General features: G+C 43.7%; 1 long non-coding RNA gene across 1 annotated transcript; it reads right to left on the reverse strand.

Moving 5' to 3' along the window:
* Positions 1-2244: 2244 nt before the first annotated feature.
* LOC140211385 (uncharacterized) lies at positions 2245-22870 on the reverse strand. Its single transcript, XR_011889442.1, has 3 exons — positions 22770-22870; positions 15880-15952; positions 2245-2421 (listed from the first exon to the last, which is right to left on the reverse strand). It is a non-coding gene; the product is annotated as an uncharacterized lncRNA (long non-coding RNA).
* Positions 22871-72089: the final 49219 nt, after the last annotated feature.

Raw genomic sequence — 72089 nt, forward strand, 5'->3', positions numbered from 1 at the left:
CCATTACATTTTTTAGTATTTTTCTGTTCAAGGGCATTGGTGTTTCCATACCAAGTTGCGTTGCAATCAGTCAGTATAGTCTCCACCATGCATCTAGAAGTTTCTCAAAGTTTTAGACGGCATGCTGAATATGCACAAACTTCTAAGAAAGTAGAGTTGTTGCCATGCCTCATTGTAATGCTGGATCCAGGACAGATCTTCTGAGATGATACTGCCCAGGAATTTAATGTTGCTGACTCTCTCCACCTCAGATACTCTGGTGAGGACTGGTTCATGGATCCCCATTTTCGTCCATCTCTAGCCAACAATCAGCTCTTTGGTTTCGCTGACATTGAGAGAGAGGTTGTTGTTGTGGCACCACTCAGCCAGAATTGCCATCTCCCTCTGAAATGCTAATTTGTCACCACGTTTGGTTTGGCCAACAACTGTGGTGTTGGCAGCAAACTTAAATATGGCATTAGAGCTGTGCTTAGCATCACAGTCGTAAGTGAGTAGAGCAGGGGAATAAACACACTGCCGTGTGGTGCAACTGTACTGATGGGGATAGTGGATGAGATGTTGTGCCAATCCGAACTGACTGGGGTCTGTAGGTGAGGAAAACGAGGATCCAGTTACACAAGGAGATATTGAGGCCTAGGTATTGGAGCTTATCAATTAGTTTTGAGGGGACATAAGTGTTGAATGCAGAGCTGTAGTCAAGGAAGAGCATCCTGATTTATGTATCTTCACTGTCCAGATATTCCAGAGCTGACTAGAGAGCCAATGAAATGGCATCTGATGTGGACAATAGCCAAATTGGAGCAGATCCAAGTTGCTCCTCAGGCACGAGTTGATATGTTTCATCACCAAACTCTTGAAGAACTTCATCACACTGGAAGTAAGTGCTACTGGATGAAAGTCATTGAGGCAAATTACCATGTTCTTTTTGGGCACCAGTATAACTGAAACATGTTTGAAGCACGTGGGTATCTCAGACTTCCTTTGATTTTACTGGTGATTATCTTATATGTGTGACTGCTTGTTATGGAGGTCTTCATACCTCTCACCAAAGAGCTGATTATCAGAAGGAAGAAACCAGAGGTTCATGAGGGGATCAGAAGTAGAGAGGATTAGTTACCTTAAATTCCTTGGTATTATCATATCAGAGGATCTGTCCTGGGATCAGTGTGTAAGTGCTATCACAAAGAAGGCATATCAATATCTCTATTTATTTTGAATTTTGCATTGATTCAGCATGTCATTGAAACTTTGACAAACTTCTATAGATGCACAATAGAGAGTATCCTGACTAGTTGCCTTGTGGCCTGGTATGGAAACAACAATGCCCAGGATTGGAAGGGTCAACAGAAAATGATGGGTACAGCCCAGTCCACCTTAGGCAAAGCTCTCTCCACCTTGGAGCACACTTACATGGAGCGCTGCCATCATGAAGGACTCCCTCCATCCAATCCACATTTTCTACTTCGGGTAGGAGCCACAAGAGTCTTAGGTCCCACAGCATCTTGTTTAGAAACAATTATTACCCTACAATGATCAGGATCCTGAACTAGTGTGGATAAGGAGGGAAGGAGAAGATGGTGGCACGACGCAGCACGCGCGGCTGCTCCAAAATGATATCGTATTTGTTAAATAGGTACTGTGCACAATCCTGATTTGATAGAGACAGACTTGAGAAGCACGGAGGAACATCTGGAGAAACTTCTGAAATGCCCGCTTTGCTGCCGTAGCTACTGTGCGATCGAGAATCTCCGGAGGGGAAGGCCCCAAATCCTCAGCTTTGCCTATTGCCTGTTGCCGGGGCTGGGGTCGAAGCGCTAGGCAGAGTTGGTGCTTGGTGCTCAGTGTCGGAGGGCTGGTCGGAGGCTCGAAGTTTTCGGACGGACTCAAGAGTCGGCTGTGGTGGGGTGCTTCCAGGATGCTGCATCGGCAAGTTTGTGGCGCTGGAAGCTCATGGCTCATCCTTCTACCGTCTGCATGAGATGATGGGACTTTCAAGAGACTTTGAGACTTTTTTTTACTGTGCCCATGGTCTGTTCTTCATCAAATTATGGTATTGCTTTGCACTGTTGTAACTATATGTTATAATTATGTGGTTTTTGTCAGTTTTTTTAGTCTTGGTTTGTCTTGTGTTTCTGTGCTATCATTCTGGAGGAACATTGTATCATTTCTTAATGCATGCATTACTAAGTGACAATAAAAGAGGATTGTGTGTCCTAATAATCTAAAAAAAACTTCATTCACCAAACTGATTCCACAACCTACAGACTCTCTTTCAAGGACTCCATAAGTCATGTTATCTGTATTATTAATTTATTAATTTGCATAATTTAACTTCATTTGCCTAAGTGTTACTTGTCAGTCTTGATTGTGTATGGATTTTTTTGTAAATTCTATTATATTTCTTTTTTCCACTGTGAATGCCTGCAAGAAAAAGAATCTCAATGTAGTATATGGTAACATTAACGGTACGTGCTTTGATAATAAATTTACTTTACTTTGCCTGTACAGGAACATTCCCTCTTGCCTGTGCTATCAATTCTTTTCCAAACTTTAAAGATCTCCATTAGGTCATGTCACAGCTATCTGTTTTCTGGAGAAAAATAACCCATCCTTTTACCATGATCTTCTTAACAAAAATATTTTGGCATTTAGAGAATAAAAGTTATTTATTTGTTCATGGTATTTTGTTGATCTATCTATCATATCAGTAACACTTTCTCTTGTAATATTGCAGATGTTTCTGGAAGGAAAAATAAACTTGCCTTAATAGAGCATCTTTCAGAACTTTAGTACATCTTAAACAATTTTATAGCCCATAAAGTTCTATTTGAAGTATAGGTACTGTTGGAAAACAGAAATTGTAGCAACACACATCAAAGTTGCTGGTGAACGCAGCAGGCCAGGCAGCATCTCTAGGAAGAGGTGCAGTCGACGTTTCAGGCCGAGACCCTTCGTCAGGACTAACTGAAGGAAGAGCTAGTAAGAGATTTGAAAGTGGGAGGGGGAGGGGGAGATCCAAAATGATAGGAGAAGACAGGAGGGGGAGGGATGGAGCCAAGAGCTGGACAGGTGATTGGCAAAAGGGGATACGAGAGGATCATGGGACAGGAGGTCCAGGAAGAAAGACAAGGGGGGGGGACCCAGAGGATGGGCAAGACGTATATTCAGAGGGACAGAGGGAGAAAAAGGAGAGTGAGAGAAAGAATGTGTGCATAAAAATAAGTAACAGATGGGGTACGAGGGGGAGGTGGGGCCTAGTGGAAGTTAGAGCAGTCGATGTTCATGCCATCAGGTTGGAGGCTACCCAGACGGAATATAAGGTGTTGTTCCTCCAACCTGAGTGTGGCTTCATCTTTACAGTAGAGGAGGCCGTGGATAGACATGTCAGAATGGGAATGGGATGTGGAATTAAAATGTGTGGCCACTGGGAGATCCTGCTTTCTCTGGCGGACAGAGCGTAGATGTTCAGCAAAGCGGTCTCCCAGTCTGCGTCGGGTCTCGCCAATATATAAAAGGCCACATCGGGAGCACCGGACGCAGTATATCACCCCAGCCGACTCACAGGTGAAGTGTCGCCTCACCTGGAAGGACTGTTTGGGGCCCTGAATGGTGGTAAGGGAGGAAGTGTAAGAGAAATTGTAGCATCTGATTTTCACAAACCAAACTCCTTCAATCAGCTGCATAGCAATAAATGGATAATTAGTTTTAGTGATGTTGGATACACTTTAAATATTGCCCCTGATACTAGGTTTATCTCACATGATTTTCAAGAGTCATGAGACCGTTGGCAGTAACAGAGAGACCAGGTGACATAATTTCCCTTCTGTAAGTTGGCACCTGCGCAAGTACAGCCCTCACTCAATTGTCCATTCAGATGTTAGCTGAATCTCCCAACAGGATTTGCCTTGTCTGAGTGCAGACTCCACGGTTCTGGAGTTTACCTGATTTTCACCCTCACACTGTTCCTCTAGAATGTATCTTGGACTCCATGGCAATTGACAGCCATTGCATCCAAGGAGACTTAAGATACCTAACTTTGTAGAACTGTTAAATGAGAAAATGTGCCAGACCATGTCTCTTTATGTTCACTTTGCATGGGTATGCACTTGAATGGTTTCTATTTCATGGTCCATCAGGTGTGATTGCTACTAGAGTCAAAAATGCTGTCCTATTCACCAGGAAAATCAGATTATGTTTTGCTTCAGCACCTCTTTCCTATGAAACACAATGAAACACATCTAGGATCAGATGGCAACTAGACCTTGGATTGTAAATATAAATATAGGAGAATGTGTTCAGAGCTAAATCACATTTGCATATTGACGACTGGAACATTTTAGAAATTTAAAAAAAAGCATTTCCCCTCATTGACCCTAAGTGTTGCAGTTTCACCTGTGAGTTTAACATTGTTTGTATCATAGCATAGGAGAAGCAAGAGCAAAAATCGACAGGCAGATAGAGAGCAGAAGACCCCTACAAGACCTTACCACCCTCAAAAATTTATAGACCATGAAATTGTTATGAAGATCTCAGTGAGAGGTTTGGCATAAAAAGATAGGGCACCTAAAATGTGACAGATCTGTGAAAGGATTTTGTATGAGGAAATATCATCTTGGTTAGCTGTGAACATTAGCAATGTACTCAATTTCTACATCACTAGTTCCTATCAAGCAGTTGCAAGTCTATATGTTATTGTTCCAGGTAAAGCCTGGAATGTTCTTGTTAGATCACTAATGTTCAGGGACTCTTAATTTTATACATTGAGAGGATTGAGGGTTAAGGCTTAGTGGATGAAAATGGTGTTGTGTGAACAAAATTGCTGGAGAAAATTACTGGTAGATACAAAGCAGCTTCTTTATTTGACAAGACAAGGTATAGCTAGCATCATATGGAGCCACTTTCGGTGGAAAGGTCTGCTGGCCCAACGTGGGGCTTGATATTTTATGTGCCAAACGTCAAAGGACAACGCCATATTTATGATGTATGGATAATGCTTTCTTTGAAACTACATACAACCTTCACACCTCCTGATTCACATGCACACCACAGACATCCAAATGAATTTTAATCAGCATTGTCTGGACTGGGATTCACAGCTTTTAGGAATTCATTGTTTAGAGCTGCACCCCAACTTAAAAGCACAATTCATTTCAGACGTAAAGACTGGTAACCAAATTCAATTGTTAAATGTATATGTCTTAAACCCAAAAATTACTCTAACAAATAGCTCTGAGGTTAAGCATTATTGAACTGAATGTAAAGTGAACATCAAAGGACTGAATGGCCTTCTTCTGTTTCTATTTATAATTTAAGGGATAGGTTCTGGTTGGCAAACCACATCTCCTGCTACCATGAACCCTGTGATAACAAAAACAGAGGTTGAGAGTTCATTAATGGACCAGATGCTTTTTCAAGAAGTTACATTTCAGAAGATTTAAAGGATCAATTATTGCTTTGAACTGTCTCAGTAGATCAAAACTCCACTGAGCACAATTCTTACATATTGGCACTTTAACGTAATGGCATAACTTCTCATTCTTAAGAACGAAACATGACATGCAGAGGTGTGAGGAAGTGCCCACAACAGCTTTTTTTGAGCCTCGGAAATATGAGGTGGAGCTTAACTTTGAGGATTTTCAAATTTCAGTAAAGTTTATTACTTTTGTTTAACATTCAGTTCTATGTCAGCAACACCTCAGAAAACCAGGCCATCCCTTTAGAAAAGAGATGAGGTAGAATTTCTTTAGCCATAGAGCGGTGAATTTACTGTCACAGATGGCTGTAGAAGCCAAGTCATTGGGTACATTTAAAGCGGAACTTGATAAGTTCTTGATTAGTAAGGGCATCAGAGTTTATGGGGAGAAGGCAGGAGAACGGGGTTAAGGAAGAAAATAAATCAGCCATGTAGGAATGGCAGAGCAGACTCAGTGGCCCAGATAGTATAATTCTATTCCTATGTCTTATGGTCTATGGCATCATGCAATGTTATTCAGATACAGTGCAGAACAGGCCCTTTTGGCCCAATGAACCACACCAGCCAGAACCTAACTATTTAACCCTAGTCTAATAGCAGGACAATTTACAATGACCAATTAACCTACTAACCGGTATGTCTTTGGAATGTGGGAGGAAATTGGGGCACCAGAGGAAACCTACACATTCATGGGGAGGATGTGCAAACTCTTTATGGATGGTGTCAGAATTGAACTCTGATCTCTGATGTCCTGAGCAGGAATAGCACCACACTAACCGCCACGCTACTGTGGCACCCCAACTCATGTTTTCCCACGTTCAGGGTAGTCATGAATTTCATGGTATTAAACAACTGATTTGCTCCTGAGTAATCACTCGGATCAAAATGCTTGTTGATCCATTGCATTTGTGTTTGTGGAAACTAAAGGTTGGAAATCCTAGAGCTATCTGTCCTTCAGTGACTATTCTTCCAAATGAAGTGGAGTCCATCAACAAGGTGAGGTCAGAGTTGAGGATGGAGAAAGTGTAAGAGAATGGAAATGTTCACAAAAGGCTGGAAATTGGTTCAGGTATTGAAATGCTTGTTAAACTGGTTATGTCTGATGTACCGCATATACCTTCTGTGATCATTGTGTATGAGACCCAAGGTATGCGGCGTGACAACTCAAGGGTGTGAGCAAAGAATGCCTTGTTGTATCCATTAATGTATCTAAGTTGAGAGGCAGGGTGCCATTATGGAGAGAGGCCTGGGAGCACAGGGAACAAAAGTTGCTTCACTCAGGTGTTAGGAACATTGGGATCTCAACAGTTGAATTGGGGTCAATATTTGAATAGGGCCAAAATCAAGTGCTGTGTCTAAGGTGGATGGTTAGTCATAGTCATAGTCATAATTTATTGATCCCGAGGGAAATTGGGTTTCATTACAGTTGCACCAACCAAGAATAGAGTATAAATATAGCAATATAAAACCATAAATAATTAAATAATAATATGTAAATTATGCCAGATGGAAATAAGTCCAGGACCAGCCTATTGGCTCAGGGTGTCTGACTCTCCAAGGGAGGAGTTGTAAAGCTTGACGGCCACAGGCAGGAATGACTTCCTATGACGCTCAGTGTTGAGCACACAGATGTAGAGCACACAGTTGGGTTGAAGTTCAGTTGTGGATTCCCATCAGAGATCCACAAAAAGTAGAAGATTAGGAATGGGAAAAATTGTTGAGTGCATGTAAATGAAAGAGCATCCAGGCGATGAACCAGGGAAATACTATGGAAACATGGTGACCTCATTTTATTGCCATACCCAAAATATTGGGCATGCTCAATATTATGCACAGTGCTCTTAAAATGCAAATGCAACCTCACAGCATAATATTAATACAACATAACTAAAAACACAAAGTGGTTTGAATGGGGGAATGTGTTGAGGGGTTGAGTTAGGATGTGGATAAATTGAACTTGATACTGGCAGTGAAGAGACTGGACCTGGAGATTGGCAGAGAGATGGTGACTGGTTGGAGGACAGGTGCCAGAGAGTGTCTGAGTGCCGGGAGATGCCTATGGTCAGCGGACTTGTCAGATCACCAACAGGGTGGCTGGAGGTGGAGGTGAGAGAGGATGGGGACTTGTCAGATCAAAATGGGTTAGAGGGGACGGTTGGAGGCGTGAAAGGTGTGTGGGTTTGTACTGGCCTATGTGCGAGTGTTCGAGGGTCAGGTGGAGATATGTGTAAGAGGATCTATCTGAGGTTGGTTCCCAGAGCGGGACTGCATAGAACTGGCTCGCCAGACAGGTACCTTTTCAGTAATGCTGCAGGAGGCTGTAAAATAATACTCCTACATGAAACAGTCAACAGACATGCACAGCACATCTCTGGAGGTGGCAACACGTGGCCTGGGTCATCCTTGCGATGAGAGATGCATTGTTGACTCAGAGGGAAACCCACAAGCAGTTCAATTCTCAGAATATTCTTAGCTAAATGATTTATTTCTCACTAAAACTGAATTGCATGGCACAGGGAAAAGCTTCATTTGCAGAGTGTACCTAACAATCACATTTCCCTTCATAAAAATAGACACAAGACAAAACAGCATGCCATCTTAATCCTGCCTACATTTCTAAAATAATGAGGAAAGTTGCACATTTCACTACTATGTGACCACATCTTCATAATGTTGGTCCTAGCATGTTGAAAAATGGAGAAACTAGTCAAGAGAGCCATCACTGTATGGATTAACTGGCAGCTGTTCAAGGACGCCGCCACAAAACACAGAAGACGCAGACCTCAAGGAATATGCCTCATCTTCCTCTGTCTAAATCGGTAAATGTGCAAGCAATGTCAGTAACTCAAAAATCATCATCTCACAGCCCACCCAGAAACCCTGGCTGAATACAGGGGTGTGCTCCCTACTAAAAACCGGGAGTACTTCCCTCAATTCCAGTGACAGAACAGCTCTCTAAGCAAACAGGGGAAACCCTATCTTAGGCCTCCTCTTTTGTGCATAACAAAGGCTGTTTATGCACAAAATATTCAGGAACACCTGTCTGATAACGACCCCTGGCATATTTGGCTGGGGATCAAAGGCATCTCTAACTATGCAAGCAAAAACAGCATCGATTGTACCAGTGATGCCTCCCTCCCTGATGCTCTAAACAACTTTTATGTATGCAGCTCAACACTGGCCACAAAAGCTACCCCCTCCACGTGAGCAGGTACTGTCCATAACAGCAGCAAACATGAGAAGGACTCTGCAGAGAGTCAACCCCTGTAAGGCAGCTGGGCCAGACGACATCTCAGGCTGAACACTCAGGGAATGTGCACACCAGCACACTGACTTACTCAGCATTTCACTTATCCGGGCTGCTGTCCCTACATGCATCAAATCTGCTGCCATTATTCCGATGCCAAAGAACTCTGCACCTTCAGAACTAAACGACTCCTACCCAGTGGCAGTAACACCAGTCATCATGAAGTGCTTTGAATGGCTGATAGGGGCACATATCAAAAACTCTATTCAGTGCCACATTGAACACTCACCAACATGCTTAACGGATTAACCATTCAATGACAGATGTCAAAGCATCTGTTAAGCACCTGGTCTTGACACACTAAGGAAACAAGGACACTTAATGTCAGAATATACCTTCTGGATTTCTGTTCAGCATTCAACTTTATTGTCCCACAGACCTTTGTGAACAAACTCCTATTCTTTGGTCTCAATGCAGGACCGTGCAACTGGATGTTGAACTTCCTAATAATAATAATGATAATGATAATAATAATAATAATAATAAACACTTTATTGATCCCGTGGGAAATTCTTTTGTTACAGCAGCAACATTTAAAAGCACGCCTACAAGCGTGCAGAACTAACTGATAATAAAGTGTAGAATAATACTGTGGGCAGTTTTGGTCTCCTTATTTAAGAAAGGATGTGCTGACGTTGGAGAGGGTACAGAGAAGATTCACGAGAATGATTCCGGGAATGAGAGGGTTAACATATGAGGAACGTTTGTCCGCTCTTGGACTGTATTCCTTGGAGTTTAGAAGAATGAGGGGAGACCTCATAGAAACATTTCGAATGTTAAAAGGCATGGAGAGAGTGGATGTGACAAAGTTGTTTCCCATGATGGTGGAGTCTAGTACGAGAGGGCATGACCTCAGGATTGAAGGGCGCCCTTTCAGAACAGAAATGCGAAGAAATTTTTTTAGTCAGAGGGTGGTGAATCTATGGAATTTGTTGCCACGGGTAGCAGTGGAGGCCAAGTCATTGGGCGTATTTAAGGCAGAGATTGATAGGTATCTGAGTAGCCAGGGCATCAAAGGTTATGGTGAGAAGGCGGGGCAGTGGGACTAAATAGGATAAAATGGATCAGCTCATTATAAAATGGCGGAGCAGACTCAATGGGCCGAATGGCCTACTTCTACTCCTTTGTCTTATGGTCTTATGGTCTAATAATAATATAAACAATAATAATTCACCAATGTACAATAGTGTGCAATAATAATGTACGGCAACACTAATCAATAGATAGGCAGGATGCACAACCACTTCACTCTCCCCCTCATTCTCAACGTGAGAGTCACTCCACCCCCAGCACTGTGGACTGAGCTCATTGTTGAACAATCTGCTGACGTATGATTGTATGGTCAAACACCAGTGTAATCACATTTTCAAGTTCGAAAATGACACAGCAGTGGTGGGGATCATCACTGACAATGCGACGGCCTACAGAGAGGAGATGGAGGAACTCGAGACTGAGTGCCTGGCAAGTACCCTCTTCCTTAATGTCAAAAAGACAAAGGAGATTGTTATCATCTTCAGGAGAACTCACGCCACTCATGTCTTTCTTTACATTGGTGACACTGCAGCGAAAACTGCAAGTAGTTCCAAACTCCCCAGAATGCACATCACATACAGCTTCTCATGATCCCAAAACATATCCTGCATGGTCAATAAAGCTCACCAACACCTCTACACTCTGACAAGGCTGAAAGGAGCAGGACTATGCACATCCATATTCACATCATTCTACCGATGCACAGTGGAGAGCATCCTAATAAACTGCATCACTGTTTGGCACAAAAACTGCACCATGGTGAATAGGAAAGCTCTACGATGGGCCATCAAAACTGTCCAATGCATCACTGGTGCCAGCCTAAATGTCATTAAGGGCATATGTACAGAAAGGTGCCAGAAAAAAGTTCTAAGTCAGATTATTATCAAAGTACATATATGTCACCATATAGAACCCTGAGATTCGTTTTATTGCAGGCACACTTTGTAGATCCAAGAACCATAATAGAATCAATGAAAGACCACACCCAACAGGGTAGACAAACAACCAATGTGCAAAAAAAACACAACACAAACTGTGCAAATACAATAGAGAAAAAGAAATAACAATAATAAATAACTAAGCAATAAATATTAAGAACATGAGATGAAGAGTCCTTGAACGTGAGTGCATAGGTTGTGGGAGTAGTTCAGTGATGGAGTGATTAATGATGAGCTAAGTTATCTCCACTGGCTCAAGTGCCAGATAGCTGACAGGTAATTATTGTTCCTGAACTGGTGGTGTGAGTCCTGAGGCTCCTGTACCTCCTTCTTGATAGCAGCAGCAAGGAGAGGACATGGCCTGGATGGTGGGGGGTCCTTGACGATGGATGGTCTTTTCCTGCGACAGCTTTCCATGTAGATGTGCTTACTGGTGGGAAGGGCTTTACCCGTGATTGACTGTGCCATATGCCTTCTGCTTTTTGAAGGATTTTCTATTCAAGGGCATTGGAGTTTCCATATCTATAGAAGTCTGTTAGTTTTAGATGTCACACTGAATCTTCACAAACTTCATAACTGCACTTACATGCTAGGCCCAGCACAGGTCTTCTGAAATAAAAACACCCGGGAAATTAATATTGCTGCTCCTTTCCACCTCTGATCCTCAGACGATGACCTTCGGTTTCCTCCTCCTGAAGTCAATAATCAGCTCATTGGCATTGCTGACATTGAGAGAGAGGCTGTTGATGTGGTACCACCCTGCCAGATTTTCAATGCCCCTCCTATATGCTGATCAGTCACCACTTTTGATTCGGCCAAAGGCAATAGTGTCATCAGCAAACTTAAATATGGCATTGGAGCTGTGCTTAGCATCACAGTCGTGAATGTAAAGTGTGCAGAACAGGGGGCTAAGCACACAGCCCCATGGTGAACCTGTACAGATGGTGATTGTGGAGGAGATGCTGTTGCCAATTTGAACTGACTGTTGTCTGCTAGTGAGGAAATCAAGGATCCAATTATACAAGGAGGTCTTGAGGCCAAGGTCTTTGAGCTTATTGATTAGTTCTGAGGGGATAATAGTTTTGTTTGCCAAGCTGCAATTGATAAAGAGCATCCTGATGTATGCATCTTTGCTGTCCACGTGTTCTAGGATTGAGTGAACGGCCAATGAAATATCATCTGCTGTGGACCAATTGTGCCAGTAGGCAAAATAGAGCAGATCCAAGTTGCTTCTCAGGCAGGAGTTGATTTGTTTCATCACCAACCTCTCAAACATTTCGTCACAGTGGATGTAAATGCTACCGGACGATAGTCATTGAGACAGGTTACCACAGGTTACCATTGGTTTAATTGAAGCCCGCTTGAGGTAGGTGGTACCTCAGACTGCCGAAGTGTGCGGTTAAAGAACTCAGTGAACACTCCATCCGGTTGATCAGGAAACGTCTTTCATTCACGGCCAGGTACCCCATCTGGGTTGGACGCTTTCTGTGAGTTAACTCTCCTGAATGATGCCCTCACTTCAGCCTCAGAAACTGAAGTCACGGGGTCATTGGGAGCTGTGGATATTTGTGAAGGGTCCTCAATGATTTGATGGTCAAAGCCAGCACAGAAGGCATTGAGCTCAGTAGGAAGCGAAGCCCTGTTGTCGCTTGATTTCAATTTGTAAGAGGAAATAGCTTTCAAGCCCTGCCATAGCCGTTGACCATCCTTCATTGATTCATGTACTGCCAAGAATTGCCACTTCACCCGCGAGATGCCTTTCCAGAGATTGTAACTGGACCTTTGTGTCTTATTTGATTGCCAGACCTGAGGACCTCTGATCTGGCCCTCAGCAGATTACGGGTCTCATGGTTCATCCAGGCTTCTGGTTGGGGAAGACTCTGAATGACTTTGTGGGGACGCACTCGTGTGTGACTGTTTTCATAAAGTCCATGACAGCTGTGGTGTTTTCATCCAGATCTTCTGATGAGTCCTTGAATGCGGCCCAGTCCACCAACTTGAAGCAATTCTGTAACTGCTTCTCTGCCTCCCACAACCACCTCTTTGTTGTCCTTACCTCTGGAGCTTTGCTATTTAGCCTTTGCCAGTAGACAGGTCAGAGAAGGTCAGTTAAGTGATCAGATTTCCTGAAATGTGGTTTGAACTTGGAAGTGTAGGCATTCCTTATCACAGGCTAGTAACATCAAGAAGAATCCCACTCAGTCTACTCATAGACTGTTTGTTCACTTCCATCAGGGAAAAGGCTACGAGGCATTCATGCCAGGATCACCAGACTTAAAAACAGGTTCTTCCCCCAAGCAGTAGGACTGATCAACAGTTCCACTGACTAATCCACCCCTCCACACTCCCAATTACTTCTAATTTATTCCTTTCTTTCAGTGATCTTCTGTACAGGTAATGCTGTGCACAGTGTCACTTTATGGACATACAATCATCACTGTATATAAGCCGTCTTATGTATTTATAGTTATTTTAAAATTATTATTATTGTATTCTTCATCTTTTGCATTTTGTTTTGTGCTGCATCAGATTCAGAGTAATAATTATTTCATTCTCCTTTACACTTGTGTGTAGGAAATGACATTAAACAACCTTCTATCTTGAATCTGTGTGCTTGACCCATGGTGTACTTTAATATTTACCAGGTGACAAATGTTAAATCAACATTCTGTTTCATGTTGTAAACTTTCCAGACTAGGTGATATATTGGTCTAATTTTTCCCACATTACACTAATGAAGAATCATTTTGCAGTTTAATGATATGATAGAATGGCTTATATTGCATAGTTATTTAACGTCAGAAAAGGATTTAAGTTAGGGGATTAATTATGGTATGCATCATTTTTGAACACTATATTCTGTATACTAGAGATCATCAACTGGCTCGTTCAATCTGTACCCATCTAAATGGCTAACATTTTTTGTTTTTAATTTTGGGCATTACAGAATATATTAAGTCTATAAATGACTAGAAAGTGGATTTTACCTTCCCAGGTGCACTAAACATCTGCTGTGTGTAGCATTTCTGTTCTAAAAAAATTAAATACATTAGGAACAACACAGTGGTGGCTTAAACTGAAAATCGTGCAGGAATTGGGACTCACGTAGTCCCCATTAATAAATCCCTGTGCATGAAATGCCACCTCCTCCTCGCCAATTTAATGTAGATTAAATGATTCTTTGTGATTAAAGCATTTTAGTAAGATCTCTGCTGCAGCACTGAGCAGTACTTGGAGACATGGCGTAGATCTGTTGTGGATGCTTGGGAAGAAGGTATGGTGAGGAAAATTGAGAGTCAAAGTGAGCTGAATTTCCAGCGAAAGTAGCCCAAGCATGAGATATTCTTACAACATTATTTCACATGCCCCGCTGATGATACCCATTGAAATCCTGAACCTACAAAGGCTTTGTTCATCCAATAAGTTAGCTAGGATAAAGAATCTCTGAAGGCGGTCTACTAAAGATTCTTTGCTGATGGGAATGTTACTGACCCGTCTCGTAATGCCTTCCACCATCTCTAAAGTCATTGTTATATGACATCCCTGTTAACAGTTATCTTCCAGTAGTGTCACCAGTACAATACCCACTAAATGAATATATCAACAGCTATATGCTGGAGACAATTCTTCCTTCAGCTAAAGCACACACTGTGGATTTTGGGAGGTGCCTAATAAATCTGAATTGGTCCTGAAGCTACCCAATGTCAGAAAAGTCATTCCATCTAAACAGACACAAACACAACCGAATGGCTCAATTTACCCTTACACATGCCAGGAATAATCAACAGCAGTTGAGGTTGCTTGAGGGACATTGTGTAATATGTGATGTCATCAGGCAACTGCCTGAAATCAAGAAGAGGTCAGATGCGCTGAGGTGAATTACACATGGAGTTGGCAGGCCTAGTTTCTAACAGGCAAGGTTCAAGCAAGAAACATATTTCTCGCTAATGGAAACACGAGAAAATCTGCAGATGCTGGAAATTCAAGCACACACACAAAATGTCGGTAGAACACAGCAGGTCAGACAGCATCAATTGGAAGAGGTACAGTCGACGTTTCGGGCCGAGACCCTTCATCAGGACTAACTGAAAGAAAAAATAGTAAGAGATTTGAAAGAGGGAGGGGGAGGGGAGATCCAAAATGATAGGCAGAGACAGGAGGGGGAGGGATGAAGCTAAGAGCTGGAAAGTTGATTGGCAAAAGGGAAACAAAGCTGGAGACATGGGAGAAAGAAAGGGGGAGGGGAGCACCAGAGGAAGATGGAGAGCAGGCAAGGAGTGATTGTGAGAGGGACAGAGAGAGAGATAAAAGGGGGGGGAATAATAAATGAATAAATAAATAAAATAGGGGATGGGGTAAGAAGGGGGAGGAGAGGCATTAGCAGAAGTTAGAGAAATCAATATTCCTGCCATCAGGTTGGAGGCTACTCAAACGGATATAAGGTGTTGTTCCTCCAACCTGAGTGCGGCTTCATCTTGACAGTAGAGGAGACCATGGATTGACCCCATCCCCTATTTTATTTATTTATTCATTTATTAATTCTCCCCCCTTTTCCTCTCTCTCTTTGCCTCTCACAATCACTCCTTGCCTGCTCTCCATCTTCCTCTGGTGCTCCTCTCCCGCTTTCTTTCTCCCGTGTCCCCAGTTTTGTTTCCCTTTTGCCAATCAACTTTCCAGCTCTTGGCTCCATCCCTCCCCCTCCTGTCTTCTCCTATCATTTCGGATCTCCCCCTCCCCCTCCCTCTTTCAAATCTCTTACTATCTCTTCTTTCAGTTCATCCTGACGAAGGGTCTCGGCCCAAAACGTCGACTGTACTTCTTCCTATAGATGCTGCCTGGCCTGCTGTGTTCTACCAGCATTTTGTGTGTGTTTCTTGCTGATGGATTCATTTTCCAGACCAAAACAACCTCATGACCTTCACATACATGCTTACTAATCAAAAAACACTTACTTAGCAATCACCCCAATGAACATGATACTTTCTTGTTGGGCTAGATGACAGAGATCTCTGCCATACCTTGCTTTTATCCTCATTCTTACGCTAGCACCTAGCAACCATCCCTTGCTTGGCCCATGTACACAATAAACTTGTGCTGCACAGCTTTCAAATGGCAAATTGTTCTCTTACCTCCACAGCTGTTCCTCACCAGGGAGTGTCTGGTAGCTGCCATCGGGTCTCACCTGTCCATGCTGTCAGAAGGCTTTTTCATTGTTCATCAGATCATCAGAGACAATTAGAAACATTTGAAAAAAATAAATAATTCAAAGTGAATTAACACATTACAATTAATTAGAGTTAAGTAAAATGAAGCACTTAACTTTATAATGACAGTTGTCAATTCACACAGTTGTGCCATTTTTGGCTGATGTAATGTGAAAGGAGCAGACGTGCTGTATGTCCTGTACGTCTGCTTCAGTCTTTGGGGAATATTCGCTCACTCAAGATTAGGTGCACTGCAGCTCTTCTATGATTGTCAGAGGATCCGCAGGCTAGCGGTTAGCTCGATGGAAAAGTTTATATTTCAATTCCCTCTGAGGTATTTCTGTCATGGACCCGTCTGGCTGACCCCACCCCGCTCTTATCTCCTTAATTATGCCTTAATTCCAGTCGGTAGATTCCCAATTGCTGCTAGTTCACTTAATTACAGCACACCTGGTTTCCATCAAAGACTGCAGGATATGAACTCTGGCGTCACAAGCACGGGTCGCCAGTTCTTTAGTCAATTCTTGTGTGTTAACCTTGTTTCCCGATCTCTTTGGACCGTTAGTTCTAAGTTCAGCTCCAGTTTCTAGATGTTCTATGAAAACCTTGTCTCTGGGTCAGGTTGTCTGTTCCATGTTCGTTACTGTGCAAGCACCTCTCAACCCTATCTCCGTGTCTGTGTCCTGCACTTGGGTTCACCCCTAGTCACCCCTTGTAACAGAACGAACTGGCCAAGAATGAACCCAGCAGATACAAATCCCCTGCAGCAGGCCCTCGCCAGCCAGGGTACCCGACTGGGTCTACACGATCAACTGCTCAGAGATGTCATGCAGAACCTCCATGCCCTGTCCGAGAATGTAAAGAAGGTCAGTGAGCAGGTCGACCGAGTATCTGCTCCTCTTACTCCGTCCCTTCCGAGAACTCGGTCTGACCAACCCGCACAGCCTGGGATGGCAACACCCAATGGGTCGGCAACACAATCAGCAAGGGAGCCGCACGTACCCGAACCGGAACCCTACGCTGGGGACCTAGGGAAGTGCCGGGCTTTCTTACTGCAATGCTCCTTGGTTTTTGAGCAGCAGCCATGTACATATGCCACGGACAGATCAAAGATAGCGTACATCATGGGGTTGTTGCGAGGGAATGCCTTAGCATGGGCGGCTAGGATTTGGGATAACCTGCTCTTCTCTTCCCACCTTCATCTCTGAAATGAGGAAGATTATGAACATCCCATTCGCCGTATGGACGCCGCTCAGCACCTACTGACTCTCTGTGAAGGGATTGTGAACTTCTATCGCCGGTTTATCAGGGATTACAGTCGGGTGGCGATGCCCCTTACAAGATTTACCTCACCTTTAACACCTTTTCTTTAGGAATCCAAGGCTGACCCAGCATTTGCTGAACTGAAGAGGCATTTCACGTCCGCTCCCATCCTGGTCCAACCGGAACTCTCCTGTCAATTCATTGTGAAGGTTGACGCCTCCGACTCCGGGGTGGGAGCGGTCCTGTCCCAACATTCAGGTCCTGATCAGAAACTTCATCCCTGTGCCTTCTTTACTCGCCGGCTGTCCCCCACTGAACGAAATTACGACGTGGGGAACCGGGAGCTACTGGCAGTCAAACTGGCGTTGGAAGAAGGGAGGCACTGGCCGAAGGGGGCGGAACACCCGTTTATCGTCTGGACCGATCACAAGAACCTCAGATATATCCAGACCACCAAAAGCCTGAACTCCCGCCAAGCCCATTGGGCATTATTTTTTCTGGTTCAGGTTTACTCTCTCCTATCATCTGGGGTCCAGGAACAGGAAACCTGATGCACTCTCCCATCAACACAATTCCAAGGAAGACCTTTCCATCCTGGAGACCATCCTCCCACCATCCTGTGTGGTGGCGGCCCTCACCTGAGAAATCAAGGCCATAGCAAAAGAGGCCCAACGGGCTGAACCTGACCCCGGCCACAGACCCGCCAATCGCCTTTTTGTGCCCGATTCAGATGAAGATCTCAGGTTCTTCAGTGGGGGCACACGCATCGTTTCGCCTGCCATCCTGGGAGTTATCGGACACTGTCTCTTCTGAAAAGACACTTTTGGTGGTCTTCCATGGATGCTGATACCCATTCCTTTGTCTCTGCATGTTCTGTCTGCGTCTGTGGAAAATCCTCCCACTGGCCACCTGCTGGATTACTTTGTCCCCTACCTGTCCTTGGTCTCACATAGCACTGGATTTCGTTATGGGACTACCCCCTTCACATGGGAACACGGCCGTACTCACCATGGTGGACTGTTTCTCCAAGACTGTGCTCTTTGTAGCCCTCCCTAAACTCCCTTCTGCTCAGGAGATCGCAGACCTTCTCATCCACCACTTTTTCCGCCTTCACGGAATTCCTTCGGACATTATCACTGATCGGGGTCCCCAATTCGTTTTGCAAGTCTGGGGATCCTTTTGTTGAGCCCTGGGTGCCTCAGTTAGCCTGTCGTCCGGCTTCCATCCGCAGACGAATGGGCAAACTGAATAGGTCAACCAGGATTTGGAGGTGGCATATGGTGCATAACAGTCAACGACCTGTCTACCTGGAGCAACCACCTCGCGTGGGTAGAGTACGCCCACAACTCTCTGGTCGGCACCACCACCAGAAGATCTCCTTTTGAATGCTCTCTTGGTTACCAGCCCCCGCTGTTTCCTGCTCAGGAAGAGGAAATTGCGGTGCCATCAGTCCAGGTCCATATCCGCCAGTGCTGCAAGGTCTGGAAGGATGCACGTGCGGCACTGCCGTGCTCAGCCGATCGCCATCGTACCCCAGCACCTGAGCATCGACCCAGGCAGAAGGTGTGGCTCTTGACTAAAGACATTCCTCTCAAGAACGAGCCCAAGAAGCTCGCCCCTCGCTTCCCGGGACCTTTCGAGATTGAGAGTATCATCAACCCCATGGTGGTTCGACTCAAACTGCCGAAATCTATGCATATACTTTATACTTTAATGTCTCCAAACAATTGATATTAGAACGTACAATCATCACAGCAATATTTGATTCTGCGCTTTCCGCTCCCTGAATTACAAATATTAAATATTAAAAATAGTAAAAATTAGTAAATATTAAACATTTAAATTATAAATCATAAATAGAAAATAGAAAAAGGGAAAGTAAGGTAGTGCAAAAAAACCGAGAGGCAGGTCCGGATACTTGGAGGGTACGGCCCAGATCCGGGTCAGGATCCGTTCAGCAGTCTTATCACAGTTGGAAAGAAGCTGTTCCCAAATTCGGCTGTACAAGTCTTCAAGCTCCTGAGCCTTCTCCCAGAGGGAAGAGGGACGAAAAAATGTGTTGGCTGGGTGGGTCGTGTCCTTAGTTATTCTGGTAGCACTGCTCTGATAGCGTGCGGTGTAAAGTGAGTCCAAGGACAGAAGATTGGTTTGTGTGATGTGCTGCGCCGTGTTCACGATCTTCTGCAGCTTCTTCCGGTCTTGGACAGGACAACTTCCATACCAGGTTGTGATGCGCCCTAGAAGAATGCTTTCTACGGTGCACCTATAAAAATTAGTGAGGGTTTTAGGGGACAGGCCAAATTTCTTTAGTTTTCTCTGGCAGTAAAGGTGCTGGTGGGCTTCTTGGCAGTGGATTATGCTTGGTTGGACCAAGTCAGGTCATTTGTGATATTGACCCCAAGGAACTTAAAGCTTTTGACCTGTTCCACTTGCGCACCACTGTTGCAAATTGGGTCGTCCTACATCCATCCTCCACTTCACGTTTCCCAATTAAAACTGGTTTCTGTCAGCCCTTGGTGCCCTCCAACCGAACCCCTTCCACCCGCTCGGATCATCGACGACCACCCGGCGTACACTGTCCGGCGGTTATTGGATGTGCGCCGTCGGGGCAGGGACCTCCAGTACCTGGTCGATTAGGAGGGATACGGCCCGGAGGAGCGTTCCTGGATTTCCCACTCCTTCATCCTGGACCTTTCCTTCATCCATGACTTCCACTGGGACCATCCAGACAAGCCTGGGGAATTGCCTGGAGGCTCCCATTGAGGAGGGGTACTATCATGGTCCCCTCTGGCTGTCCCCCATCCCGCTTCTGTCTCCTTGATTATGCCTTAATTCCAGTCGTTAGATTCCCAGTTGCTGCTAGTTCACTTAATTACAACACACCTGGTTTCCATCAAAGACTGCAGGATAAGAACTCTGGTGTCACAACCACAGGTCGCCAGTTCGTTGATTGATTCCCGTGTGTTAACCACGTTTCCCAATCTCTTAAGACTGTTAGTTCTAAGTTCAGCTCCAGTCTCTAGATATTCTACGAAAACCTTGTCTCCAGGTCAAGATTACCCTGGTTATCTGTTCCACGTTCACGACTGTGCAAGCACCCCTCAACCTTATCTCTGTGTCGGTGTCCTGCACTTGGGTTCGCACCCCTCCCCCGTCACTCCTTGAAACAATTTCAGCTTGGTCAGTTCCCTCAAGGTTAAGAGAAAATTGTTTCCATTTCAGTTCATATCGATGCAGCTCTAAAGAAGGCAAGACAGTGGCTATATTTCATTAAGAGTTTGAGGAGATTTGGTTTGTCATCTAAGACACTCGAAAACTTCAACAGATATACCGTGGAGAGTATTCTGACAGGCTGCATCATTCTCTGGTATGCGGTTGGGGACTACGGCACAGGATCAAAATAAGCTACAGAAAGTTTGAAAATTAGTCAGCTCCATCTTGGGTACTAGTCTCCTTGACATCTTCAAGGAGCAGTGCCTCAGAAAGGCAGTATCCATTATTGAGGACCCCCATCACCCAGGACATGCCCTCTTCTCATTGTTACTGTCAGGAAGGAGGTACAGAAGCCTGAAGGCACACACTCAGCGATTCAGGAACTGCTTCTTTCCCTCTGCCATCCAATTCCTAAATGGACATTGAACCCATGAACTGTACCTCACTTTTATTATTTCTGTTTTTGCACTATTTTTAATTTAAATATTGAAAACGCATACTTACTGTAACAGTCGGCAGCTAAAGGCTGTGCTGACATAATAAAGGCAATGATACATTTCATCTTTGACATTTGCATTCTTCGTGAGGTGGCTTTGAAGACATGGTAAGTAGGTGATATTTTCATTGGGCCTTGATTGTCGAGGGGTTATTGTAAAGTGGGGGCATGTTCTTAGAGAAGTTTTGTTTTTTTGTCTATGACATATTGACTCTTATGATTCAGAGAAGAAGTTTATAATGACTCAGAATCAGAATCAGACTTAGAATGGGGTGACATGGTAGCACAGTGGTTAGCGTAACTCTATCCCCCACGCTCAATTACTACCACTGCCTGCATGGAGTTTGCATGCTCTCTCCATAACCACATGGGTTTCCTCTGGGTGCTCCGGTTTCCTCCCACATTCCAGGTTAGTGGAACAATTGGTCGCATGGGTGTAATTGGGCGGCATGGACTTGTTGGGCTGGAAGAGCCTGTCGCTGTGCTGTGTATCTAAGTAAACTAAAATAGAACAGAATAATCAGAATCAGGTATTTGAAATATGCTGTTTTGCAGTGGCAGGAGAGTGAAAGGCATACAAATAAATAACCGATGGTACAAATGAGGCATAATGAGGTAGTAACGCACATAAAAGTTGCTGGTGAACACAGCAGGCCAGGTAGCATCTATAGGAAGAGATACAGTCGGCGTTTCGGGCCGAGACCCTTCGTCAGGTAGCGTTCATGGGTTCAAGGGCCATTCAGAAATCAGGTGTTAAAGTCATAGAGTCATAGAGCACAACAGCACCGAAACAAGCTCTTCAACACATGTAGCCCGTGCTGAACTGTCAGTGTGCCTACTCCCATTGACCTGTACCTGGATCATTGCACTTCATATCCCTCCCACCTAGGTATGTATCTACATTTTTACTTAAATGTTGAAATGCTGAGACATTGAAATCGAACCCACCCTGCTGTTGGCAGTTCGTTCCACACTTGCACCGCACTCTTAGTGAAGACGTTCCCCCTCCTTAAGTATTTCATCTTTGACCTTTAGCCCATGACACATAGTTCTTGACTCATCCATCCTCAGTAGAAAAAGCCTGTTTGCATTTACCCTATCTATATCCCTCATAATTTGTATACCTCTATCATATCTCCCCTTATTTTCCTATGCTCCAGGGAATAAAGTCAGAATCTGTTCAACTTTTCTCTGTTACTTAAGTCCTGGCAACATGCTTGTAAATTTTTTATATACCTTTCGAACTTATTGATATCTTCCCTGCAGATAGGTGACCAGAAATACACACAATACTTTAGATTTGACTTCACCAACATCTGACACTTCAAAATAACATCCCGACTCCCGCACTCAATATTCTGAGCTATAAAGACCAATAATCCAAAAGCTCTCTTTATGGCCTTATCTACCTGTGATGCCACTTTCAAGGAATTATCTATCTGTATTCTCCGATCCCTCTGTTTTACCGCTCCATAGTGCTCTAGCATTCACTGTGCAAGTTCCACCGTTGTTTTTCTTCCTCATTGATTCCATCTCCTTTCTTTCAGCTTATTTTCCATCTGGCCCAGATCACGTTGCAAACTTTTGTAGCCTTCCTCTCTGTTCACTACGCCCTAAATCTTCATGTCATCTGCAAATTTACTGAACTGGATTACCACATTAACATCCACATCTTTAATATCGATGACAAACAACAGCCGACTCAGCAGTGATCCCTGCAGAACACTAACAGTCACAGGCCTCCAGTCAGAGAGGCAGCCGTCCACGACCACTCTCTGGTGTCTCCCATTAAACCAATGGTGAATTCCATTTACTACTTCATCCTGAGTGCCAAGCAACTCACCCTTCTGGACCAGCCTCCTGTGCTGGACTTAGTCAAAGCCTTTGCCCATGTCCATGTAGAAAACATCCACTGCCTTTCCTTCATCAGCTTTCCGGGTAACCTCGTTGGGGTACCTTTTGTTTCTGGCCATGAGGATTGAAATAAAATAGTTATTTGATATTTTTGTCATTTTCTTGTTTCATTTTATTATTAATTCCCCAGTAGCATCCTCCAAGGGACCAAAGTTTACTTTAGCCACTCTCATGCTTTTTCTATACAGTACTCGTAGAAACTGCTGTTGTCTGTATTTTTATTTCTTGCTCGGTCACTCTCAGCCTAGCTTCTCCCTCCTGATGATTTTTAAAATATCCTAAAATATGTTTCCTATTCATTTCTGAATCTGCCTTCACACAATTTGCATCATTTTTCCGTCCTTTCTTTCGATTTGATTTCACTCTTCTTCTGATAGCCACCGATGGAGCATTCATCTTATGGAGAAATTTCTCAGAAGAATATAACTTGATTGACAATATGAAACATTTTATTATATGTCTGCTGCTGTTTATCCACCATTTATACTTTTTTTAAGTCCTGTTTAGTCAACCCAGCCTCTAAGACTTATGTTTCTCACTCTCAAGCTAGATGCAAACCTCACCACGTAGTAATTACTTTTACCCCCAGGACCCTTCAGAATGAGATCATTAATAAAAGCTGCCATTCTGTGGTTATTGTTAATCATCTTGCTACCCTGCAGTATCCACATCCTTTGTCATTACCTTTCTAAATTTGATCCTACCTGAAACATTTCCTTAACCATTTTGTTATGAAGCCAATTTTCTCCCAGTTAGTTTCAAATGAAACCCATAAACACAGAACAACTTCATTCTTCCCCAGTACCACTGCTTACATCTCATAAATTGGAACTCATTTCTGTCAGATGAGTCTTTGAGCCATGTATTAACTCCAATCATACTGAAGCAATGCTAACTTTCACATTGACCAGATATTTCCCTGGAAATTGATATCATTGTGATTTTCCTTTCCAGTTTAATTGTTCACAGTACCTCAATGAGCCTCTGCTCCCACACCAGCAGACACAGGAAGAGCTTCTTCCCTGAGGCTGTGACACTGCTGAACCTCACATCACAGCACTAAGCAGTATTGCACCCATATTGCACTGTCTCAGTACTTTTATATTTGTGTGCTGTAGCACTTACTTTTTATTCGCAGTTATTTTGTAAATAACACTATTCTTTGCATTTCTGGTCAGATGCTAACTGCATTTCATTGGTTCTGTATCTGTACTTGGCATAATGACAATGAAGTTGAATCTAATCTAATCTAATCTAATGAGATCTCTTCCTTAGTCTCACATATGTCAAGGGTTCCTGGCAACTGATTTTTCTACCCCACTCCAAATTTATCGCCATTTTCAAGGAGACAGCATTAGCCTTGTTACTGGACCCACAACACTCGTCTTCGATAATTGCATTGCGGAGAACAGATCTTTCTAGCTAAATGTGTCATTCTCCAGCCCTAGTACGTTCCTTTTTATACCCTGTGTCTGTCACACCTATGGACTCTGCCACAGAATCTCCATGCCCTCACCGGCGTGCTTCTGAACAGGGTTGGCAATCACGCTTAATTGTGGCTCTACTTGACTTCCTTCCTCTCATTTCAGTCTTGACCAATGCATAATGATGGCAATGCTCCCTGCTTCCTTAGTCCACATTCCAGGAAAGAAGATTGCAGCTTAGATTGACACAGTTTAGGAGTGACATTAGTTTAGTATTAAGTTACTGCTTCTGAGCCATAGTGACGGCATTAGACTTTGGTTTGAGGGTTTTAGCTAGTGGCCCTGTTGGCTTAGCGCTTATTATTTCCTTTCTTTCTGTACAGTTCTCATTAAACCTCAGTGAATTGCTTATCCTGTTATTGTGTCTCTTCCCCTGTACTTGACACTCAACATGGTGTCAGCACCATGGTGTAGCATTCATATCACCAATTCATCCATGCTGTCTGCAAGAACCTCACACTTGTGGAATGGGTGTAAGAATAAGGTTCTTCTGATTTTACATTCTGTGTCCCCATTTCCATCTCATTGTCGTTGTAGTGTAATGTATTTAATGTAAAGGGTCTGACTGCTTTCTGGAGCAAAGTGTGCAGGTGGAAAGCTGCATTTAGTAGATCTGCTTTGAAGAATCCAGCTTCCTGGACCTAAAAGAAAATGGATCCCTGAGAAATACAAGCTCTTCAGGGAATGAGTGACTGAAACGAAGGCTAATGCTCCTGCGGGCTACCCGACTACATCTTTGGGTTTGTTGGCTGTTAATAAAAACATTGCATTGCATTGTCTTTTCAATGTACCTGTGATTTAAAAAAAAATGAATCTGAAATGGTTCACCAAAAGCCATTCCTTTGTAAAGCAATAAACATGGCTGCGAAGACACAAGAGACCGCAGATACTAGGATCTGGAACAAAAAAACAAACTGGTGGAGGAACTCAGCAGGTTGAGTAGCATTTGTGCAGGTAAAGAATAGCCAATGGTCCAGGTCCAGACCCTGCACCACAACAGTTAATAATTACTACTTCCTTATTTTTGGCAAAGGACTCTTTACACTTAACTGGATAATCCTCAGTATGAGGAACATCTGGCAGCTCTTGGGCTGTATTCCCTGGAGTTCAGGAGAATAAGGGGGGATCTCATAGAAACATTCTGAATGTTAAAAGGCCTGAACAGATTAGATATGGCAAAGTTATTTCCCATGGTAGGGGAGTCTAGGACAAGAGGGCACAACTTCAGGATTAAAGGACATCCATTTAGATCAGAGAAATTACTTTAGTCAGAGGATGGTAAACCTGTGGAGGCCAAGTCATCGGGTGAATTTAAGGCAGAGATAGATATGTTCTTGATTAGCCAGGGCATCAAAGGATATGTGGAGAAGGCAGGGCAGTGGGGATGACTGGAAGAATTGGATCAGCCATGATTGAATGGCAGAACAGACTCAATGGGGCAAATGGCCTACTTCTGCTCCTATATCTGATGGTCCTATAGTTAACAGTTGCAGTTTTGCTTGTTTTGCCAATATTATAATGATTAACTGCAGTACAAAATATATCCATTCTGTTACACTTACATTTCTTTTGGCTTTCTTATTTAATTAGTCCTGATGTTCCATTGTCACATGTGCTTTGTTCATCTCTAAACTGCATGTTCAACTACAACCAAGCACTCCATTTGATATAGAAATGGAAAACGGCTTCCTGACCAAGTGGCTAGTATTAGGAAGAAGTCCATCTGGATTAAAAACTAATTAGCTTCTCCTCTTTAATTTTATTCATGCCTCTTCAGGAAGTCTTGTGTTTGGATGACTATCTATCTATGTATCAATCTATCTATTTATTGATTAATTGACATATTGTGTGGAATAGGCCCTTCCAGCCGTCTGGAGTCATGTCACTCAGCAAAATGCTGGCTTAATCTTAGCCTAGTCACGGGACAATTTACAATGACCAATTAACTTACCAACTGGTATGTCTTTGGACTGTGGGAGGAAATCGGAGTGCCCGGAGGAAATCCATACAAACTCCTTACAAGCAGTGGTGGGAATTGAACCCTGGTCGCCTGCACTGTAAAGTGCTGTGCTAACCACTACGCTACTGTGCCGCCCCATTATGAACTCATTGAGAAGCAAAAACTTGATCCACTAGTGTTTTCATACATAATATAAACTTTTCAAAAAAGGTTCTTATCATATTAATCTTGCTGTTGGAAGAGTGCTGACTTTATCAATTATAGTATTGTCTTGCCATCTTTTCTATATAATGTGCCACATCTGAATTGGCAACAGTAACTGTATCTTATACTGATATTACATCTGTTGTGCTACCTCATTAGGCAGAAAATCTAACTTTGTTCTATTAATGTTTTGCTGTTGATGCCATTATTTTACAAGGCATTATCTTGGCACAGTTAAGAGAGTAGTTATTATTGGAATCAAATCTTCAGATCAGAGCATAAAAATTTGAACATTATCCAAGAATTCTTTCCAGTTTTCTTCTCAACTTCTTATTCACAGTTATGTCAGTGAATATCTTTAATCTCTACATCAGTTATAACAATAATGTTTGTCAATAATGTGACAAAATTATTTGATTATACCAATGAGTATTAAAATAATTTTTGGCCAATCTGAACTTTGTCTTTCCTAGTAATGCTTATTGGAGATGGTCATATCTCAGCAATCACAACTAGAGCTTTTTACTGCTTACAGCTGGCCTGTAATTATATATGAATTAAAGCATCTGATCTGGAACATATCGCTGTCTCTAAAGATCCATCCAATCAGAATAACGATCTTTCAAGCAAACATGCTTGAAGAATCAAGGAGCTTAAAACAACAACATCAAGATGGTTGTTCACATAGTAGAGCAATCACTTGAATCAAGGATGATGTTCTCCTAAGGGGTTATTCCCTTAATAGAGAATGCCCAAGCGTACTTTGTTTAACATGGGGAGGCTGATTTACGAGCAGCCACCGCATGGTCCTTGACAGATCAGGGTCAGCGTCCAGTGGCGTGAATGCAAGATGACTGGGGACACTTCACTTCACCTTCACTGCCATTGTGGCGTGTCATCGTCTCCCGCTGGTTCCACCGTTGAGTTCTTGGTTGAAATGCTCTTCGTCTGGAACCTCCCACCTGACCTTAGCGCCTTGGGTTACCCTACCAGCAGTTCACCTCAAAGCAGCATCGTTGTTGGGATCTCAGGAACTCACAAGCCTCTTCACCATGACAAGGTGACGATCCTTGGAGAAGATCCCACACCTTGTTCACATATGGTGGTAATACTCTCATCACACTGTAATAAGGTGCGGTAAGGCAAAAATATTTAGTTTGAACAGAATTAACAGAGAACGATGGAACTCACTGTGAGAAAACTGACACTGGTCAGGCTGGACTTGCTTTCTGGCTCATATATATCCTAGTTAGGTGGATAGAAGCATCATCAATGAAGTTATCTTTCTTTTTAATTATATTTGGGACAAAGCTGATGAATTTCACCCTGATGTTAGAACTCCTAGTTAATGAAACATTTCCTTAATTTGAATGTGCAGCATTTGCCTCATGACAACCGTTACTATAATTCAAAAATACTTCATTGGCTACATGATGAATTAGGATAGGTATGTTTATAAAAGACAAATTTTAATGCCAATCTTTCTTTCTAACAAGCCAGCTTCCTACCTACTTTAACACTGGGATACAATTTCAAACAGAAGTTTAATCATAACAATCTGTAGTGAGAGGGAAGAAAAAAGTGAAATATAAGAAACAAACATGTTTTTAATTTTATCCCTGAAAAATATAAACCATATCATAAACAAAAGAAAATACAGACATGAAAATCTGGAATAAACTTTGAAAGTATTAAAATACTTGGGCAGGGAGCATCTACAGAGAAACAGTTAAAATTTCAGATCATTGACATTTTATCAGAAATAGAAAAGTGAGGAAACTTGTGGGTTTTAAGGAGAGAAGGAGGGGAATAGAAAACAGGGGGAATATCTATAGTAGGGTGGAGACCTCTGTTGTTCAGGTGACTCAGTGTTATGGGTTGTCTGCTCAAGTGATAAATAAGGGCAATAAAGGCAGTTAGAGAGGTGGTGGGCTGGTGGGGGGGGGGTGCAAGTAACCATGTTGTAATTTTGAAATGCTGAATACTGGAAATATCATGCATATCAGACAACATTTGCAGTGGGAGAAGATCTGAGATAATGTTACAGTTGGATGATCTTACATCAGAATCAGTCAGTTCTGACAGACAGGAAACGTAAGAAATATGAGCAAGAGTAGATCAATTGGCCCCTTGAGCCTGCTTGCTGTTTTATAAAATCATGAAGATCCAATCCTGGCCTCAGTCCTACTTTTTTACTCTCGCTCCATTATCCCTGGCTTACTTGTGATTTTAATATCAAGTATAGGAGTCTCAGGACTCACAAAACCAGATTCAGAAACAGTTATTACCCTCAATGTAATTTCAGAATGTTGTTCTTTGGCAAATCAATTGTAAAGGGACAGTACACTGTTAATGGCAACCCTTAACACTGTTGATGTGCAGAGGGACCTTGGAGTTCAAGCTGCCTGAAAATGGCTACACAGGTTGATAGAGGACATGGCATACTGCATACCACCAAGTTCAGGTATAGTTATTACCCTTCAAACATCAGGCTCTTGAAACAAAGGGTATATCTTCATTGAACTTCTCTTGCCCCATCACTAAAATGTCCCCACAACCTATGGACTCACTTTCAAGGAATCCTCATCTCATGTTCTCGATACTTATTGCTTGTTGATTTACTATTATTATTTCTTTCATAGGCGGGAGGAGAGATAGCAGCGCTCTGCGCGTGCACAGCCCTCCGGTGAAAATGATATCGTATTCATTAAATAGGGGCTGTGGACAATTCTGATTTGATGGAGACAGATGTGAAAGCACAGAGGAGCATCTGGAGAAATTTCTGAAACGCCAATTCGCTGCTGTTGTTACTGCACGATCGAGAATCTTCCGGAGGGAAGGCCTCAAAATTCCCAGCTTTGCCTGTTGTTGGCAACCGAGATTGAGGTCGAATCGTTTGGATAGAGATGGTGCTCGGTACTCGGTGTCGAAGAGCTGACCGAAGGCTCGAAGTTTTCGGATGACTCAGAGTCGGACTGTGGTCGGGCATGGCAGGGAGAGTTTTTCTTCCTTCTCCCGTCTGCGTGAGATGTGGGACATTTGAGAGACTTTGAACTTTTTACTGTGCTCATGGACTGTTCTTCGTCAAGTTATGGTATTGTTGCACTGTTGTAACTATATGTTATAATTATGTGGTTTTGTTAGTTTTTTCAGTCTTTGTCTGTCCTGTGTTTTGTGATATCACACTGGAGAAAATATTGTATCATTTCTTAATGCATGCATTACTAAATGACAATAAAAGAGGACTGTGTGTCTTCATAATCTATATATATTTGCGTAGTTTGTTGTCTTTGCATGCTAGTTGAACATCCAATTTGGTGAGGTCTTTGATTGATTCTATTATAGTTAATACTCTATTATGGATTTTATTATGGTTCTTATTCTATTATGGATTTATTGAGTATGTCTGCAAGAAAATGAATTTCAGGCTTGTACATGGTGGCACAGATGTACTTTAATAATCCATTGTGGCTATCCCTCGAGGTCGAGGATGACGGTCTTCATTCTGAAGAAGCGGCCCACGGAGTGAAGAGGCCTGTGCGTGTATTTGTTTAACGTGTACTTGATGTTGCATTCCAAGAAGCACACGATACTTCACAAATCAACCAACTAATTCCAATGGCATGGAAATCATGACTATTGGAGCTGATGGATTTGTTGCAGCCTTCATCCGCATTCACAGCCATTGAGCTTGAAGTAACTTCATCCGTCTGTTCCACCGTTGAGATCTTGGTTGGATTGTTCTTTGTCAGGGACCTCACCCTCGACTTTATCGCCATGGGTGACCCTACCAGGAGCATAGCTCCAGGCGGCATTGCTCTCAGGATCACAGGACCACACAAGCTTCTCCACCACAACAAGGTGACAATCCACGGAGAAGTTTAATAATAGATTTACTTTGAACTTTGAACTTTAATATCTGTCAATGTTAGCTTTGAATATGTTCAGTGACTCCTCCTCCATGGTTCCCTGGGACTGAGAATGCCAAAGAATCGGAATCAGAATTAGGATTAACAGCACTGGCACGTCATGAAATTTGTTAACCTAGTGGCAGCAGTTAAATGCAATACCTGGTAATATAGGAAAAAAACAAATAAATCAATTACTGTAAGTATATACGTATATGCATATTAAATATTTAAATTAAAAATAGTGCAAAAGCAGAAATAATATAAAAAAGTGAGGTAGTGTTCGTGGGTTCAATGTTCATTTCGGAATCAAATAGCAGAGGGGAAAAAACTGTTCCTGAATCACTGAGTGTGTGCCTTCATGCTCCTGTACCTCCTTCCTGACAGTACCAATGAGAAGAGGAGATATCCTGGATTGGACACAGCTTTTCTGAGACACTGCTGCTTGAAGATGCCTACAGAGGCTAGTATCCAAGATGGTACATCTGTAGAAGTTTTGAGTGTTTTAGGTGACAAGCCAAATCTCCTCAAACCCTTAATGAAATATAGCCACTGTCTTGCTGTCTTTATAGCTGCATCAATATGTTAGGATCAGGTTAGATCCTCAGAGATCTTGACACCCAGGAACTTGAACTTGCTCACTCTCTCCACTTCTGATGCCTCTATGAAGATTAATCCATGGTACCTCGACTTGTCCTCTATCCATAGGTACATTCAATGTCAGAGAAATGTATACAATATACATCCTTAAATTCTTTTTCTTTGCAAACATCCACGAAAACAGAGGAGTGCCCCAAAGAATGAATGACAGTTAAGCATTAGAAACCCAAAGCTCCCCCAGCTCCCCCAAAACACAAGCAGCAGCAAGTCAATGACCCACCCCCCCCACCAGCAAAGAAACATCAGCACCCTCCACTGAGCACTCAAGCGTACAGCAAGCATCAATAAAGACACAGACTTGCAGTACCTCAAAAACTACTCGTTTACCCGGTAATTTGACATACCACAGGTTCTCTCTCTCCCTAATAAGGGGAGACATAACAAACAACTTGCTGATTATGATGTTAAAAAGTCTATCATCATAATCCTTTTGCACAAATGTTCAGAGTTTCAAAGGTTCATTTTGTTATCAAAGCATGTATGCAGAATACAACTCTGAGATCTCTTTTCTTCAGATAGCCATAAAATACAGAAAAACACAGAGGAAGTTGAGAGAAAACATCAATTCCCCCCCACCAAAAGTAAAAGAAACAAAAACTCGCAAACCCCAAACACCCCAAACCCCCTCGCACAAAAACTAACAGATCACCCAGACCCACAGCCCGCCAATTGGCAGCAAGAAAGAATGGGTGAGAACATGAATAAACCATAGATCTGAAAAAGGCCACTATGAGCTACAATCCAATGCATAAATCTCAGAATTTCAATAACACCTCCGAGAGCTTTGGGACCTACCGGCCTCTCCGAGAGAAGTGACTAGAACCAGCAGCCTCTCCAAGTGCAGTGACATGAACCAATGGCTTTTACGTGCCAAATGTCTTCTTCCTCTGTGGTAACAATTCTATGCTTATCATGGAGAGATAATGATAATTTGCTGCTAGAGAAGGTACTGGAAACAATAAAATCAAAACATTGAATGAAGCATCTAGATTGGCACTTGAATAGCTATAATATAGAGTGTCATGGAGTGAATGTGGACAAGTGGGATTAGTATGGATAGATACAATGGCCAGCATTGACATGATCTGGTTCTCTCTGTATGACTCTATGCTTGTCTCATTCTCATTCCCGACTCCATAGGTAGATTTTTAGATTGTAGTTACAGAAGCAATAGGTGCATTTCAGGTCACATCCTGTCATCATCATCACAGTGAAAGAAGCTTAAATTGATAATAGGTCCACCAATTTTCAATTTAGGTCTTCACATGTGTTATATGTTGTCACCAGGAACGCTTCAAAACAGCATTGCTGGGATCTGAATGTTTGGTACTGTGGGGCTACCTGAACCATTTTTATACTCTTACGTATATCAGAATAAAAAATGCCAGTGGAATAAGAGAGAAAGGAAAAGAATATCTAAGCCAGCTAATCTGAGAATGACCATACAGTATGTTTTTACAGAAAGCGAATAGGAAAAAAGATAAAAAGAGAAGTAAATTTATTTTTTTTCTGTTTGTACTTTACAGCACTACATTACCACCACCTCTGCCCTCTGCCTCCCACCACCACCTCTCCCTCCCTAAGCAGGAGGGCATACTGGGAATGTGGCACAGGAATCATTATTTGTAATGGACTGAAAATCCTAAGGGACCCAATGACCCATGTAACCAAATTCCTGATATGCAGTTTCAGCAAACAAAGCTTTTCACTTGGAGCATGATTTGTAAAAAGCATTCTCTGGTGTGCAGTTAGTGTCTGTAAAGAATGCTTCCCTTGAATACATTCTAACTATGGAATCCAGCACCATTCATAATATATCGTGTATAAATAAAACTAAGACCGATATGCTTCCTCTGACATAGTGTTCTTTGATAAGACGCTTCCTACATTGCAAAATAGTTAATAATAGATCAGTGCAGATAGGAAGATCAGACACTGTTGTAATAAGTATAATTTTAACCTACATAAGTATGTAAAAATCCATTGATGGAAAAGGGGCATTTGTTCACTTTGTTTAGTCTTCAATCTTGATGGTCAATCTCCTATTACAAAAACTGAAAGCATTTAAGGTGTAACTTACTGTTGCCTGCAAGCAAACAGACAGTATGACAGAGGAGGTACTCTCCTCTGGCAGTTCTTCACTGCACTAATTCTAACCTTTACCTACACTGTCAGTGGATTAATGTTTTACTGTTTGGTATGTCTGCTGCTTAATCTGTAAAACAACATTGCCGCAGATTTCAGTTTTTCTTTGGCACCAATGTTGATCCTCCCCTCCCCCAGGCCAGGAAGACATGAATGCTAAAATACCCAGTCCCCAGTACCTCAAAGTTCTCAGTGACAAATGCTTTTTGAGGCCTTTCAACTGTTGGCAATTGTATTTTTTGTAACAGATCTCCATGGCAACAAGGCCTCTCAATTCCAGTTGGCCTTGTCCTGTGCACAAATGATCGTACTGATGTAGCTTCACTGATAAAGCCATGTGCCTAGCCTAAAATGCTGATACTTTTTCTATGTATGAAACAATTGGATGAAATCTTAGAATTATGTGCCTCTCTAAAATAAAATTGCCAGCATTCTTGATCACATTTTTAATTAAATCTTTCACCCAATTTTCACCTTGAAAGGTTCGTTCTCTTCATATGTTGAAATCATTAGCATTAATCACTTGGGTTAAAATGACACCAGAATGGCCATTTTGTTCCACGAATGATTAATAAATGCATTACACATTCAAACCAGTTTCAGAAGCTGCGAGCACTAAACCAACACCAGCTAATAACCTCCCTATGCAGTGATTTAACAATATAAAACCACTGAATGAGAGAAAGGCTAAAAACAATGGTCGCTACAGGAAAGCAGGAAAAGGAACACTTCTCCATAGCTACACAGTGCCATTCAGTCTGTCTCATGTTCTAAAGGTCTAGATATATTCCATTGTTATTGGATTACGCAATAACATGAGCATTTTAATTTTGTCAGTTTTCATTTCCAGAACTGTACAGCATCTCCCCCTAATTTCTACATAACTCAAAACAAATATTTTTGAATTTATAACTTCATATTTCAGAATCCCTACTAAATATGTTTACCATTTACTAAAGCCATTTTTCAATAAAATATTACCTTGTAAAAATTACCTTGAAGGATATGCAGCTTTCAACAGAAACATCAAAATGATATTTCCTGTGGGACTGACATGGGACACAAAAGTTCACTCTGAATAATTCACAGTTTTAATTAATTGAAAACACACATTCACAGGCGAGTGACTGTAGTATTTCCATGCCAACATATTTGAGTTTTAGAGCTTTAAATGGTAACACAGTTAATCTACAATCGCAGAGTATTTATTTGAAGTCAATTATTCACATTGCCTTCCCCGATGACCGATGTGGGTAAGGCTGAACCACATAGATAAGCAAAATTTTGGATCATTTGTTGACTGTTCCTGGACCAGTTGATCTCAGTGGTGGCATACATTAGCAAATCATTTCAGTGCCTTGAGGATCAAGCAGCAGTAAAAAAACTACGAAATGTCTAATTAATTTAGTTCAATTTTGGGGGATGGTTATCAGAACAGGGAGCTGTCTCTAACTGCCACATTCCTGATGGGCTGCAGTCACATTCAAATGATGGTTTTCCCACAGTGGTCCTGGATACAAAGGTCCAGCGCTTAGACCTGGTGGCAATGAATTGATGATAATTTGAATGAATTGGTGACAATATTGAGAGGGATGGAGGGGTGCACTGTGAGGATTGTACTGGGCAGCCCACAAGTGGTGTCAATGTAACACAGGCACAACACACTCATCCTAACCGTACGTCCCTGGAGGAAACTAGATCACCTGGAAGAAACCCAAGTAGACTTTGTGAGAGCATACATACTCCTTACAGGAAATGAACCCTGATTGGTTGTTGCCGGCACTGTAAAGCAACAATGTGCTACTGTGCCACCTGTTTAACTGCTGGGAATCGCAATTAGTTGTTAATAAGATATCCAGCAGCGGAGAACACCCAACAAAACACCAGGCAATCTCTATCAGGGCATTCTAGACTGCTTTCTGCATAGACAGTGTCTGGATATGACACCTCTGCATGGCTTCTGCAAAGCAGTTTTGGTTCTGGATTTAATATTTCTGCATACCAATGATCTAGCGTACCACATTTTGTTGGCAGCATGGCATTTATGGTACGCAAGTCACCCCCTGTGTCTGTAAATTAACCACCAGAGGCATGAGATACAGAATGCTGTCAATCATTCAGTGGCTTAGCCCAAATGCAGACAAAATGTAATGATGTCGAATTAAGGCATCATGATCATTGCCAACACATAAAGGGCATCCAGCACTCAACAGAGTGGAAGATCATATATCAGTTGTGCATCAGTGGGATATAATACGTTCCAGTTGTGATAGATCTCTGAATGGGCACATGATTACAGAGCGCCAGCAGCCTACGATCCTCAAAGAGCCATGTGCTTGTTGTGACTCTTGATCTTCGGCCACAGCGGAAGAAATGTGTGTGTACCCTTGTTTTTCCTAATACAAGATGTTGAAAATATCTCCCTCCATCTTCCATTTGCAAAAGTGTTCATTTCTGCAGCAATCATGGTTGCCATTGTTAAAATGGTAGTCTCCTAATTCTACACGTGCGGCTTAAGCAAATTTCAGTAATAATGCTTTTACTAATGTGTAAATATTAAGGCTAGTCTTTCACTTAGTAGGATTATGTAAAATTATTGTGTGGATATAGTCTTATGTTAAGAACCCTCTTTCCTTTCCTTTCCTTTTCCCACTTCTAGTAACTTGCTCTGCTGTGTGTCAGACACTCAATTACACTGCATTCATAGGGAATGCCTGCTTATGCTCCCAAGCCTTATTTATTCACCATGATGGTGCTGAGCTTCAGTCTTTGTTGTTGTTTTTAGGTTCGTAGGATGATTTTTGGAACAGAGAGGGGAATTAGGGATCAAGTTAGTGTTTAGAGGCAGATATATGTGGGAATGAAAGGAAAAGCCAGAGTCTAATCCTCCACTCTGCTTTTGAAGATCAGTGACATGGATGTGATTGGATGTCAGGTCTGCAGGCCGAGGGCTGGAGTTGCTGGTGTGTTCTGTATCAGAGTTCCATGTGGGCAGGAGAAACAAAGGCTGGTGATCCCTTAAGTACACGCGTTGCGAGACCAGAATTCAAGGCCTAGTGTTCAGGTCTCATCATTAGTGAGACTGGAGCTCAAGGCCTGGATATCCAGGGACCTAATTTGTTGCCATTGGCAAGTCCTGGGTCAATACCAAAGACCGAAGCCTGAAGGATGATTGGAAGTCAAGTCCTGATGGTCAGAGCCTCGAGAATATGAACCTCTGTGAACCTGCTAGGGAAGATGAAGGCCTAAAGTCTGCAAATCACTGTGAGTCTGCTGGGGAAGGTGAAGGCCTAAAGTCTGCAAATCACTGTGAGTCTGCTGGGAAAGGTGAAGGCCTAAAGTCTGCAAATCACTGTTAGTCTGCTGGGGAAGGTGAAGGTCCAGTGTCTGCGAATCCATGAGTGTGCTAGAGGCTGGAGGCCAAAGACAATCTGTTGGGATTAGAGGACTGTGTATCTGCATGGGTGGGTGGCTGGGGGTGGAGGAAGGAACAGGCCTTGCTTTACTGTTGCTTTATTGCTTAGTCTGTTCTGTTTTATTGTGTTCTGTGTTGTTAAGGCCATAAGATCCTGTTTGTTCTACCAAACATAGTGGGCATGCTAGGTTGGTGCCGGAATATGTGGCAACATTGCGGGCTGCCCCCTGCACATCCCTGGGTGTGTTGGTTGTTAATGCAAATGATACATTTCACTATATATTTCAGTGTGCTCGTGATAAGTAAATCCAAATCTGAATCTGAATTCGAAGCCTGGGAGCAACTGATTCCACAGTGGCTTCGCGCTTCTGGCATGTCACTTCCTGTAGACATGCCATCGGGGACACTTACCTGGAGCGCTGCGTATGCAGGGCACTTGGTATTATTAAGGATCCCACCATCCTCTTTGACTTCCAACTATCAGGTAGGAGACTCCAATGCATAAAAACAAGAACGGTCAGGATGGGAAACAATTTTTTCCGTCGGGCCATTAGGTTTCTGAACTCCCTGCTGTGTTGCCTTCGAAGTGTCACTGGTCAATCTGTTACGTACATTACAATATTTAATTTATGCACTTTAGTTTGTTGTTTATGTGTGATTCATCTGTAGATTTTATCCTTACCTTCATAAGTTATTGTGTGTAGTGTGTGTTTTGTGTACTACTGTGCTTTACACCCTGGTTCGGAGAAACATTGTCTCATTCCTATATACATTATATAGGAATGTATAGGTTATATACATTATATACATATATATATATAGTTAAATGACAACAAACTAACTTGACTTGACTTGAGTTCTATAGGAAGCACCAAACACTTGTAAGTCATTGGAACATCTAGGAGCAATTAATCATGAGCTACATTGTAAATGTTGAAATCCCTCTGTCGGGTGCTATTGAATGGGTGATCAGACGTACAGTGTTAAGAGACCCTGTTAACCGGAGAAGAGAGCTCCAGTTTGGCAAGAACAGCATTAAATCAGCATTCATGTCATGATCTGCGTACTTTACAAAGTCTGCATTTGCTAACACCCTTGCTAATATACTGGCTGACCTAATCTCATGCTGGAGATGGCGTATGTACACACACATTGATCACCATAATGGATCAAATTCAACACCTGCAATGAACAATCAATAGGGGCCAACAGAGGTGAAATTTGTGGACAACATTCCTTTCTCATCAACAAATGAGCACTTAATTTGACAATTTTACAGATCTGCCAGTACTTTAACCATCTAATCTCAGTATGATTATCAGAATCTCACTATCCACATGGTATACGTACTTATGGCAATCACTAGAGTTGAATAATCCATTCATTCACTCAAGTAGAAGTCAAGTGCTGATTTTTGAAGCAGTGACAATTGTTTCAAATGGTGCTTCCTGGTGGCAATAAAATTATATGGGATCTCGCCCACATTTCGGGTATTACCAACTCTCTTGGGAAAATGATCAGAATCACAATCAAAATCAAGTTTTTGCATCAGCACTACAGTGTGAGACATGGAAAACATGATAGGATACAAAAATAAGTAGGTATTACCAAAAGACAAATAGTGAGGTAGTGTTCATGAATTTATGGGCTGATCAGAAATCTACTGACGGAGGGGAAGAGGCTCCTCCTAAAACATTGAGTGTTTGTCTGATGGCGATGAGCCGTCACACTGGAGCGAGACAGCTCAGCTGGTTGAATGGTGTCACGAAAACAAATGCATTACTATATCTTATATATTTATTAAGGTGCAACGTAGAACAGGCCCTTCTGTCTCTTTGAGCCGTGCTACCCAGCATCTTCCAATTGAACCCTAGCCTCCCCACCATTGAGGATATTTTCAAAAGCTGGTGCCTCAATAATGCAGCATCCATCATTTAGGACCCTGACTATCCAGGACGTGCCTCTTTGTGTTACTACCACTGGGGAGGGGATACGGGAGCCTGAAGATACACATTCAACTTCTTAGGATCAACTTCTTCCCCTCCACTGCCAGATTGGTGAATGGTCCGTGAACTCAAGAACTCTGCAACATGATTCCTCATTTGCAGTATTTATTTATTTTATTTTTTATCATAACCAACAGTTATTTTTATGTATTGCAAAGCACGGCTGCCACTAAACAGCACATTTCATGTTTTGTATCAGTGATAATAAACCTGTTCTGATTCTGATTCAGGCTCCTGTACCACCCCTTCCCTGATGGGAGAAGCATGCAAACATAATATCCCAGATTTTGGGGGTCTTTAGTGATGGATGTTGCCTTCTTGAGGCATGCCTCTTGAAGTTGTCTTTGATGGCAGGGAGAGTTTTGTCCATGATGGAACTGTCTGAGTCTACAACCCTTTGCAGCTTCTTTTGATTCTGTGCATCGGAACCTCCAAAACAGGCTGTGATGCAACTCATCAGAACGATCTCTACTTTACATCCATAGAGATTTGCTAGAGTCTTTGGTAACATCCCAAATCTCTTCAAACTGATAATGAAGGAGAGCTGATAATGAAATCCCATTGATTATTTAAATTTTTTTTCATTTATGCGTAGTTTGTAAATATGTGCTGAAATTCATATGGCAATATGGTTTACTTTATCATGAACAAAGTTAATTCAAGTTTTCGTGATTCAGAAGTGCAGTAAATTCAAAGCTGTCAAAAATAGTTAAGTTCATTCACTAAACTAGAAGAACAGAGAACCTATACTTTAACCTTTGGTCTCTCCTTTCACTTCTTGTCACATTGCATACACAGAGATAAACTGAAACTCTGTTAGCAACTTGCTTGCTGAGGCAAGAGATGAACATATATGGCAAAATTCCAGCAAGATTTTTTAGATGGATATGCTTGCTAGATGAATGAAGGTAGACACGAATGATCTTCCTTTCAAAGAATGATTTTCTCTCTGCCTTGGTGGATGGAGATCTCACATGCATTTCCTCCCTGTCTGCTATGAAACCCAACCACCCCCTTTCCCATCATCAGCACCCCACCAGGCAGAACAACGAAAGATAGATAGATAGATAGATATACTTTACTAATCCTGAGGGAAATTTGGTTTCGTTACAGCCGCACCATCCAAGAGTAGAGCGTAAATATAGCAATACAAAAAACCCCAACAATCAAACACCAAAATGCAAACTACGCCAGATGGAAAATAAGTCCAGGTCCAGTCTATTGGCTCAGGGCCTCTGACCCTCCACGGGAGGAGCTGCACGTTCGATGGCCACAGGCAGGAACGACCTCCCGTGCCGCCAAGTGTTGTATCACGGTGGAATGTGGCCGAAGTCCAACAGTAAAAAGTTCAATATCCAGTCTGCAAACACGTTCCTCGATCGTAATATACCCCGGATTGCACCATCCGTTGTTAACCAGATCAGTAAGCACCCAACTCCTTTACGCTTACCGCTCTCGGTGCACTTCCGGTCAGCTGGAACGTTATTACCCACCAAACTCCTCTTCTCCGAAAGTCTCTGTTGTCTCGACCCAGTCCTCTTTCCTCGGATTTGTGATCCCTCTCTGCATCCTCTGTGTGTTTTCCTCTGGATTTCAGCAGGAGTGTCCGCTGCGCTGTTCGCTAAGCCGGCCGGAATTTGCTGGTCCGTGGAATACACAATGCGACCTTGCTTCTGTCCCGCGTGTCGGGATGTAACCATTTTGGGCGCTAAAGGAAACCCAGATAAAACTCTCTCTAGCAGCATGTTAGAGAGGGTGCAGCTTCGACGTGTTACCGTGAGAAAAAAAATACAAAAAATAACGTAAATTAAAAAGTAAGAGTTAAAAAGAGTTCCCATTGTTCCCACCTACCCCACTAGATTTCACCTCCATCACCTTATCCTCCACCGGATACACCAGTGTGCATGCACCGGTCGTGCATGCAGCCTGTTACAGCCGTTCCGACTAGTATTTTTACTTTTCTCTTCTTACTTTTTTAACTTACGTTATTTATTGTATTTTTTTTCACGGTAACACATTGAAGCTGCACCCTCTCTAACATGCTGGTGGAGAGAGTTTTATTTGGGTTTTTAGCGCTGGAAATAGTTACATTCCGACACGTCTCATTAGCGGGGCAGCAGTATGGTCACATTATTTATTCCAGGGACCAGCTGATTGCGCTTATGCCGGCCGGTTTAGTGAGCAGAGCGGCGGACACCCCTGCTGAAATCTGGAGGAAAACACACAGAGGATGCAGAGGGGGATCACAAAGGCGAGGAAGGAGGACAGAGGACCAGGTCGAGACAACGGAGACTTATGGAGAAGAGGAGTTCGGTGGGTAATAAAATGGACGAGCTGATAGCGCTAGCCAGGCATCGGAGAACATTTCGGGAGTGCAGTGTTATGTGTTTTACTGGGGCTGCCCGAGGACATACCCGATCAAAACTTTTCTATGGATGGCTTCCAGACCGTTCGGGCTGACCGGAAGTGCACAGAGAGCGGTAAGCGTAAAGGAGTTGGGGGCTTACTATTCTGGTTAACAATGGATGGTGCAATCTTGGTCATATTACGATCGAGGAAAGTGTTTGTAGACCGAATATTGAATTTTTTGCTGTTGGACTCCAGCCACATTCCACCGAGATACTGGGCGTCACAGGAGGTTGTTCCTGCCTGTGGCCATCGAACTTTGCAGCTCCTCCCGTGGAGGATCAGACACCCTGAGCCAACAGGCTGGTCCTGGACTTATTTCCATCTGGCATAGTTTGTATATTGTTGTTTGATTGTTTGTGGTTTTTGTATTGCTATATTTATGCTCTATTCTTGGTTGGTGCGGCTGTAACGAAACCCAATTTCCCTCGGGATCAATAAAGTATATCTATCTATCTATCTATCTATCAATGCGACCCCACCATCAATCACAACTTCACTTCACTCCCGCTCCCCACCAAATCCACTCCCCACCACCCTGAATTACCTCAGGTTGCAGTTTGTTTTAACTTCCTTTTCAGTCCCACACTGACCTGTCTTCAGCCTTCTCCATTTCCACGGAGAGGCCAAATACAAATTCGAAGAACAATGTCTCATATTCTGATACCATCAGGTAGGACATAAGAAGTCTGAAGTCCTAAACCACCAGGTTCAAGTACAACTACTTCCCTTCAGCCATTCAGTTCTTAAACCAACTTGCACTACCCTAATCACTGCCTCAGTGAAACAACATGATGGCCACTATGACTACACATACTACAACAGACTTTGAATTTTTATTATTTTAATCGTACTTTTTTTGTATATTTTTTTATATAAGTAATGCTTTTCTTTTCTTGTGAATGCTGTGAAGCTGCAGCAGTTAAGTTTCTTATTGCACCTGTGTATACTAGTACTAGTATATGTAAGGGGTTTCTTCTTTTATGTTACTGCTAACGCTAATAAAAATGGCTTCTTTGTTATGCTAGAATAAAATGGCTTCTTTTTTATGTTAACTACTGAGAAAGTTCTCTCTCTAGCAGCTTGTTTGGGTTATATTACTGATAATGAGGATTGTATACATTTGCTAACCAATTGGGATAGATGTTATTCTTTCTTGACTGTCTGTAAGCTATTGTTTTCGTGGGCTTTGGGGCAGAAGGCGCGATGGGGACAGAGAGAGGAGACGCGATGCTGTAAGCTGGCCAATAGAACGGACCCCAAGCTGGAGTCCGAGGCCCAGGGTCTTCGGTGAGGAGAGGAGATGAAGACAGACTCGTGTGGAGCGTCTGGTCACCACCATGGTTGGTCCCAAGCGGCGGGTCGAGGAGATCCGAAGGGATCGAATGGTGGAAAGAAGACTCCGTTAATTGAGCTCCAACTGTTGTGCACGAAATGGTTGAACTTTGATAAGCTTGGCGCCTTTTACTTTCCTTTTATATTTGATCTCTATTAATTACATAGTTCCAGTAAGATCTATAAAGTGTAATCATTTAATCGCATATGGTGTATTGTCTGTTATTTGGGCGGGGTGGGGTACATCACACAGCATCCACACAAACTTGATTACCCAGTTTGGTGGGGCCGAAGGCTGCTCCCCCTAGACGAAAGCGGGCTGAGCGAGCCTGAGGCTTGCCAGGGGGCTACATATATATGACAATAAAAGTTTTTTTGACTTTGCATGTATAGCTTAGAGCCCGATGGTATGAATATTGAGTTTTTCCAATTGAAGATGAAACCATTTTTACTGGTCATCTGCGATTTACTGCCCCCCTGGAATCGCCCATCAGCAAGGAATAACAGATTGGACACTGCATGCAATTATAAAGAAATTACATTGATGAACATTAACTTAGCCAAAGAGTTATTAAAGAAAAGAAAGAAAAAAAAACAAAAGCAGCCCATTGTAATTAAACAGTCAAGTGTGCACATAAGTTAGGACTCATCTCAAAGCTATCTGTAACTCACATGCTGGACCCTCGATCTGCGTGAAAGCACACACCACCTTCTGAATGTCGCTCGATATCCATATCAAGCAAATGGGAGTATTGGTCCTTCCTCTTTGAAGCCATTCATCTGCATAAAGCACCTTGTGCAACAGGGACAGCATCCTAAGCCATCTTCCCTCCTGGCTTCCCCCAGCTTCTGCGAAAAAAAAAAACCCTTGACCCACACCAAGGTCCCTCACAAAACCTCTGCCCTGTGTTCTCTGGAACCTTCTTCCAATTCCACCATCCTGATTGGCTGACACCACATTCCTAAGTTGAACAACAATGCTTCTCAGCTCTGCTCAAACCCAAACAAGCTGAAAGCAGAACAGACTGCTCTTACAGAACTACTAAAATGAGAAACCTACAGCACAACAATAAAAATCTTAACCTGGGCGTTAAACAGATAATCCATACCACCAACACCTCCCTCCACCACCACCCCCCCGCTCTCATCGTAACATGTTTGTCTGTCCAACTCATCCTCTTCTTGCTTTATTTATTCTTCCCATCACCGCTCTCCACCTGATTTCATCTATCATCCCTCCCTTGTTTCATTCCACCTATCTCCTATCATCCTCTATCCCACCCTCCTACAGTCTATACAATAATCTTTCCTGTTTCAGTTCTTCTTTGTCAGTCTTTGTGTGTATTTTTTCATCGATTCTATTGCATTTCTTTCTTCTACTACAAATGCCCACAAGCAATCAAGTCTCAGGGTAGTATATTGTGACATATAGGTACTTTGATAATAAATTTACTTTGAACACTGGGCTTAGCTAAAATGTCAAAAGACGCATCTTTTGCCTCCACAGATGCTGCCTGACTCACTGTTTTTCCAGCTTTCTGTTTTGTTTTGATATTTAAACCCTATTGTTAAATCTGTAACGTTGCATCATGTTCTGTATCTTCAAGCTTTGACAGATCAAAGTGTTTCAGTAAGCTACACATCTCTCCTGTAAGTGATAGTTCTCTCCTCTAAAGTAGATTTAACGTCTTTTGTTTTATTTGACATTGTTGATCCATTCATCCTAAAGCAATTGCTCCACATGTGAACACTAGCATAAGTTTCTTGATAAAATTGCTGTTCTGTTTTTCATGAATGAAGTACCATTTTCCTTTCTTTTTTTGTTTCAGAGTCAAACTGGTTTATATAGAATGAGTTGTGGAATAATATCTCCTTTACTAAAACTTGCCTGCATTCTGTATATACACAAAAAAAAATCTATTGATATGACTGGCATCACATTACAGCCAGAAAGAGCTGGTTCAGCCATTGAAAAACAACTTATCACTCCGAACAGCTGAATAGAAAAGGAAATTAGAGGAAGAATTACAGGCTGGAGAAAGTCAAATTAATGGATTGTCACAAAGCCTTGATGAATGGACAAATATAGACTCCAATAAAAGGCTAACTGATGAAAAACAACCCAAGAAAGTTTTATAAAAGAGCCACAAAAATGCAGAAATAAAAGCATGGTTAAATTCTCTCAGAAATTACCTGACTTGACATTTAGTACCAGTATGATAGATGTAGTCATAGACAGCTTTTTTCTTTTGGATGTTTGGTTTTTGACAATGTCATTGGTTTTTTTTCTATTCCAAGAGATCTTCAATTAGCAGTTGCCACCAAGACTAACTGCATCAAATGAGCCCAATTAGGAAATCCGGTCTGTGAATTGACTGCATGGCATTTTGCCACCTTTCATGGACCACTTCACTGCTGCATCATTTATCTTACTTCACTGAACTCTTATTTCAAACTTCTGTTGAATTTCACAAGTCTGAGTTAATGGAAGTTTCTGACAGCATGGATTTTTCTCAAGGCACATACTTGGAAAATGATACCTTGATTCTCATGACAGAAACAGGAGGGGAGGAATAAGAAATACTCACCTCAAAATTGAAAATCAGATATCATAGCATCAATTTTTAAATGTTACAGTATGTGATGAAGTTTCAATTTTACCCTCTCTGGAGATTATTTCCAGTTGAAATTGGACTGGACACTTCAGCACCTGATAGTTCCCAGGATTTGCTGCACCTAATGATATCGCTCTTCATGCAATACATCTTTCAACCTGTAACTACATCCATTGGAGGATGTCCAGTCAAAACAGCTGAAGTAGAAGGAATTCAACTTTTGCCATTTGGAGCCGGAAGATCGAACTGGGCTAGAATTACAGGGGAAGTTTTTTCCCTCCCTAAGATTTAGTAGCTTGGAGACCCATTTAATGATTGGCAATGTGAACAGAACTCCATTGCGTTGTTTAGCCTATGGGCAGCTCCATAGGTTAGGGACCTTGGGGCAGGAGAGAAAGATGTGTCCATCAGCGAACACTTTTCGCAGAAGTCTTCAGACAAAACCTATGCAACCCAAATCTCTCTGCCAGCATTCGCAAGTTAGGTTTTGTCAAGGTCAAGATTCTGTAGACCTTTGGTTGGATCTTCAGATAGGAAACATTGCATGACCTTGTCATTGTTGGATACATTCTTATGCAGTCTGAGATTAAACTGTGCCAACATGTCCTGCACTGCTTTCAGCACGCTGGCTGACTCTTCTGCACAGGAACATGATTTAAGACCATCATTGACATAGAAATGCCTTTTGATATACTTCTATGATTCAGCCCCAAATTCCTTCCCTCTCTCGATAGCTGCTCTCTTAAGGACATAGATTACCACAGCTGGTGAGGAACAGTTATCAAATACATAAAATCTCATGTGGTATCCCTGAGTTTCGTTGTCCAGCTGGTGGCCATGAAATTATAAGAATCTGAGGTGGTCTGGATGAACTTCTCTCACTAGGAAGCGGTGGAACATTTTTTCAATGTCTGCCGTCATTCAGTTCTGAAGTGCATGGTGACACCAAGCAAGTTGTTATTGAGGTCTGCACTCTGCAAGAGCACATTGTTCAGTGATAGTCTTTGAACTGTGACTTGAATTAATGACAAAATGACAATTCGTATTTGTGCAAGTTTCTGGGGGGCAGGGTGGTTGTAAGGTTTAGGGTTAGGGTTAACCTGAAGATGGGCAAATTCCAGTTTTCTCTGTTGGGATCTGGATAAGGTTCTAACTCAGCTCGACTGTTGCTGAAGAATCACTCAATGAGCTCCGCCTACTGATCTTTCATTTCTGCTTTCCTTCTCAATGTGGGACTGATGGTCTGCTCTCTGTTAGTTGGTAAAAGTTGTCATGGAGAGCAGAAAGGAAGGGGAGCTACCCAGTGGTTTGACTCGACTTTGCTAAACGCTTTGTTCATGATTTGGAGGAACTCCTGATCTTTGGTGGAAAGTGTCAGTCTATAATTATCTTTTGAGTGACCAGGGACCAGTTTGCCTCAATCTGGTTGAGCAGAGGTAAGCGTGTCAGTGTGCTTGGTTTGCTTGCCTACAATCTTCTCTTTCATATAGGCTCTACTCTCACAGGGTCTGAAAAAGGCTCGGATGCCCGTTCTCCAGGGCATTAGAGTTAAATGTGCTGACAATGGGCTATGAGCACCACTGAGGCAGACTTCACCCACTGTGACCCAACTCAGGTCCAGGTGCTCAGCTTAAGGTGCACTGATCTGACCATTGCGTTGTTCACGTAGCTCATATGCATGGATGGTGACTCTGCTAAGCAACGGGAGAATCTTTTCGGCTATGTTCCTAAGATGGGAATGACTACATGCAGCATCAGGAATTTGGATTTCATCGCTGTTTTCAGAAATATGATGGCACTCAATGAGAGGTGGCAGGGCAGACCTCCACTCCCCATTGACTCCACTGGCTCTTCTGATGTCCCAGAAAACGTCTTTAGAGCGTATGGGGGAAACAGAACTTTAAATATGGAATGTGCCAAAGAATGTTGATTTCATTAAAAGCACATTGCTCTGGCTATCCAATATCACATACGCCTTTATTTTTTGCTCAGGTAAATGTCGGCTGGACAGGATTTGCCTTGGAAGCCCTTCTGCCTACCTCTGTGCATAAGGAAGTTCCTACATCTGATAGATGCTCCGCTGGCTCCTCACTGTGCTCGGCTGCTGGTGTGCTGAAACTAGAAGTGGTCCAAGGTGCTGACCCAGAATTAAGTGCTATTATGTGCTGGTCACCGCTGCACTCAGTGCAGTGTATGATAGCTCCACAGTCTTTTGCTTAGTTCTATGACAAAGCACAATACTTGAAACGTATTTGGTGCTCCTTTAGAAAGCATCTGCAGTCTACAAGTGGTTTTTCTATGATTCCTCTACATTTCCTTAAGGGGAGAGGTTCCTTAAGAACAGAACATTGTCTATGGGGCTTTATCATAGAGTTTTCTCCTTCACTTTTGTTGACCGCGATAGGGGTTCTGTTCTTCAATTCTTTTGCTGACCTGTCTTTGATTAACATTACCAGAAGTTGAGAGGATGAAACGAGGGTCATTTTGCATTTCTGTGTGTATGTAGGTGAATTCCACGAAGAATGAAAATGGCAGGTAAAGGACATGATGTTTCATTTTATACTTGAACCCTTTAGTTACACACTGTTCTTGGATATGATTCGAAAGTTTCTCCATTGTAGGGTTTATTCCTCTCACTGTATACAAGAAATTCAGTCCTAGTAGTTAACCCTCATTTTTGCAGTTTGCAGTTCTGAAATGAGAACTACATGCTCCAGTAGCTTTCATGGTTCTTGATGTGAGAGCTTTGGAAAGTTATCAAACTGTTGAAGAGAAATTTTTCACTTGCCTCTGGAGACCTATAGCACTTGTCCAGCCTCGGCCACAGCACTTGTAATCCTGCAGCTGGATTAGTATGTCAACTGTCCTAACCCTACTTGCATGTTGCAGTGACTCCCCATCAAGCCATTTACTGAGAAAGTCTAGCTCTTCGCTCGGCTTGAGATTCAGTCCTTCCATGACATTACGAAAGCTTGACTTCCAGGACAGATATCTGGCAGACAGGTTGTCAAACACTTTAAATTCTGCTTTGACTAGGTCTCAATGAGCCAGATACCAAGCACCTGTGGATTGGTTTGCCTATTCTGTGTCCTGGGCTATAGAAGCTCAGTTTCTCCAAGTCTGTGTATATAGGATCGGCATCAGTAGCAGCTCTTGAATGAAATACTTGCTATGATGAAACTGCAGAAGGAGCTGTTGTGGGATTTTGCTACTGTAGACTTTGAATTTCAATACCTGGACAATGTAAAAGGCATGTTGGCTGTGTGGTGTGGACAGCTTCTCCTTGTAGAGCTGGAGCAATGTCATTTTCATAGCCAAAATGTGTTTGGAGTTATTCTTTAGTAAGTTGCATTTGCTGTTGTGACAGCAAAGCATGACTGATTCTAGTTATAGACTCACCAACTGCTGCTTCATACAGCTTTACCTCTGCTGAAGCAGCTTTCACTTCACACTCCTCCTTGAGTGCACTTACTGTAGCCCCTAGCTACTTTCTCCATGTCTGTAGGTGCTTTCTTCATGCTTATGCAAGATTTCTTCAGGTCTATGTGCTTTCTTCATTTACATCTGAACCTCGCATTCAGCATAATCCATCTCCAGTCTGCGGGAAATGCCTTTGAAGATGAATTACCTTTTTACTCTACTGCCCATGTATATAAAGCTCTGCAGTGAGTTAAACACCTTCTGGAAATTCACCCGAGACTGAAGCATCTTTCGGGTTTTATATGAGATTGTATTGGATTGGATAATTATGTCTGCGGGCAGGAGCAAGCATGAACAAATTAGGATATAAACACCTACAATGGTTGATACATAGGCTTATATACAACATTTTGGACCAGTGGAAATGGTCCGGAAGGGTTATATGGAAACTATTATTACCATTTTTCTTAACAACTAATTCCATTACTTAGCCTAATAGGTTAGATTTACCACAGTACATAATTATCTATTTAAATGTTTATTTTCCTTTTATATCATCTCAATGTGTACTTAAGAATGTATAAATAATTGTAGTTTTATACATATAAAAAAATGTAAAAGGTTATATGTGTGAAAAAAGTACATGATATTTGTGAATTCCTTATCCAAATAAAAATAAAATTAAAAAAAAGAGATTGTATTTGTGAAACTAATGAAAATCAAGTTAAATATGTATTAAATTCAATACAGAATCATCATGCACCTGAATACTGTTGATTAATCTTGAGGTCTGTAATGCCCAGGTTAAGATTTCTACTGCTATGCTCTGAGGTATTTTATTTTAGCAGTTTTCTGTAAGAGCTGTGTGTCCTGATGGTAAGAGTGTTTTGGCTTTGGTAAAGTGGTAAAGTTGTCCATGTTGTCCAACTTAGGAATGTTGTGTCAGCTAATTAGGAGTGGGATGGCATGGAAGATTCTTAAGAGCTGGGCAGGAGGAGTTTTCTGAAGGACAGTAGTCTGGTTTGGGGTATTTGGGTGGGAGGTGAGGAGAGAAGAGCACCAGGGAAGATGCCTGGAAGGGGAGACCCTATTGCAAGGAGTGCTTCACGAGGTAAAGGATTCCAAGAAAGGAAGTTCTACCTGTGGCTGGTGGGGAGAATTCAGCACCGTGAGTAAAGTGATACACCCAGCTACCACAGAAATGATCTTCAGCATTAATGTGCACATTTGACTGGTTTAACTGTAATAGACCTCTTTATCTTTATTTTTTTTTTGCTTTCTTTGTTGACTGTTTGGTAAGGTTGAAAATTCGTAAATATACTTCCTTTATAATTTTATGCTGGTGTATGTCTTGTCATTTCTGGGCTACCGATAACTGTGTACAGGCAGTACTTGCATGGCATTTGTTCTAATCGAGGTTCCTTTAGCTGGAACATCCGAATGTTCCTGTTTGGTTGAACCCCAAACCATACTGACCCTAGATGTGTATTGCTCATGAAAGTGACCTTCTTACAGCTGAGTCATGTGGCTGTTTACAGGGTCAGCTCGTGAGTAAAGTTTGGTGAGAGGGTTGCACATGCAACATTTCATAACTATGCCGCCTAAACAAGAGTAAACTTATGGTGCAATGATATCTTAATAACAATAAGCAATAAACATAATACCTTCTTCAAAATATATTGACAAAACGTTTACCGCTATTAACAAAATTTAAGATTCACCGTTATTAGTGTTTCAAGGACACATAAAGAGGAGATAGAGATGTAGGTCTTTCCACCATCTGCTTTAAGTTGAAATCTAAATTAATATGTGCAGGAAATGATACAACGAAAAGTTTATGTACAGGAAGTGATGTTCATACAAAATGAACTGCATGAAAATGACTATGCCTTCATTTAAAATAAATAATCTTGAATCTCCTTCCATGGAGGTCACGTCACATTGATTTTCAGTTTCCTCATCACATTTTTTTTAAGTGGTGACAGGTAATATTTGCTCTATTTCTTAGTTTTTTGATCCTAGTTAATGGAATGGCTAACTAAGCAAAAGAAAATAAACCTTTGATTTCAGAAAACAATAGGTGTCATCCCAGGCACTAGGATGTGTATTCTTCAAAGAACAGGGTTTCCCTTCCTCCACCATTGATGTTGCCCTTACCCACATCTCCTCCATTTCCCGAAAATCCACACTCATCCCATCTTCTCACCGCCTTAACAGTGATGGAGTTCCTTCTGTCCTCACCTACCACCCCATGAGCCTCCACATCCAACACAACATTCTCTGAAACCTCAGGCCAATGTCAATCAGGCTTTAGATGATCTAAGCAATGGGATCAACATGCACGAAACAGCGCATCCTAACGCCTTCACCATTGTTTTGAGAGATTTTAACCAGGTCAGTCTGCAAAAATCACTAAGCAACTACCAACAACAGCTCACTTGCAGTACTTGAGGAATCAACACACTAGACCATTGCTACACCACCATCAAGAATGCCGACGGTGATATTCCACGCCCTCACTTCGGGAATCTGATCACTTGGCTGTACTTCTACTCCCTGAGTATAGGCAGAGACTGAAGACTGCAGCACCAGTAGTCAGGACCAAGAAGGTATGGACAAGGGAAGCACAGGAGTACCTACAGGACTGCTTTGAATCGGTGAACTGGACTGTATTCAGGGATTCATCTTCGAACCTGGATGAGTATGCTGCAGTTGTTTCCAACTTCATTAAAACTTGTGTGGATGAGTGTGTACCTACAAAGATTTACCATACATTCCAAAACAAAAAGCCGTGGATGAACCAGGAGCTACGTCGTCTGCTGAAGGCTAGATCTGTGGCATTCAAGTCTGGCGACCCAGACCTGATTTGCAGAGGGCTATTTCAGGGTGAAGAGACAATTTTGAATGAGGATGGAGGTGACACCGGATGCACGGAAACTCTGGCAGGGTTTGCAATACATTACTTCCTACAAAGCAAAGCCCAATAGCATGAATGGCAACAATGATTTACTACCAGATGAACTCAATGCCTTCTCTGCCCACTTTAAAAGGAAGAGTACAACTACAGCTGTGAAAATCCCTGCTGTACCTGATGACCCTGTGATGCCTGTCTCAGAGACCGATGTTAGGCTGTCTTTAAAGAGAGTGAACCCTCGCAAGGTGGAAGGTCCCGCTTGAGTATCTGGTAAGGCTCTGAAAACCTGTGCCAAACAACTAGTGGGAGAATTCAAGGACATTTTCAACCTCTCACAGCTATGGGCGGAAGTTCCCACTTGCTTCAAAAAGGCAACCAGTGCCTAAGATGAATAACATAAGCTGCCTTAATGACTATCACCCGTAATCACATCGACAGTGATGAAATGCTTTGAGAAGTTGGTCATGACTAGACTGAACTCCTGCCTCATCCATTGCAATTTGCCTATCGCCACAATAGAGGAACAGCAGTTGCAATCTCAATGGCTCTTCACACAACCTTAGACGACCTGGACAACAAACACCTATCTCAGGATTCTGTTCATCGGCTATAGCTCACATTTAATACCATCATTCCCACAATCCTGACTGAGAAGTTGCAGAACCTGGGCCTCTGTACCTCCCTCTGCAATTGGATCCTCGACTTCCTAACCGGAAGACCACAATCTGTGCGGATTGGTGATAATACCTCCTCCTCACTGACAATCAACACTGGTGCACCTCAGGGGTGTGTGCTGGGCCCACTGCTCTACTCCCTATATACCCACAACTGTGTGACTAGGCATAGCTCAAATACCATCTATAAATTTGCTGATGATACAACCATTGTTTGTAGAATCTCAGGTGGTGACGAGAGGGCATACAGGAGTGAGATATGCCAACTAGTGAAGTGGTGTCACAGCAACAACCTGGCACTCAATGTCAGTAAGACGAAAAAGCTGATTGTGGACTTCAGGAAGGGCAAGACGAAGGAACACACCAATCCCCATAGAGGGATCATAAGTGGAGAGAGTGAGCAGTTTCAAATTTCTGGATGTCAAGATTTCTGAGGATCTAACCTGGTCCCAGTATATTGATGCAGTTATAAAGAAAATAAGACAGCGACTATACTTCATTAGGAGTTTGAAGAGATTTGATATGTCAACAAAAACACTCAAAAACTTCTTTTGATGCGAGCATTCTGACAGGCTGCATCACTGTCTGGTATGGAGGGGCGGCAGCATAGGACCGAAAGAAGCTGCAGAAGGTTATAAGCCTAGTCAGCTCCATCTTAGGTACTAGCCTACAAAGTACACAGGGAGTGGTGTCTCAGAAAGGCAACGTCCATTATTAACAACCTCCAGCACCCAGGGCATGCCCTTTTCTCACTGTTACCATCAGGTAGGGGATACAGAAGCCTGAAGGCACACACTCAGCGATTCAGGAACAGCTTCTTCCCTCTGCCATTTGATTCCTAAATGGACATTGAATCAATGAACACTACCTCACTTTTTGAAATATACAGTATTTCTGTTTCTTGCACGTTTTAAATCTATTCAATATATGTATACTGTAATTGATTGACTTATTTTTTATTATTATTATTTTTTCTTCTATATTATGTATTGCTTTGAACTGCTGCTGCTAAGTTAACAAATTTCACGTCACATGCTGGTGATAATAAACCTGATCCTGATTCTGACCTCTGCCATCTCCAAAGGGATCGAAACACCAAACACAACCTAACCTCCGCCCTCTCCCTGCTTTCCACAAGGATTGCTCCCTCCATGATTCCCTTGTCCATTCGTCCCTCCCCACTAATCTCCTTCCTGGTAATTAACCCTGCAAGTGGCCAAAATGCTATACCCGCCTGCCAAATGGTCTAGGCCCAAAACATCGACTGTACTCTTTCTCCATAGATGCTGCCTGGCCTGCTGAGATCCCCCAGCATTTTCATGTGTTGCTTCGCCTTTCCAGCATCTGTAGAACTTCTCATGTTTAGGGTTTGCTAGCTTCTCATGAGCTCAGGCAGGTTTTGATAAGGATGTCTTCTTCCTGATGAGTGCCATTTTTACAGGAAAAAGGGATGGCTTCTACAAGGTGAAGGATTCTACAATGCTGGACATTTTCAGTGGTGAACATTTAATGAGGAATGAATCCCAGGTTCAAGTTCAACCCTCAACTTCCCTGGCTATTGGTAGCCTTCTACTCTCACCCACAGCAGCGGAGTGCAGATACAGTGAGACCAGCATCAAGGTAGTGTAGAAAAAAGCCACAGTCTTTATGAAATGAGATTTTATTGTCTGTATTAGTCTGTTGTACATGCCAAACAGCTGAGGAGATGTCATTTTTCATGTACTTGTGTTGCAACTCTACCATTTTGATGATCATAAACAGTGACAGGTGCTGGACGAGCAGCTTGGAGGCCATTAGCAAGAAGGGCAGAGGAAAGAGGAAGGCTAAAAGGTGAATCCTTTTCTCATTGCTTTGTCTCATTTCCCAGAAGAGTGGAGGAGGAAGGCTTTGCAGCATGCAATACAAGAGGACTTGCCAATAGAAAGATGATTTTCATAAGGTGCGATCAAAATCAAATTCTCCACTGCAGACTGACGGCCTCTGCACTCTAGTCATTAACATCCACAAAACACGTGAGTAATCAGCTGAGAGTAGATGGTGCATTATATGTCCTCACCTCCTACTGTGCAGGTCTGCCTTCTCTAATTACAGCATGTGAATTCCCTTTCCAATTACATTAATGACTTGCTACACTGTCTCCCTATTCCCTAATGAATGGCACCTTACTTAAAAACTGATCACACAAAGTACATTTATGGTGAGGGTTTTGGTTTTCAAGAGTAAAGCCCTGTGGAAGCATGACATTTCTTTCAGCTCCATTCTTTGGAGATTCTCAGTCCAAGAGAAGACCACTCTTGCTATTCAAAGGTAAAGATTAGCTTTATTTCGCACACGTGCATCAAAGCATCGAAACAAACAATGAAATGCTTCGTTTGCGTCAATGCCCAGCACAATCCAAAATGTGCAGGAGACATCCCATAAGTATCATTATGCTTTCAGAGCCAACAAAGCATGCCAAAAACCTACTAACCCTAACTCGTACGTCTTTGGAATGTGGGGCGAAAGAAGAGCACCTGGCAGAAATTCATTCAGTCATGTGAAGAAAATGCAAACTCCTCACAAACAGTGGTAGGAATCAAACACTTATCTTACTGCTGATGTCATGAAGTATTATCCTAACTACTACACAACTGTGCTGCCCCACTTATGGTGGGCCAACTAAATCTCTTGACCCCACCGCCCCCATAACACGTAGAACAATCTCCTGGCATGAGTCTCATTGGCCTGCATTTCAGCACTTCCCTGTGAATGAACGTAGACGTTCTCTACCATACTCTGTAACCTTTGTGACCTGGAAGCCTTTCCAACATATCTGCTTAAGAAGGATTTATACCAGTTGATGACCAAGGATTCAGTATTTTACTGTGCACAACATACGAAGTGAGAGAGACAAGCAAGTGCAATTGCACACAGACTTTTGTTTCACAAGTTCCTATCCTGAGCAAGAGAGAGGTTACATAATGAATCTCCCAGTGGCCACACATTTTAATTCCACGTCCCATTCCCATTCTGATATGTCTATCCACGGCCTCCTGTACTGTCAAGATGAAGCCACACTCAGGTTGGAGGAACAACACCTTATATTCCGTCTGGGTAGCCTCCAACCTGATGGCATGAACATTGACTTCTCAAACTTCCGCTAATACCCCACCTCCCCCTCGTACACCATCTGTTATTTATTTATATACACACATTCTTTCTCTCTCTCTCCTTTTTCTCCCTCTGTCCCTCTCACTATACCCCTTGCCCATCCTCTGGGTTTTGTCCCCCCCTCCCCCTTTCCTTTCTCCCTAGGCCTCCTGTCCCATGATCCTCTCATATCTCTTTTGTCAATCACCTGTCCAGCTCTTGGCTCCATCCCTCCCCCTCCTGTCTTCTTCTATCATTTTGGATCTCCCCCTCCTCCTCCCACTTTCAAATCTCTTACTAGCTCTTCTTTCAGTTAGTCCTGACGAAGGGTCTCAACCCGAAACGTCGACTGTACCTCTTCCTAGAGATGCTGCCTGGCCTGCTGCGTTCACCAGCAACTTTGATGTGTGTTGCTTACATAATGAGTGTTGGCATAGAGATTGGTACTGAGTAATTGATGGGTAATAAACATTGTGGAGGATTAGAGGTAGGGGATAGTTGTTTTAAAATGGATGGCATGTTGAAACTGATCGCAGTATGTGAGATGGGGGAGATTATACTGGGGTAGATTGTGGTAATAACAAAATAGGAAGGGAAATGAGTGCAGCTGAGAAATTGATCAGGAAGTTGAAGAAAGGTGTTAAAATGTTCAATGAAGATTGTGTTATTAGAGAGATAATTGATGCATGGAGGATTCTGAGGGGCCACAAAGAACAAGAGGAAGTGCAGGGGGCTAGGGAAAGGGTAAGGCTGATTACCATGTGTAACGTTCCGTTATATTGGCTCGTGTATGTCTAGGGGAAATCCCGCCCAGCACCTGCTTCAACACTCCCCTCAGGGTCAATCGCCCCCCGAATCAATCACAAACATCAATCATCAGCCAGCACACCCAGTAAATTTTAACAAATACACTTTATAGATATTACTAATTCTATGACATTAATATGCTTTGATACAGAGAGGAAAGTAATGGAAAAAAAAGGCGCCAACACTTATCAAAGTCCAAGTTCTTCGCGCGCTACCGTTGGAGCTCAATTCGACGTCAGACGACCACCCGAATTCCGTCGACTCACGGCTTGGGACCACCCGGAGTGATCGACCGGAGCCTCTCCGCACGTCCGCTGTCCTCCTCGTCTCTCCTCCGACTGCCCGCCAAAACCCAGTCCACAGTCATATCATACAGCATGGCATCCGAAAACAAAACGATACGTAACCACCCATTGGCTAATAGAACCTTGTTATCATCATTTTAAAGTAAAACAAACTGTTAGCGCAAACTCCCTGCAGCGTTAAAACACAACAAAGCCGCATTCCCCAGATTAACATAACAAAATCGCCATTTTAAATGTAACAAAAGAAAGACCCCGTACATTCTCCCCCCACCTCAAAAAGTCATGCCCTCATGACGTTAACAGAGTTCACCAGTGCTCCTTGTAAAACACAAAACCCAACCCAGGTGCATAAAGCAGTGACATAACTTTGCAGGGCAGTAGAGATCACACCCTGCTCTCCCGGCGCTATATAAGTGAGTCTTTCCGGGGGATGCCTACTCCTCGGAGGCCTCTGTACTTCCTCTGCTGACTCTCCCTGTTCAGACACCCCAGTTGACCCCTCGAGCTTATCTGTCAGACCTTCCCCTTCACCGGGATCCCTCTGCCCCTGTGAGCCCTCTGGCTCGGGCTCTGCCTCCACCCTCTCCTCCCCCAATCCCGGCTGTAATACAGGCAGCTCTGCAACACCCTCCCTCGGTTCCCCTGACTCAGTGATGGAAGGGCCAAGAGTCTCTTCTCCCGGCACTGGGGAATCAGCGAACGGAAGCAGGTACCACACGTCCGAATCATCATCTTCCAATGACGTATCCCTTCTCAAGGTGGGGACCGGCCCCGTTTTCTTCGCAGCGGGCTCTTCCCGCGCCCCGTGCCCTCGCAAAGTCCTCGTAATAGGAGTAAACTCCCATTTGGGCTCTGGGTCCACCTTCACCTCGCGACCCAGAGGCAACAGGTGGTTCCAATGGAGTACCTTGACAGGCCCCTGCCCGCCCTCAGGTCTCACCTGGTAAACCGGGAGATTCGGCATCTGACTCTCCACCACATATGGGGTGGCTGCCCAACGGTCCGCCAACTTGTGCTTACCCTGTAGTTCTAAATTCCGGATAAGGACTCGGTCTCCCGGCAATAGCTGGACGAACTTTACCTTCTGATCATACCTCCTTTTATTCCGCTGGTTCTGCTTGGTGGCTTCCGCCTCAGCCAACTCGTACGCCCTTTTCAACTCTCTCCTCATATCGGACACGTACTTCAGACATGGCTTCGAAGGTATTTCCCCCGCTTCAGTCCCAAAACACAGATCAATGGGCAACCTCGCTTCCCGTCCGAACATCAGATAGTAGGGCGAGTACCTCGTAGCATCATTGCGAGTACAATTGTAACAATGAACCAAATGGGCAATGTGCCAACTCCACTTACTCTTCTGTCCAATCTCCAAAGTGCCGAGTATGTCCAGCAGGGTCCGGTTAAACCTCTCAGGTTGAGGATCACCCTGCGGGTGATAGGGGGTGGTTCTGGACTTTTCAACCCCAAGCATATCCAGCAATTCATGGACAAGCCTGCTCTCGAAGTCCCGTCCCTGATCACTGTGGATCCGCCGGGGAAGGCCATAATGAACCAAGTACTTCTCCCATAACACCTTCGCCACTGTAGTCGCTTTCTGATCCTCAGTAGGAAAAGCCTGCGCATATCTAGTGTAGTGATCCGTGAGGACCAAGACATTCGCGGTATTGCTGGTGTCTGGCTCAATAGACAGGAAATCCATACACACCAGGTCCATGGGTCCCGCACTCTGCAAGTGGGATAACGGAGCCGCCTGTGCAGGCAAGGTCTTCCTCCTGACGCAACGGCTACAGGTCTTACAGTATTCTTTCACCTCCCCCCTCATCCGGGGCCGGTAAAACCGGTCTTTGACTAATCCATAGGTCTTCTCTACCCCTAAGTGCCCGGAATCATCATGTAGAGCCTGGAGCACAGTCTTCCGATACTTCTCAGGCATGACCAGCTGCCAGCGCTGGGGGTGGTCCAGAGGTGACGTGACTCGGTACAGGACGTGGTTATTCAGCTTCAACCGGGGCCACTCCTTCAGTAGTAGGGGAACGGAGGCATGTTTCGCCTTCTCCACCTGCCCCATATCACCCCAGCTAACCGCGTACCAGATAGTGCCAATGCTTGGGTCATCACGCTGAGCCGCCTCTACTTCCTGGGGACTCAACTCCGGCAGCTGCCTGTTCCTCAGAGCAGTCACATTACAGTAAACAGTGGGTAGCGCGTCATCGTCAGCCCCCAGTTGATCTACTGCCCGATCCGTTCCCATCTGTTCTCCTACTTCCCCGTCACTCCCAACTTGACACATGGCCTTTACTCCCTGGGCGGGGACACTCTTCCACTCCTCGGCCATGCCCGACTCGTCGTGCGCCCGACGAGACAGGGCATCTGCATCGATGTTCCGACTCCCCGGGCGGTACTTCAGGCTGAACTCATAGGCAGACAAGGCTGCTAACCACCGGTGCCCAGTAGCATCCAGCTTCGCCGAGGTCAGGATATAAGTGAGGGGGTTGTTATCAGTTCTCACCTCAAACTGGGCCCCGTATAGGTAGTCACTCAACTTGTCCACCACCGCCCATTTCAACGCCAAGAACTCCAGCTTGTGAGTGGGATAGTTTCTCTCAGATGGCGACAAACTCCGACTGACAAACGTTACTGGCCTCAATCCGTTTCCCTGTTCCTGGTACAGAACAGCCCCCAGACTGTTGTGACTGGCATCAGTGTGTAGAACATACGGCTTCGGGGATCAACAAAAGCCAACACTGGGGCCTGCGTCAGCGCCCTTTTTAGAGATTGGAACGCCTCCTCACATTGAGCATCCCACTTCAATCCAAAAGGCTCCCCCGGGTTCAAGTATCCTCCTACCTCCGACCCTCGGTCTCCCTTCCTCCTCCTCCCCACAGGTGGATGGCCACACAGGAGCTGGTTCAATGGATGACTCATTTTCGCATATCCTTTCACGAACTGCCAGTAATATCCGCAAAACCCCAAAAACGAGCGTAAGGTGCTCACCTTCTGAGGTCTCGGCCAGGTGGTGACTGCGGCTATATTACCTGGATCGGTGGCCACTCCATTTCACGAGATTATGTGCCCGACATAGCTGACCGACGTCTTACAGAACTGGCATTTATCCAGGGAAAGTTTTAACCCTTCCTCCTTCAGCCGACTCAGCACCTTCAGCAGCCGCTCCTCATGTTCCTCCAACGTAGATCCAAACACTATCAGGTCGTCCAGGTACACCAATACCTCTAGCAGGTTCATGTCCCCCACTGTCCGCTCCATGAGCCGCTGAAAGGTGGCTGGGGCCCCCGAGATACCTTGGGGCATTCGTTCGAACTGGAAAAACCCCAGGAGACAGATAAAGGCTGTCTTCTCCTTATCAGTCTCGCTCATCGGAATCTGATAATACCCACTCCGCAAATCCAATACACTGAACCACTGTGCACCACTTAAACAGGCCAAGGCATCTTCCACCCACGGGACCGTATATTGGTCGGGAACAGTGCGGCGGTTCAGGGTCCTATAGTCCACGCACATGCGTACCTTCCCATTTTTCTTCCTTGCCACCACTATGGGGGACGCATAGGGGCTTCGGGACTCCGCAATAATCCCTGCGTCTTTCAACTGCCGCACATCTTCCACCTCTGCTGGGGCCAACCGCCGCGACCTCTCCCTAAACGGGGTGTCATTTGTCACCCGAATAGTGTGCCGAGTGCTCTTGGAACACCCTACATCAAACTCGTCCTGAGAAAAGACATCCCCTAACTTCAGCATCTTCTCTACCAGCCTGCTCTTATACTCCGGCGGTACAGGGGAGTTTTCAAAATTAAAGACCTCCTCGGTCAGCCGCCCCCCATTTCCCAATAGTTTCCCTCCAGTGGGCTTCACGGGAGCGCTGGACATCACCGTCACTGGGAACAAGTGCGCGAGGGGCATCCCGCGCTTAAAGGTGATCTCCCTCTCCGTTATGTTCCTTACCATCACCCCCATCCGCCGTGCCTGTACAGCTGAGAGCCTCTGCAATTCAGGTCTCACCAGCGCCCCAGCCGGGAACCGGGACTCCCTTTCCAGGTCGTCGGGGGCGTCTACTAGCAGGGCCTCGCCCGGTGGTAATCCGGGGAATCTGGGGGTCCCCATCACTAATGCCACCTCCCCTGGCCGTATCACCTTAGGCCTCGCCTGAGTGCACCACACCGTCCCTCGTTTGCACTCAGGATCCAGCCCCTGGGGGTCACCCACTCCTTCGTACACCGCTCGGAACACAGGGTGGACCGAGAGGGTCTCCAGAAAGTTCTCCCGCCCCCCCCTTCTTCTTACAGGCTCCCAAGAGCCATCGCACCAGAGGGGAGTTAGACCCCACCAACAGGGCAGCACCACCGGTCTCCACCGGGTCCGGACAAACCAACACCAGCGTCTCAAAGGCTTCCGATACTCCCACATCTCCCTCTGAAAATTCTAATCTCACTGACAAGTACCCATCGTACGGGTAATCACCATCACTTATGCCCCAAATCTCCAATGCTTTAAACGGACTGACTGCCAAATGTTTCAGATATTTGTTGTAGAACGACCGGTACAGTAAGGTAACCTGCGACCCGGTGTCAAGGATGGCTTTCGCAAAGATTCCCTATATCCGTAGGGACATGCTGGAACGGGGTCCCACCAGTCCATCAGGAATTTGGGCTTGTTCTTTCCGGGGTTCCATAGCGGTTTTCTGGGAATGCGTTCCTCCCGAGACTCCAGTCCGTTCCCTCACTGAGCCTCTCCTAAGTTTCCCGACACCTCTCCCTTCTTGGTGGCCCGGGGGCCCTCCCCCCTTGGCGCATCTCGTCTCTCACAATCCTTCCGCAAGTGGCCAGCTTCCCCACAGCGGTAGCACACCCCCGGCCACTCACATTCCCGGCGGAAATGCCCCTCTCTCCCACAGTTATAGCACCCACTACTCGCCGCCTCTCTCCTCCTGATACGGGCCCCCGGGGACCCCTTGGATTTCTCTGGTCTCACCCCGGCTACCACCTCCTGAACCGCTGAAGACCATCCCTGAAGGTCCGAGCCCCCTGGTCGGCCCAAAGCACACTCTTCGGCCCGTACCTCTCGGATCAGCTGTCCGAATGATGGAGGGGGGCTCTGCTTAAATGACTGCCATACACTCCAAGCCACTCTGTCATCCTCCCGGGAACCGCTACATATCTGGCTCATCCTTAACTCCGCCACTTCGTCCTCCTTCACTATCCCTCGTCGCAGCAACCCCGTAAGCTTTCCTTCCAGCCTGAAAGCATAGTCTGAGAGCTTTTCCCCTCTTCTCTGCCCCATCCGTTGAAACTCTGCTAAATGCTGCCAGGGATCTCCTGACAGTCCAAACACTTCCTCCAAAGCGTCCAAACACTCTGATAGGGAATCCAAGGGGCGTGCCGCTCTCAGATCGCGGACCACCCGGGTGGCCCCGCCCCTTAAGCTTTCCACCAATCGCTGTCTCGTTTCCTCATCCGAAACTGGCCACACCTCTAACAATTGGGACGTATCTTCAACCCAGGTCTCATAGTCATCCTCCCCTTCCGAGGTGGGCTTGGCTCCCGAGAAAATTCTCAGCTTCGGGCGGTGCCCCTCAACCCTTCTCGCCAGGGAGGTAATGGCAGCCGTTAACTTGGCAGTCTCATCCCGCCCATGGGGGCCGGGCCTGGCCAAACCTTCCCATTCCACACCTCTTCCTCTTGCTACTGGCACCTCCCTTGGGGCCTCATCTAGCTCCTCCTCTTCCGGCACCTCCTCACTTGCATCCTCGGGGAGAGCGTGGAGACCCCACGGCCCCACCTCCCCCGGGGCGTGGACTGTCGCTGGTAATTCTAAAGTCATGACGTCGGCACTCGTCCGCACCAACATCCAGCTAGCCTCCAGTTCTTTCCCACCCCTTCTAGCTACAAGTTCTACCTGCCCGATACCTTTAATCCAACTCAACCCTCGCACCAGTACCTCTGCTGGAATGCGATAATCGACCCTGCTTACCACACACGCATGATTCACCGGTACCTCCTCCATTTCACACCACCTTACAATCTTATCTCGATCCATCTTCACACCACTTACCACAACAACAAGTACAACTTTCCCGAAAAAGTCCAAATCCAGGACGGTAGCCCCCACTTGTAACGTTCCGCTATATTGGCTTGTGTATGTCTAGGGGAAATCCCGCCCAGCATCTGCTTCAACACTCCCCTCAGGGTCAGTCGCCCCCTGAATCAATCACAAACATCAATCATCAGCCAGCACCCCCAGTAAATTTTAACAAATACACTTTATAGATATTACTAATTCTATGACATTAATATGCTTTGATACAGAGAGGAAAGTAATGGAAAAAAAAGGCGCCAACACTTATCAAAGTCCAAGTTCTTCGCGCGCTACCGTTAGAGCTCAATTCAACGTCAGACGACCACCCGAATTCCGTCGACTCACGGCTCGGGACCACCCGGAGTGATCGACCGGAGCCTCTCCGCACGTCCGCTGTCCTCCTCGTCTCTCCTCCGACTCTCCGCCAAAATTCAGTCCACAGTCATATCATACAGCACGGCATCCGAAAACAAAATGATACATAACCACCCATTGGCTAATAGAACCTTGTTATCATCATTTTAAAGTAAAACAAACTGTTAGCGCAAACTCTCTGCAGCGTTAAAACACAACAAAGCCGCATTCCCCAGATTAACATAACAAAATCGCCATTTTAAATGTAACAGAAGAAAGACCCCGTACACATGCATAAGACTAAAAGTTGGGATCGTGCCTAATGGAAGGTCATTTCTGCACTGTCCAGCAAGAGGTCAAGTTGGGATCATCAAACCTTCATTTAAAACCCACTCAAATACTTGGATTGTTGCTGTTGACAAACTGCTATTGAGCAGTAGAATTTTGTACCGGTATTGTACAAATTTTGTACAGGGAGAAGATGGTGGCGCGACGGCAATGTGCGCGGCCACTTCGGTGATGAATATCTGTTATCTGTCAAGTAGGGGACCATGCACAATTCTAATTTGATGGAGACAGACGTGAGAGTACGGAGAAACATCTGGAGAAATTTCTGAAATGCCTGCTTTGCTGCCGCTGCTACTGTGTGGTAACCGGAACCTGTGGAGCTGAAGGCCCCGAAATCCTCGGCTATGCATGTTTCAGCGGCCGGGGAGAGGTCGAAGGCGCTCGGCAGAGGATGGAGCTCGGCAGAGGATGGCGCTCGGGAGGCTGTATCGGAGAGGTTGGTCGGAAGCTCGGAGTTTTCGGACGGATGGACTCAGTGTCGGCTGTGGTCGGCTGCTTCCAAGGTAGCGGCAGGTTGACGGTGCCTGGAGGTTTATGGCAGGGAGTTTCTCCCTTTTGCCACCTGCAATCGGGGACTCGGGTGTCGATTGACTCGGGGACTTTGAGACTTTATTTACCGTGCCCATGGTTTGTTCTTCATCAAGTTATGGTATTGCTTTGCACTGCTGTAACTATATGTTATAATTATGTGGTTCTACCAGTGCTAGTCTTTGGCCTGTCCTGTTTTCTGTGATATCACTCCGGAGAAACATTGTATCATTTCTTAACGCATGTATGCATTTCTAAATGACAATAAAAGAGGACTGAGTGTTCTCATAATCTATTGGATGATGGGAGCCGACTACTAATATAGTGCAGAGATATGTGCATCATAGATTGACTTGCAGTAGTGTGCTTTCAATATGCAAAGTTTAATGATTCTGTTTTGCATAAATGTAAAAGCATTTCACTGTTCGATTACTCAGAATTCAGATTATACATCAAAAATGAATGGATATTTAATAAGTAAATACTCGACTAATAAAACAAATGAAAAAATAATTATAGCAAAGTCAGCGATGTTGATAATTTGATCATCAGTGTGTGGCAAAGAAAATCATATCAAGATAAGTTCAAGATAAAGTTACAACTGATAAAATAGTAAATACTATCATATTAAAGAGTCTCAAAAATAAAAGAACGATATTTATTTGTTGCCGCTAATAAAGGTCATGGACATTTAACTATAAATGTTATTAGTTGCAATGATCACCACCTGCTATCCGTTCAGAAAAGGTTATACAGCGTGTTATTTGGGTGATTCACTTTAAGAGAGGACATTTTCATGGTGTGATAAGGTGACAAAGAGTCTTAGGGGTAATATTGCATTGCTATAAGGATTGAAGATCTTAAAGATTAGTTTTACTTGTGACATGTACATTGAAGTATCAAACGTACAGTGAAATGTGACGTGTGTCCACAACTAACACAAACCAAGAAAGTGCTGGGGGCAGCCACAAGAGTTACCATGATTTTGGAAACAACATAGCGTGCCCACATCTTACTAACCCTAACCCATATACCTTTGGAATGCAGGAGGAAATGGTAGCACCTGGAGAAAAACCCACCCAGCTACGGGGAGAATACACAAACTTCTTACAGACAGTTTTGGGAATTGAACCCCAGTTGCTGATCGCTGGTGTTGTAAAGTGATATGCTAACGGCTATGGTACCATGGCAGTCTTCCAGGTAATGTAACCTTTCTGTGGTGGGGACAGCTGATACAATTTTTCCACATTATTCCTTTGGTAACTGAATTATCTGCAGCATTTTCATCATTAAACCTTTGTTAGCAAAAAGCAGAATTCTCCTCCAACAGAAAGAAGGGAATGTTCAACTCCAATTCTCTCCTTGCCTCTTAAGGAAATGCTTATCATAAATCAATTTTCATTGTGCGTTGGATTTCTTGATAAGGCTGGTTATCCACGAGCTTCATCCTAAATACCTGGGAGTTATCATAGGTATGATTGTCACATATCAGTCTCATCTAACTAAAACCATCCAAAAAAGAAGTGAAACAAGGTGGATTTGGTTGAGAAAATTGTTGGCACACACAAAATAATTTGCAGATGCTGGGGTCAAAGCAACACTCACAACACGCTGGAGGAACTCAGCAGGTCGGGCAGCATCCGTGGAAACGATGAGTTGACGTTTCAGGCCGGAACCCTTCGTCAGGACTGTAGAGAGAAGGGGCAGAGGTCCTATAAAGAAGGTGGGGGGAGGGTGGGAAGGAGAAGCCTGGTAGGGTTCAGGTGAAAAACCAGTAAGGGGAAAGATAAAGGGGTGGGTGAGGGGAAGCAGGGAGGTGATAGGCAGGAAAGGTGAAGAAGGAATAGGGGAAAACACAACGGGTAGTAGAAGGAGGCGGAACCATGAGGGAGGTGATAGGCAGCTGGGGGAGGGGGTAGAGTGAAATAGGGATAGGGGAAGGGAGCGGGAGGGAATTACCGGAGATTGGAGAATTCTCTGTTCATCCCAAGAGGCTGGAGACTACCTAGACTTGTTGGAATGTTATTGAAGAACATAGTCAGCATATTCTGCACCACAACACCAGCATTCCTACTCAGTTGCAGAATACTGCCCTTCCTCATGGCCCTCCAATTACCACATAAAGATCACAGATGTGCAGCTAATTGCTGCCACGCAAAGAGTGACAGGGACACAGGTCTACTCGATTGCCCCACCAGTCAATCACCAGCTTCCTTGGTGAAAAAAAAAATCATGAACAACACTATAAACGCAGGAATTCTGTAGATGCAGGAAATAAAAAGCAACATGCACAAAATGCTGGAGGAAGTCAGCAGGTCAGGTCACGTTCATGTAAGTGAACAAACAGTCAATGCTTCGGGCTGAGACTGTCTCTCAGGACCGACGGAGGGTCTCAACCTGAAATGTTGTCTGTTTGATCATTTCCATGGATGCTGCCGGACCTGTTGACTTCCTCCAGCATTTTGTACATGAATAAGATCAATCTCCCAATTCCCAAAGAGCTGACAAAAGCTCTAGAAACGCATTTCAATCTGTGTCACCTTATTTTGAAAATACCGTCAAAACCTGGTACAAACATATCCAATGGTGGGTACTACAGCTCTAGTCGCTGGCTTTAATCTCAGTTCACAGTTCAAACTTCATTTATTATCAAAGTATGTACACAGTATACACCCCTGAGATCCATCCTCCCACAGGCAACCATGAAATAAAGAAAACACCATGGAATCCATTTAAAGAAAGCTTTCAAATACCCAATGCATGAAGAAAGAACAAATCATGCAAAGAGCAAAAGACGAGCAAATAACACACAGAATATTAAAAATCAAACCCCAGAGACCCCAAAACAGTCCAGGAGCCATAACCACTGAGTCAGTTCAAGTTTCGCGCTGTGTCGATGACTGCAGGTCTCAGTCACAGCGTCAGTTCCACACCGAAGTGTTTCGATCAAATTGCAAAAATAGCCAAAAAAAAACAGAAACACATGGAACATGAATCATCGAATCCTCCAAGAATGAGTCAACGTCCATGGAGAGCGTTCAGCACTGAGGACATTAAACATCAAACTGCAGATTCCCCCCCGCCAAAAAAAAGAGTCCTACAGTTACAAGCCGCATTTGAACCTGCGCCTCCCTCTGGCAACAGGAAGATCAATCAAACAAATGCAGTTGGCACTGAATACCCGCTCGTCTTCTCCTCTCGTCCTTGTCAATTTCAATCGGTAAATGAATATTGAAGCTGGCCACGGGTTCATGTTCCACCATTGGGAAATGATGTCCGCGCACTCCTCTCTCAACCTCACTGAATTCCCCAGGAGATAGCAAAAGCACCAGTTCGCTCAGTCTGCCCAAAAATACGTCATCAAAATGAAAATTACAGGCTGCAGTACTTTACAGTTCAGGACAAGAGGGATATTGAAAGAAGAAGAAGTAGAAGTAGTTTCGTGAGCTGTCTACACGATCTGACCATTGGTTACATTGGGTGCTGGCGCTATCTTGTTTAGGGACAGTTAACAACCCAAAAAAAGTCTGCACGGCCTTAGTTAATGAGGTCTCTTCTTCCACAAATGGAAAATGCAAGATGACCAAATGTGCAACTTTGATCAATTTCTAAACCATGGAAGAGTATGCAATCAGATTTGTTGTAGAAAGCCAACTATTCAACTATTTCTCCACTCTGAGTCATGGAGTATATTATGGAAGGAGGAAATTTATCCTGACATAGGAGAAAGTCTACAGTTAACTGTAGAGTCCTTAATAGTGCTGTAGTACAGAAGGAGCTTGGTGTCCAAGTCCATAGTTCACTGAAAGTGGCTACACAAGTGAATAAGCTGGGAAAGAAGGTTATTGGTGGAGGTGGGGTGTGAAGCTTAAAGGCAAGGTGGGGGCAATTCTTTTAAGCAGCGTGTTAGGTGCCTGGATATGTTACCAGGGGCCCTGGCGGAAATAAAAGACACGAGCAGAGATTGACAACAGGGCATGAGGAGAAGTTGCCAATGAGACACGGTGCGTTATGCATTCTTTAAGATACACTTGACTTCAACACTACATGCTTCCTCTTGGTTTAGATAGCTTGGTAATGTATGAGATATCTATTGCTGAATGTATGTCAAAACATTATATGTATATAATAACAGCATTAATTTAGTACATCATTTACTCCAATTAAAAAGATTTTTTTTTCGATACAATAGGGTGTTTTCAGAGACTCTTAGATAGGTACGTAGAGCTTAGAAAAATAGAGGGCTATGTTGTAGGAAAATTCTAGGCAGTTTCTGGAGTAGGTTACATGGTCGGCACTACGTCGCGGGCTGAAGGGCCTGTAATGTGCTGTAGTTTTCTATGTTTCTGTGTGTTCTAGTAGAGGCAGACAGTTTGCTGGGGTTTAAAAGGCTTTTAGATAGACAAATGAATAAGAAGGAAATGATGGATATTGATAATACATAAGAAGAGGCCATTTAGTATAAATTAACATCGAGATCGGTAAAACATCATGAGCTGAATGGCTTGTCATAGGGAGAAGGGAGCCTCTGCATTGAGGCAATAGAGGAAAAAACTTACACTGCTCCATTTCATGGATCTGCAAGAAGGGAGGAGACTCGTAGTGACTAATAGTGCAAAACCTGGAAATGCATGCAAAGGCAAAGACAGGGTTTGTGAATAATCTTTCCCACTACTGCGAGTTGATAGAAACAGTTCAAATTTCTTGAATGATTGCAAGAGGAAACACTATTATTTATATCAAAAATGTAAAATGGCAAAGAATCAAAAGAAAATCAAATAAGTATAATTTCACCTCTTGGAATCTCTAATTAAGATTTATTTTGTGTTCCTTAAGAATTACTATAATCATTCATCTATGAATATTGCAAGCATTTAAAAATATATGCATTTTTCAAACTTTGGTGGCTTGAGGTATCTTTAAGAGGCAGAAAGCATTTGCTTTTGGCCATTCCAGCAGTACAACCAAACATTAAAACAGTAAATGTGCTGACAACTACATAATTATGCTAATGTTTAAAAACTTCAGTTACACTTTTACTATTATTGTCTTTGAAAAAAGTTAGCTCTCCCTAGTAATACTGTAGTTTGAAAAATGCTGTCTGACTTAAAATAGATTCTTTTGTTTTGTGTGTGAAGTTTAGCTTGAAATATGAAGTCGGAAATATGAGAGGAGGGATGTTGAAGGTTCGTGAGGGCAAGGGTAGATTTAGATGGAATATGTGTTGGGATCTAATGAAATGTCAGGGCAAGTGATTGGATAAGGCAAGGGTTCCCATCCTTTATTATGCCATGGAGCCTGTGAACCCCAAATTGGGAACCCCTTGGATAAGGAGAAGGGTCTGAGCAGTTGATGGAAAGGTCAGACCAGCAAAAGGCAGAACTCAGGGAGATGGTAAGCTACTGGGTATTGGAGAGGAGAGGTCATGGAGTTAGTAAAGAGGTCAGGTGATGGAAATGCTGCTGGAAATTAATGAAGGTGAAAGATGGGCAAGAGACAAGTAGTTAGACTGTGAGACAGCAAGTCGGCGGTCTGGAGGCTGAAGGCCAAATATTTCAAACCAAGAGTGGAAATTATAAGCAGGAAAATGGGTTCCATGTGCAGGGGATGCTCACTGTGATGGTAAATATGTTACGGATAAAGAACCTGATGGATTCCATAGGCTGGGAGTCATTTAGGTAAGTGCCTTATAAATAAGCTGAAGCACTGCTGACACCTGCTTGACATTGTCCGTAGGTTGTGCATTTCTGGTTGAAAAGCTTGTAAGTAATTCCAGGTTTGTGTTTGGTGCTACACACACAAAATGCTGGTGGAACGCAGCAGGCCAGGCAGTGTCTATAGGAAGAAGTACAGTCGACATTTCTGGCCGAGACCCTTCGTCAGGATTAAGTGAAAGAAGAGATAGTAAGAGATTTGAAAGTGGGAGGGGGAGGATGAAGTCACACTCAGGTTGGAGGAACAACACCTTACATTCTGTCTGGGTAGCCTCCAACCTGATGGCATGAACATTGATTTCTCAAACTTCTGCTAATGCCCCTCCTCCCCTTCTTACCCCATCCCTTATTTATTTATTTATTTATTTTCCTTTTTTTTCCCTCTCTCTTTTTTCTCTCTCTGTCCCTCTCACAAGAACTCCTTGCCTTCTCTTCATCTTCCTCTGGTGCTTCCCTCCCCCTTTCTTTCTCCCCAGGTCTCCCGTCCCATGATCCTCCCACTTCTCCAGCTCTGTATCCCTTTTGCCGATCAACTTTCCAGCTCTTAGCTTCATCCCTCCCCCTCCTGTCTTCTCCTATCATTTTGGATCTCCCTCTCCCCCTCCCACTTGCAAATCTCTTACTATCTCTTCTTTCAGTTAGTCCTGAAGAAGGGTCTCAGCCCAAAACGTCGACTGTACTTCTTCCAATAGATGCTGCCTGGCCTGCTGTGCCCCATCAGCATTTTGTGTGTGTTGATTGAATTTCCAGCATCTGCAGATTTCCTCGTGTTGTGTTTTGTGCTGTTCGATTTCACTGTTTGGGCTTCGTTGTGCTAATGTGTCAGATATACAGGGGGCAAGGGAAGAAAATGGCAGGGTTTGTGCAACACGCTAGCTTTCTGCAACTTGGAGCAATTAATTGATTTTCTTTGCACTTCATGCCTTATTGAAATGGAACACGCACTACAAAATGTACAACAATTCAAGAGCCAATTTATTTTTTTTAAACTATATCAGGTGAAAGAATAATAAGAACAGTTAAAAAGAGCAAACCATTTTATTAGAACGCTTATTTGAGCAACAAAAACTTTCATTTATCACATGAACTCAGTTGCAAATAGGAAAGGCTATTTAGTTCAGTTCCATTCAACATCTACAGAGGCCATCAATCTCTCATATTGCAATATTTATTGTTTCTTAAATTATTACAGAATTTCTGCTCCACTGTTCTATCTGTAATTGACCGATCTGTTGGTCACTGATTGTGTGAAGAAGTTCCCAATGTCTGTTCCAAGTTTTAATAATATGAGTCTGCATCTCCTTGATCTGCACTGATAAATTCAAAGCTACCCCTACACACAGGAAGAATTTGACAAAGAAGAAAAGGCTACAGTTTATACCAAACAAAGATGGAGCTATTATGACAAGGAATCAAAAGCCAGGTGAGATGTTTGAAGATGATGCATTTCGCTTAATATTTAAATGTTTCCAAAAATCTAGAGAACATGTCCAAGTAATAAATAGGGTAAATGTAATCAGACTTTTTTCACTCAGTGGCTGGTTGGCATCCATCTGTCTGGAAGGACAATGGATGATGATCATCATCACAAGCCAGGGCAGAAGTTTTCTCTGGAGATCCTGAGATGCCTATTTGTCAAGAACCTCCTCTCGGCCTCACCAGTGTAGTCCAAAGGAAAGCTTATGTTTGGCACCAGCTTGGCTGCAGGAAGCTGCTGGAAGGATGTTCAATGATATCCAGCCAACTTAGGGGCTCCACTCCGGATTTACTGTCTGGGTCTGGGTTTACTCCCATAGCCTTCATCTCTCCCGAAGCTGCCCACAAGGCAGTGGGCTATTTACCCATAGCTGGGGATCTGGTTCCACTGAGTAAACATAAGAGATTCTGCAGATGCTGGAAATCCAGAGTAACATATACAAAATGCAGCAGGCCAAGCAGCACCTGTGGAAATGAATAAACAGTCAATGTTTCACACCAAAAGGAAGAGGAGGAAGCCAGCAGAAGGTGGGGGGGAAGGGGAAGGGAAGGAGTGCAAGCCAGAAGGCAATAGGTGAAGCCAGGTGGGTGGGGAGGGTGGATGAAGTAAAAAGCTGGGAGGTGATTGGTGGAAAACGTAAAGAGCTGGAGAAGAAGGAATCTGATAGGAGAGGAGAGTGGACCACAGCAGAAAGGGAAGTGTTGTCTTGTCCATACTTCACCAGCCGCCACCGCTGGGTTATAAACGTGCAGGAGCAATGTGTGGTTAAGTGCCTTGCTCAAGGACACAACACGTTGCCTCGGCTGAGGCTCAAACTCGCGACCTTCGGATCACTAGTCCAACGCTTTAACCACTTGGCCAAGAAGGAGAAGCATTGGGGGAGGAGATAGGCAGGTGAGGAGAAGAGAAGGGAAGAGGAAGAAGGGGAGCCAGAGTAGGGAATGGAAGTAGAGGGAATGGTGTTGGAGCAAAATTGCCAGAAGTTAGTAAAATTGATGTTGGTGCCATCAGGTTGGAAGCTACCCAGATGGAATTTGTGGTGTTGCTCCTCCAAGCTGACAATGGCCTCATCATGGCAGCAGAGCAGGTCATAGACTGACATGTTGGAAAAAGAATGGGGATTGAAATTAAAATGATTAGTCACCAGGAAATCTTGCTTTTTGTGGATGGAGCAAAGGTGCTTAACAAAGCGATCCCCCATTATACAGTTTTGTGTAAAAGTCTTAGCCACATATATACTATATAGCTAGGGTGCCTAACACTTTTACACAGTACTGTATTTGTCAACGTGGATTGGAGAGTGAATTTGGAAATATAACAGGAGCAAAGGATGTTGGGAATGATCAGGGTG

The sequence above is a fragment of the Mobula birostris genome, chromosome 17 (genome assembly GCF_030028105.1).
Source record: "Mobula birostris isolate sMobBir1 chromosome 17, sMobBir1.hap1, whole genome shotgun sequence".
Lineage (NCBI taxonomy): Eukaryota > Metazoa > Chordata > Chondrichthyes > Myliobatiformes > Myliobatidae > Mobula > Mobula birostris.